This window comes from Phragmites australis, chromosome 7 (genome assembly GCF_958298935.1).
Source record: "Phragmites australis chromosome 7, lpPhrAust1.1, whole genome shotgun sequence".
Taxonomy (NCBI): domain Eukaryota; kingdom Viridiplantae; phylum Streptophyta; class Magnoliopsida; order Poales; family Poaceae; genus Phragmites; species Phragmites australis.
Window position 1 is genome coordinate 31033178 of NC_084927.1, and position 54214 is coordinate 31087391.

At 41.7% G+C, this 54214-nt stretch overlaps 5 protein-coding genes, 1 long non-coding RNA gene and 1 pseudogene across 12 annotated transcripts; 3 read left to right on the plus strand and 4 right to left on the minus strand.

Moving 5' to 3' along the window:
• Positions 1-8559: 8559 nt before the first annotated feature.
• On the minus strand, positions 8560-14105 carry LOC133924717 (putative glucuronosyltransferase PGSIP8). 2 transcript variants are annotated; one of them, XM_062370380.1, is made up of 6 exons: positions 13588-13727; positions 11672-11954; positions 11149-11404; positions 10213-10414; positions 9987-10134; positions 8560-9546 (listed from the first exon to the last, which is right to left on the minus strand). In XM_062370380.1, exons 2-6 carry the CDS (start codon positions 11857-11859, stop codon positions 9009-9011), a joined length of 1332 nt encoding a protein of 443 aa, XP_062226364.1. In that variant the 5' UTR covers positions 11860-11954; positions 13588-13727; the 3' UTR covers positions 8560-9008. The 2 variants fall into 2 exon arrangements, with proteins under 2 accessions (XP_062226364.1, XP_062226363.1); XM_062370379.1 differs by lacking the exon at positions 11672-11954 and having other exon boundaries at positions 13588-14105.
• Positions 14106-15574: 1469 nt separating this feature from the next.
• Positions 15575-17780, plus strand: LOC133924719 (vesicle-associated protein 1-3-like). The gene is made up of 8 exons (XM_062370381.1): positions 15575-15791; positions 15885-15955; positions 16047-16128; positions 16215-16330; positions 16410-16574; positions 16656-16703; positions 16963-17040; positions 17514-17780. Exons 1-8 carry the CDS (start codon positions 15743-15745, stop codon positions 17625-17627), a joined length of 723 nt encoding a protein of 240 aa, XP_062226365.1. The 5' UTR covers positions 15575-15742; the 3' UTR covers positions 17628-17780.
• A 3040-nt stretch (positions 17781-20820) lies between these two features.
• LOC133923728 (uncharacterized) lies at positions 20821-21562 on the minus strand (annotated as a pseudogene).
• Positions 21563-27707: 6145 nt separating this feature from the next.
• On the plus strand, positions 27708-28465 carry LOC133924722 (14 kDa proline-rich protein DC2.15-like). The gene has a single exon (XM_062370385.1). The coding sequence runs from the start codon at positions 27783-27785 to the stop codon at positions 28179-28181; it is 399 nt and encodes a 132-aa protein (XP_062226369.1). The 5' UTR covers positions 27708-27782; the 3' UTR covers positions 28182-28465.
• Positions 28466-31612: 3147 nt separating this feature from the next.
• LOC133924723 (14 kDa proline-rich protein DC2.15-like) lies at positions 31613-32391 on the plus strand. Its single transcript, XM_062370386.1, has one exon. The coding sequence runs from the start codon at positions 31716-31718 to the stop codon at positions 32103-32105; it is 390 nt and encodes a 129-aa protein (XP_062226370.1). The 5' UTR covers positions 31613-31715; the 3' UTR covers positions 32106-32391.
• Positions 32392-34440: 2049 nt separating this feature from the next.
• Positions 34441-39996, minus strand: LOC133924724 (uncharacterized). 6 transcript variants are annotated; one of them, XR_009910844.1, is made up of 8 exons: positions 39827-39996; positions 39623-39703; positions 36671-36774; positions 36480-36569; positions 36260-36358; positions 35560-36184; positions 34786-35487; positions 34441-34680 (listed from the first exon to the last, which is right to left on the minus strand). It is a non-coding gene; the product is annotated as an uncharacterized LOC133924724 (long non-coding RNA). The 6 variants fall into 6 exon arrangements; XR_009910841.1 differs by having other exon boundaries at positions 34786-36123; XR_009910843.1 differs by lacking the exons at positions 39623-39703; positions 39827-39996 and adding exons at positions 37339-37477; positions 37560-37794 and having other exon boundaries at positions 34786-36184.
• A 2545-nt stretch (positions 39997-42541) lies between these two features.
• Positions 42542-43604, minus strand: LOC133924720 (uncharacterized). The gene is made up of 4 exons (XM_062370382.1): positions 43479-43604; positions 43189-43270; positions 42946-43086; positions 42542-42718 (listed from the first exon to the last, which is right to left on the minus strand). Exons 1-4 carry the CDS (start codon positions 43588-43590, stop codon positions 42637-42639), a joined length of 417 nt encoding a protein of 138 aa, XP_062226366.1. The 5' UTR covers positions 43591-43604; the 3' UTR covers positions 42542-42636.
• Positions 43605-54214: the final 10610 nt, after the last annotated feature.

Here is a 54214-nt window from a genome sequence, read left to right on the forward strand (position 1 = left end):
TACGTAGATTGCGAAATGTATTGCCTAGACGTACGCCGGGGATGATGGTGTGTGTGACATATCAGCTTTAACACATCCCTAGACGGCAGCGATGGTCCTGATATGATCGACGGTGGGGGGCCTCCCAAAAGGGTAGATCGGATGGAGACACAGCGTAGACGGACAGGAGCCCCGATCGAGAGCACGCATGCAAGCAAGAGCCCCGCACGCAGAGGCCGCCTCCCTGCATTGTGCATGCCGTGAATGGAAAAATTACCGCAGCATATATAAAAAACAAGCTTTCTAAATTTTAGACCCTCGAAATTTAGGAGCGTGATAGAGACGACGGATTAATGATGGGGTTAGGACTTTGGGTTGCTGGTGGCGGATTCCCGACGGGCAGCATGTTTAGAAAAGGTCGACAACGGTAGGATGGTCTAACAGAGGAGATGAGTGTGGGGGTAGAGTGGCTAGGCCGCGGGGGCGAACGGAGACGATCCGATAAAGCTGGGTTAGTGCGGCAGTAGGAGTGTCGGCGGAGACAGGTGGAGGAGGGTTGGAGGTGGGGGCAAAGATCCGTCGGCATGAGGTGTCGATGCGGTGAGGCGAGAGGTGTCGATGCGGTGAGGCAGGAGACGGGTGGAGATGGCTGAAGGTTGAAAATGCATGAGGGCCATTGTGATCTAACTGCTCAGTTCATCGTCTGATTTTTTTAAAAAAAACAAACATCTGAGATATACTGCCTCTATTCTCTTCTACTTATCGTTTAAAACATTGACACGATCTACAATAAACATGTTTAATCATTATTTTTATAACTACCTATTGGTAAAAATTGATAAAAATTAGATGATATCAAAGTTATTTTCATGATAAATTCACTACTATCATTTAAATGCGTCAAATTCTAATAATTTTATGTATATTAATGATCAAGTTTCTAAAATTTAACTGCACGTGTCGGTGTATCAGGAACCGGGGGTCCTCGAATCCCGATGCCAGGCCAGCCATCCGCCACATGGCGCCATCCCGCGAGGTCCCTCCTGTAGGATGAGAAAAGGTCAAGTCCCGGGAGAAGGTGCTCGGGGCCACAGTCGGTGGCCCCCGAGTACCCCAGTTCCCCGATGATCCACGGAATTCAAGTACCGGGAAGAAAGTGCTCGGGGAGGTGTACAGTCACCCCCGATCACCCTAGTCTCCCGACAATCAGGAGAGCTCTGCGTGCGGCAGCCCCCGAGCACTCGGTTCCCCGAGGATCCGTACAAGAGTGCTCGGGGCTGCATGCGGTAGCCCCTGAGCACTCGGTTCCCCGAGAGTCCGTACAAGAGTGCTCGGGGAGGTGAACAGTACCCCTGAGCACTCGGCACCCCGAGGACAAGGAAAGGCATTCTGGGGAGAGAGTGCTCGGGGATTTGAACAGTACCCCAGAGCACTCGATACCCCGACGACCCAGAAAGACCCCCGAGGGGCCTACCGATGAGGTGTCAACCAGTCAAAGACCCAATGCTGCATTTAATGAGCGTGCGTAGCCTGTCGCCTCCAACTGCTCCCGCAGCACTCAGCGTCAGTTCCTGCCATGTTTTGGCAGAGAGACGTGGGGTTATTAATTGCACGGGTCATGTCCCGTGCCATCCGGCTTGTCTCGGGATAACGTCGTAAAGACCAACGCGTTCCGTCTACCGCGCTGTTGTGGCAGGGGAACAAGATAGGACGGACACGCCGGGTTGCTCTGCGGCTGCTCGGTGGGCCCTCTCCACGGCGCCCGTTGCCAGGTCATTTATGGTGACGGATGACCGGGCGTGCGACGCATTTTCCACCCCCGGTCACTTCGCCCAGAGGAAATGATGACATCCTTTCCATTTATGGCGTCTCGGAACTTGTGCCCCCTCCTTCCATTCAGGGCATGTCGCGGCCGGCGGGTACTTAAAGTAGCTGGCGGCACAAACAGAAGAAAAAGGGGAATAGAAAAACAAAGACCAAGTGAAAAGAGCAAAGCTGAAGAAGACGGTTAGAGGTAATGGATAGACAAGAATACAGTGCAAGAGAAACACTGTGAGGAAGGCTGAGCCCAGTTCCAGCCGAAGAACAAGGAGCCCCAAGCTCTTAGATAGACCAACATTCTTGTAACCAGCAATATCCTTGAGGGACTTTCTCAGTACAGTTATAGTATCCATACAGGAGTAGGGTATTACGCCCCCGTGCGGCCCGAACCTGTCTAAATTCCGGTGCATTTACTTCTTCTTGCACTAGGTCAACACCCCGCCACCGGCCGTTGCATTCATTCCTATTTATTCCTCCGACGAACGCATTCAGGATCATCCCCCGGCCGAATATCTAAAAAGAGGTCTCTCAGGATCCTTAAGACTGGAGTTAATCCTCTGACGGCACGTTACTAGAACAATATTTATTTAAGAACTGATGTACTAAGTATTTGCCGAACAAAACAAAAAACTGTCACCCTATTTATTTAAGAACTGATGTACTAGTATTTGCCGAACAAAACAAAAAACTGTCACTCACCGGCTACCGCCGAAATGAATCTCACCGTAGGGACCCGAGAAATGCCACCGCTACGCACGAGATGGAACAGCGCGGCCGGGCCCCTCTTCTAGCTTCCTACCGGGCACAGGCTTGCGGCCACGGCACTCTACAAGCTACAGCGCTTAGGTTGATTAGAGTAAACTAATATACTGCACAAGAACCTTAAACAACAGGAATGATCCAAGAATTAACGTGCACGCGCATGCCGGCCGGCCGTGCCCATGCACTGCGCGCACATGCATGCATGCGTTGCCGCGCGAGAGCAGTTCAAAAGAGCTCGCGTTGGGAGGCGCGCTCGCGAGGGCGCGGCATGCCGGCCGGCATGCATGGCCATGGTGTGTCCCGCCGCAAGTAGCAAAGTCTAGGGCCTTTTTCTATCCAAGCATGCGTTTTGTAGCCGGATGGAGTAGTTCAAGTGTATTACAAGGCTAACATTTTCATCTTTCATCCTTGTTCTCTTCTAGCTCTGGGTTATGGGCATGCACCTCGCTCATTGCTTATCACTTCCGGTTCTGGCACCACCTTGTTGTCTGCTGATGAGGACCACATGCATGGTGCTGTAAAAAAAGAAGAGATGTAGTGTACATTGACAGTAGGCCTTGCCTTTTTGGGTTGGGATCCATGCGCCATGCTTCAAAGTGCAATTTCAGATGGAGAAGAAAAACAAAAAAAAGGTAACTTGGATCGTTAACTCGGCACTGATAAATCCATGTTCCTCCGTCACTTCCTTTTGTAACGTACGTTCATCAAACGCGAAAAAAAATGTATTGTCACAGACTTGTCGTAGATGCCAGCTTAATTGGCTCCTTCTAAAGCTGCGTCTCAAGAAGAACGTTACACATCCTCAGATGCGCAAGATGTCAAAAAGGATGATGCAGACGGATCAGGAATTCTTGGAAGCGGACGAGCAGCCCGTACCCGTTTCTCGATGAAACGCAGGGGGTGACTGCAGAGGGGGGGGGGGGGTGGGTGACCACGGCGCGCACTGCAGCAAGAGGCCAGGGCGGCGCGGCAGCCAGGCAGGCAGACGCAACGGTCACTTGACGCCTGAGATCGAGACGCCGGGCAAGGCATGGGGCAGGCACGCCACGGCGGCCCGCGCGCGGCATGGCAGTGTGGCCTACTACAGTGGCGCCCTGCGTGCGGCTTTGCACAGTAGCATCGCGTCTCCTTGTGTAGGCCTTGGGAGAGAAAAAAGAGAGACGATTTTAAACGTTAGGAAGTGTCGGATGACGACGACCCGCAGACTCGGGCGAGAAGGACACATCGGACCAGAGAATCAGAGCTTCCCGATGCAAACAAAGTCGTAGGAGGCGAGGACCACATGCTTCTTCTACCTCGCCTTTCGTTGACACATGCAGATAAGTTTATATATATATGAAAAGAAAAGGTCAAGTTTGGTGGACGGAACCGATGCCTCAATTTTTAGGGATAATTATTTTTATGCCATTGCAAATGACACTGATCCAGAATTTGTCATCGTAAAGTGACTATTTCGATCTATGCCATCGGGGCTGCAAATATTACCCATATTTATCATTATTGTTGCAAGACCGAGAATAATGATTAGAAGTGAATATGGATCTTATAAATTTCTTGTGAAATATATAGTTCACTTCTTGTTCACCTAATGCTATAAAAAATATATCAACGGAAACATAAACTTTAGAGAGACAAAAAGAGAAAAAAGTTCTAAAGCAACATGACTCACGGATACAATATGAATCATATACTCTATTGAAGACCATTATATATGTCTTTGTTCACAAAAGCTTGAAACTAAAATGAATAACAAAGCAAAAAGATAAACAAAAATAACTCTCCAAATTGATGGTCTAGAGGTAAGAGGATTTAAGACCCTCTCAAATACATGAGTATATGAATGTTTATGTCTCTACAGTAAAAAGAACAATTTTCTAAGATCGAAAAATCACAACTTAAAGATAAAAATAAAAATCAACAAAAAAATCATAATCGAAAAAGAAAAACTTGCAAGTAAAGCAATAGAGAGACTAGAAGGAGAGAAATTCAAGTATATGTAAAAATATAAATTTTATTATTCAAAAAGATCAATTCTATTTTAGATAGATTATAAGAGTTTTCTCTCAAAAACTCTCACATATTACATAGGTTAAACGCTCATCTTTCTCTCATCTTAAACCCTAACATTATACTCTCAAATATTGGTACAAGGAGCTCAAGTGACTGATTTAAGTGACATCTAAGTTTACTAACTTTTTCCCAAAATACACTAATACACCGGACTATACAGTGTTTACTTCTATTTCTGCTTCGGTACTAAAAATGCTTCGTTGCTTATTTCATCATACCACCGGACTATCCGATGTGGTCAATAACCCATGTATTGGATGTTTTGGTGTGACATTTTTCTAGGCTCTAAAATAGTTACTCAAATTTAAACTTTGATTAGCTATAAACAAAATTACGTACAAATAAATTTATACCAACCAAAATCACCTTAAATATAAGATTATTAACGACTCATCGTATATAAAAATATATATTTTAACTTGGTATCTCAATTTACAGATCAATGCCTAACAGAGGCATGAAAATACCTAAATGTCCGTGTCTTCTTTCTCTGCTTTGCCTTTTTCCTTCTTGGTAAACACCAGCAGGGAGCTCACCGGTGGCTCTGGTCGAGGTCGCCGCCGACGAATGACAGCACGGCCTGGGTCAAGGTCTACACCATCAGCTCCAAGGCGACTTTACGAACTCGTCCAAGGTACGTGCACTCGCCGGGGATGACCGGAGGCAAGCTCAAGCGACGGCGGAGCTCGGCCATCGGTGCTGGCGAGCTACGAAGGGAGAGGGAGAACAGGGACCCGAGCACCAGTAGGGGGCGGTGAAGCTCACCAGGGGCTCGGTTGTGATGGAGACGCTCTGCAACGGCCGGTAGGCATTGAGCTTCTAGAAGCGGAGGTCAGCCGAGCTCGGTGGGTCGGAGAACGATGAATCCGGCCTGTCCGCTGGCGAGATGAGCAAGAGAGGGGCCAAGAAGATGAAAGAGGGAGCTAGGGAGATGTTGCCGTGTTGAATTGACGAGCAGCTCACCGAGGACGATGGATTTCGTGGCGGCAGCGCATCGGTTCACACGGTCGGAGTTGGGAAAGAATCGGCTCGATCTCGGCCTCGCTCCACCGATGGGCGCCTCCGGCATCGACGCACCCATTTCCGCACCTGCTCACTGCTTTCTCTCGCTCTCCGCTGTCGAACCGCCGTTGCCGAAGATCATCTTCCCCAACTCCGGTGGACCGCCGCCCGCGTCAGTTCCTCTGTCGCCACACCTCCTTGCGTCGTCTCTAGCCAGGTCGAGACTACCCACGGCCTCAGTGCGCCGCAGGTGTGCTCATGCGCCCCTTCTCCACCGCGAATCAACGTCGCCGTTGACCACCCGAGCGCCACAGTCGCCTCACAGGTGCGCGCACCTCTGCGCGTCGCAGCCGATGGCGAGCCCCTCCACGAGTTCACAGCCGCACGACGACCCTGTCTGCGTCATCTCCCGTCGACCACGAAGGAGCCATCGTCAACTACTGCTCCGAGCTCCTGTGCTGCAGCGCCGAAGGAGGCTAGCGATGGAGCTTGGATGGCTACAAACTTTTCCTAGTTCTTAGGATAACTCAAAAAAAAAATGATTAAGGATACAATTAAAAATTATTTCAATCTCTCACCAAAACAGATAAAAAGTAGATCCCTGAAAATATCCAGCAGCACCTCCTCGAGTAAAGGCTTCCACGGCGGGTTGACAAAGTGGCCTCCTAGGGATAAGAGACATAGGGCTAAAAGAGAGAAAAAAAGATCTTTCATGTATAATCCTGTATAATCTCAAATGCTATCAGTTAGTTTTTCTGGGCAACAAACAAACAAATAATCCTTTCCGGTTCTCTCGTACTAAGGAAAGATTCTCTCAATGCCCTAACGTCCACACCGAATATGAACTGAACTGTCTCACGACGTTCTGAGACACATGTTTAGAGTATTTGTTCGTTCTTCTTTTTCTTCTCCCATCTTCTTTGCATTCACATATGTGTAATTGCTGATGGAAGAAATGCCAGATGTTGATGATGATGGTATTATGGGCAATACTAAGAATTTATAATGGCGAAAACTGACGAGTTGATGGTGATGGTATACCAGGGTAAGAAATTGTAACCAGATGGCATATAAGGATAAGCAGTCTTGCGATAGTAAATCGAGGATCAAACGAAATTGTAATGGCAAATAAAAAATTGCCTCCAATTTTTATGTTCTAACAGCTCAACTGATGCTGGAGACGTAAGAAAAACTTCTGTCTGGGCATCGAATTGTTGCAAGTTATCCATTATCTTAATAAATGGCCAACAAAAAAACCTCATGTTCGAGAAATTACCATATTGTTCAACGTTATAATTATCTGACGGTCTAGATTATATTCTAAAGTAAAAATTATAGTTGCTTGATTTCCATACAAATTGGGAAGCAAATTACCTAAATAATGAGTTTATGTAAACTACAATTAATCAATAGTTAAAAACCAAAATAAAAATAATGAAAAATTAGTAGTTCGAGTTCCATATGAATTGAGAAGCAAAATTTCTAAATCAGGAGTCCATAAAAATATATAATTTATAAGAATTAAAAATGGGATTAAAATAGAAAAAAGAAGGCACCATATCAAATATAGGCTTGAAAAAAATTCAAAATAAAAAATAAAATAAATAATATGATTTACATAAGAATTTAGAAGCACATAATAGCACAAAGTCATCATGTCAAGCATATAGTGAGGCAAGGTACAATATATAAATGGTAGATAATAGAAGTCATGACCTCTAGCAGCGGTAAAGGGACATCAATAAATTTAGAAATAGGCAGAATGAGACATATGATGGGATGGGTAGGGGAAGTTATGGGCATCGTGATATTAGACTTGGACCGCACAACTCAAGGTCATGATGTTAGGCATGCGACATGGTTAGGCACAATCCATATCCTACAAATGATACAACCACTATCTCTAATAATAACTAAAGGACATTGACAAAACTGTGAATTGATAGAGCAGGGCATGTAAGCTGGCCACACATCTCACGATCATGGCAGTAGACGAGCGAGGAGCCATATTTGATTGAATTCATTAGGGAATTTAAAAATCACATAATATGTTTGTTGTCACATAGCACAAGATCATAGTGTCAAGTTGACAACAAGATAAGTTACAACTCGTAGGCTGCAGATGGTGGAACAGTGATGTACGATGACGACAAGAAACACTAAGGGCACTGGAGCCAAGCTTAGGCCACGTACCTTGCGGTTGCGGCCACAAGGTAGCAAAGAGTTCTATTTGACTTAATTTGTTGAGGAAGTCAAAAAAATCTGACAATAAATTTATTGTTTCACACCATAAGGTAGTAGTGTCAAAGTAAACGATAACGTAAGGCACAATCACATACTATAGATAGTGGAGCCGTGACCAAAAACGACAACAAGTAACACCTACAAAAGCGGAGGACCAGTAAGACAAAATACAACCGGCAAGAGCTAGCTTTGGCTAGGCACCTTACGATCGTGATGGCAAGCAGCTGAAAAATATGGTTGGTGTTTTTGTATGATAGTGCAGGTCTACTATTATACATACCAAACCACATGATTTTTAGACCGTTAATTTCCTATTGCTGTGATACAGCGAGATCGTAGCTTCTGGTTGTGGGGATGGAGCTGAACAACAGATAGCCACTTAAACGTCCTTGTCAAGATTTTAGCCTGACAGTAGCAGCATTTTTCACATCTAACGTCCTTGTCAAGATGAAGGCACTCTGTTCAGGTGGTCGAATGCTATGCTATCAGACAGATATTTGCAAAAGCTATGCTTTGTAGTTTGCAGCGTCACCAACCCGTGAGTCTGTCAGATACGTTCATGGTGGTATGCAGGAACACGTGAGATGATGTACGTATCTTACACCCAGACAACATCTTGTCTTTGAAATGGAAGGTTCACACATGCATCACCATGTCAATATTCGAGGTACAAACTTCAGGAAAAGCCAAAGTTGTAAAACACTATTATACCACAATAAATAAAGTAGTTTTTCCCCAACAGCACACTGACTGAAATTTCAACCCTTTTTCTTGATTGGTGATGGAACTGATCATATCAATTACAGGAAAGCCAAAAATGTGTTGATATTTTTAGAGGAACAGTAAATCAAATGACAAAAAAACACTGATCCTAGTCCGTTCCTCTGCAGTTCCGCACCAATGCCCCCCTCCTTTTCCCCCTGTATATCACCTACATGTCTAAAACAACAATCATGGGCTCCAGAGGTTCCAGATGGTTTTAAAAGGTACAAACAACAATCATGGGCTCCCACAAGCTGCAGTTTACTTGTACAACTGAATTGGCCATCACAATTGCCAATCTGAATGGGTATTAGCTGTTCAAAGTGAACAACGATAGAAAGTGGTCATATGTATCTGCCACGCCCACCTCAGTAGAGCTTTGTGAACTCGGCGCTCTGGTTAGGTTCTCCGAGCCTGAATGCATCCCTCTCAATTAGGATCTGCAAGGAGCTCATTGTCTTGACCAAAGATGCCCATATCAAGGGTGCACAGCAGAACGTGTAAGCGAACACTGCCAAGGCCCTGACAACACCATTTAGATACCAAGGGAAAGCCATCACAAGGAGTGCGCCGATGATCCCAAACCATGTCATGAGGACAGGAAGTGGCTGGAGGAGGAAGATGTTGATCACAATGGAAGAAAGAGAGAAAGAACCGAGCAAGTACAGAGACCAGCCAAGCAACGGATGCACAGTCCGTGGGATGATGAAGAAGGGAATGGTGTAAGCTGCAAGTATGGACCATGCTGCCACTACTCTGAGCAGGGAGAGCAAAAATATAGTGCTTTTCTCCATTCTTCTGTTGTAGCACATCTTGGATAAGCCAGGCCGCACAAGTCGGATCACTGCAATGACTCCAATGTATAGTAGAGCCTGGATTAATACCAACGGTAGCTCCGATGAATACCTGTTTTGCATCACAATTCACACCGTCAAAATAAAATCAACATATGTTCTAATGTTCAGCAACATCGACCAACATGGCAACAACCCCACTTCATGGAGTAGTATGCTACTCTATCCTTTTAAAAGATTGATGGCAAACCCCTATTTTATGGAACTTTATCCTAACAACGACTAAAACATGGCAACTCCTTGCCGTATGCAACCTTATCCTAAAAGAAAAAAAAAGACATGATATTGCCTTTTCTATGCATCTTTATCCAATGAAGATAGAAAACAATGCTTCTGAACATGTCATCAACCACAACAGTATACACTAACGTGGATGACACCATCATCCACCATTATATGTTTATCTGGTTCTTCTGTAGGGATGCTGCTAATGCTAGAATTTTAGCATGCAATAGAAATAAGCGATACAAAGAATATAAAGAAGCCACTCACCCTAGGTCTTCACGACGTTGTTCATGCCAAGAGAGACCCAAAGGTAAAACTGGCCAAGACCACCAATACCATGGCTTAAACCATGGAGCACTCGGAAATGTAACCACACTGTTTGGTCCGCATGGAATACTCCAGCGAAGCTTTAGATCTGAAAGGTGTAGCCCATTAGTCCGAACTAACAAAATGTATGAGAATGCAGAATAATCGTACTGGTACTGATACTCACAATAATAGGATGCATCCATCTGGTAGCCTAGAGGGAGGCGATAAGTACCATCAAGTTTAGTACCATTAGCTGGTGGATGAAACATTGGCTGATCAAGCAAGTCCGGGAAATAGCTAGCAAGGAAGCCCTGGTCTGCACCATCAGGGTTTTCACGCCCAACAGCTAGTTCATGCAGCATGTTCTTAAAAACGTCCATTGAGGGCTAGAAAGAAAAAGAAAAGTTGAAAGCAAAACATAAGTATATCTGAGGACATCAAGTTGAAAGGTCAGATTAATTTGTTAGAGATACAGCCATGGTTCTGGTAAAATATACAAAAATTAAAATCTTCAGTTGACCAATAGCCATCGAGTGCGTGCATAACATGGGAAGTTGCCAGAACCGGGCCTGCTTACAGTACAGCAATGGGCTCAGAAGCTTGCTGGTCATTTGGTCTACATGGGACATGACTTTGGCATATACAAACTTCAGTAGAATAATGCCCACTGAAGCACATGTCTTAGAGAATACATCTCAATTTTTCAAAACCCAACCAACAAACATGTAAAGTAGAATCCCAAGAAGCACTACCAAATCTTAAAGATTACATGTTCTAGCTTCAAAGTGAAGAGGGGCTAATAAATTTGAGGTAAAAGAATTGCACTTAACTACTGAAGTACTGAAGCAACTTGAAAATCATTACAAAACAGTATACAATGAAACTACAGATATCTTCGTATTTCCACCCAACAAAGAATAAAAGAAGAATCAATTATCAAATGGCAGCTAGGTTTCCACTATGCTGATGTAATGAACAGCAAAGAATGCTTTGCTAGACGCGAAGGAGGTTTATCCATACGCACTCCAAATAACAAAGAAATGATCCATTTTAGGCGCAAGGAATAAAACTTTTGCAGAGGAAATGACAGGCCTGCAGGGCTGCAAATTAGTAAATGTACCTGAAGTACAAAGAGGCCTGTATGGAAGATACATGGATTGATGAAGACAGCACAGAACTGGCCGCACTGAAATAACTCATCAGTGTTCTGGAGGAAAATGTTGTCTGAGTCAAGCATAACAACTCGTTCATATGAAACTAAGCTCCAAGCATACAGCTTGTTTAAAGTCAACTTGAATCGTATGTTAAAGTTTTCTTGTTTCTCATATGGATTCTTCAAATTCTCCACAGAGACTACATTCACACCATCATCTTTCCTAAAGAAACAATTTGAATGCATACATTACTAACAGAGCCACACCAGATGTGAATAAAAAAAGAAGGGCAAATTAGGATTTATACCACTTCAAAACAAGAACAATTTCAAAAAAGCCACAACAAAATAGGAAATTTGTGAAATGCCACGTCAAAAGAGGGTTTCCCAGACTTCTGCCAAGTGCCACCCAAACCTTATAATTATCATTATTGTTTTACCCCTGGATCTCTCATTCTTCCTCCCTATCATGTCCACACTGTGTCCTCACCTGCTCCGCTCCACTGCTGGCACGTCGCCCTCCCTGGCTCCCTCCTGCAGAGCCCTGCCGCAGCAAAACCACAAGGGCATCATGGAACGCTGCATGGTGGAGCTGTTCGGGACCAGAACGTGATGCTCGTCTATAGCAACAGCTCCGTGGCAGCGCATGCTCAGCTTGGCCACATCAGTGAGATTCATTCCACTGCCCTTGGCATGCCCACCTTGGTCAAGACAAAGCGCTCACGAGTCATGTAGGGATCCTGCTCTCCCCCCTCATGATTCCATGCTAAACTCTGAGATATCAAGACCAAGAATGTCGTCACTGGCGATGGCAACAAGAAGACAAGGTCAATTGGTTGGAAGAAGGACCGTGGATAAAAGAAACTGGCCCACAAAAGGTTAAAACTGGCACTAGTCCATATAAATCTCTGTTTAAAGTGTCACTTCATAAAATTCCTATTCTGAAGTGAAATTCCCCAAAATACGGTGTTTTGAAGTGAATAAGTCTAATTTTACCCACAAAAAAAACATATTTCAGCAAGTATAATATATATTTGGCCGCTATAGATGTATGTGGAATGCTTAAGAATAAGTGTACATTCTAGCAACAGCCAGGAAAAAGCATTACATCAGAGCGAAAAAAGGCTGCTTCAAGCATGGTTCAAATCAATGTCACAGGATAAATATGGGTCAACATTCCTATTTGCTAGTTCACCATGCAAGTCATAACAAAGTGAAAAGATACGTGGACTGTTACCTATTATTTGTTTCCATTCTATACTATCACTATCGTTAGTTCTTCATTAGTGGCACTTTTTTAAAGCCAACAACAAAATACAGTGCTGTTATTTTTTTAATGCCCACAAGACGAATAACAACCTCAAATAGTATGTTTTTTTAATGGAAAAGCAGTATGGTAGTATTCATACATTATATGAAATTAATTATCCACTTTAAAGTTCAAAATTAAAAATTCTCAAGCTAGTTGGTCTTTCAACATTTAATATCTAAAGAAAAGGGAAGAAATGTTGGACCACTAGGTGACTAGGATACAAAGAAAACTGACAAATTCCAAATCCAAACATCGGCTGAAGTTGTAAGTTCTTGCAAATCACTAACAAGCCATAAAATGGACAAAATCAACTCAAGTCAACATCCACATGTGGTGCATATTTACATACTAGTCCAACAGAAATATTGTTGTAGACATATGCAGTCCCAATCAGCCAAGTGCTAAGTAGAAGGACAGGTAGTGGAAATCAACAAGTCAAATCTCACAACTCGTCTACAAATATCTGATAGCCGGGCCGCGGTACTCCCCTCAACAAACTTCAAGGCCATACAACTAGTGGGTCAACATGAATGAAAGAGTTAAGCGCTAAGACCGTAAAAGTTAAAAAAGGGACCATTTCCGAAGATGCAATACACGAGCAAGAACACACCCATCTTGCTTCTTCACCCGAAGTACAGGAAGAAACAGTAATTAACAGGAGAAGACGAGAAAGAACCAGAGGCGTCAGACAAGTTCAGATGAGTACGGGGACGAAGACATGGTGCAGGGGCAGAAAGGCATCACCGTTAGTCCGTTAGTATCAGACAAACAACCACCTAGTGCTTAAGGAAACTCAACGAACGAAAATCAACTTTGGACCAAACATCGAACTACGGCGAGGGCGTCGAAACTGAGCATGAAAATATCGCTGAAATTTGCTTCGAAGAACTAAAAAGCAGGCATCAAGTCAAACCCCCGACGCTTAAAAAACCATCGCAAAATGATTCGGAGTTTCGAGCACAGCAAAGCTGGCATAAAAAACCTACAAGGACGTCCGTGACCGAACGTCCAGCGATCCAAGTCAGCGCCACACGGGAGGCAGCGAGTGGCGCGCAGAGAGCGAGAGCGACAGAGAGGAGGGAGGGGTGCCTTACAGCGACTGGACCCAGAGCGGCGGGACGTCGAGGGACGCGATCACGACGCGGTCGGCGTCGGCGCTGAGCCGGCCCAGCGACCGCATCATGACGCGCGTGGCCACGTAGAACTCGTAGTCCCGGGGCGTGCCCATGTACATCATCGCCGCGTACGCGTGCCGTCGTGGCCCCGCCGCCGCGGCGACCTCCGCCCCCGCCCCCGCCGCCACCACGGCCACCCACGCCGCCACGAACAACGGCAGCCCTAGAGACCGCCACCAGCTTCGCACCATTCCCGCCGGGGAACTAATGAATCCCACTTCCCACCAAGACGCCCAGATCTGGCTACGAGCGTGGACCGCCGGGCCCTTGCCGAGCAAGGCCGGGGAGCATCCGCGGACGACGGGAGCTCGTCGGCTCGGCGGAAGAGGCCGGCAGGGGGTCGCCGGCGAGGTTCCTCGAGAACTCGGGAGCGGTGGATTTTTCTCCTTTTCTCTCTCTTTGTGATTTGTTTCGCTCGCTTCAACGGGAATGGGAAAAGGTAACAGGGGGCAGTGGAAGTGGATGGAGCAGCAGAATAGACGCGACACTGGCAAGTACTGTACTAGGCGACTGGTGGTTCCGCTGACGTTAGTTGTAAAAAAAAAAGTTAATTCGCATTTAACAATTAAGAGACAGCCTAAAATATTAGATAATTATTTTTATAAACAATATTTTATTTATTTATAGATGCTATCTGTTATTCCTAAGCCCAACTTTCCACATATCCTTTAACAATTAGATATCATTTAGATTACTTACCTCTAACTTACATAACACATTGTCTATATTGTATATATATGATATAGAATCGTATTACATACAGCTACTGTCTGTATCACTGCACATACCCTAATAGCATAAAGCTAGATAGTTTCGCACAAGATTTCAATTTCGTTTTACTGATTTTTTTCTTTCCTGTTGAAATTTCAGTTATTTTGTCATATATTATATGAATCTCTCGTGTTAGTAAAAAATATTCAAAATTAAACATTTCATTTTTCTTTAAAATTCTTGAATTTTTGTAAAATTTCCCTGAAATTTCGCGTAATCGAAGGCGGCGCACAGCCCATCGTTTTTTTTACGTCTGAGTTTACTCAATCCAGGTCAAATCAAGCTTGGTTACGGACTAGACTCGGTCATCTTACCGCTTATTTGTTTCAACTAAAGATAATAAAATTTAATTTATAAATTATGGATTATAAAAAAACTAGATGGTTACTATTTGGATCGTAAAAAGCTAGTAGCTATTTGTCAATTTGAATTTTGAGTAGGTGCACTATTATTTTTGGATGTCAATAGTCTATAATGCCCTCTGCTATTTTGAATAGGGGAGTAGCAGAGCGAATAAATACCTTGAAAGTTTGATAGGTATTTTGGTCTTTTGGAGTCCATAATATACTACAATTTGATGGAAAATGGATTAATGTATTGTGACAATTTGCAATCTAAATTGCTATAATTTATAAGTAAGAAGTCGATTGTTTGTTTCAGCTAGAGATTGGCTAAAATAAACACTATCTTAAAGTCTGTTTGATAGAGTTCTATCTAATCTAAAATCTTTTGCGAGAGTGATTCTCTAATAGAAGTGATTCTATGGCTGAAAATAATTCTATAGTGATTATCTAGAATAAACTATATAAAGGAAGTGATTCTGTGTAAGAAGTGAATCAGAAAAAGTTACTTTTCTCAGCTCCGAACATCTAGATTATTTCATAAAATTACTTTCACAAATTTCACTAAAACTTAAAACTGTTATTTAACAGAGTTCTTCTAATTCCACTCAAAAAGCTACTCGTGTATTTAATAAAACCCTTAGTCAAAAGGGGTTAAAGCTGAGTGGGCTGGGCCGAGTCTCTCTCTCTCTCTCTTTTTTCGAGATTTGGGCTAGACTAAATGCCTAATTGCAGTCGAAAAAAAATGACGAGGCCTATCAAGAAAGGCACAAATTTGCCACCTACTCATCATCACTGCCATTTGTTCGTATGCTTTGCTTCCAGAGGCAGGAACCGCCGGTCCGCCGTCCGCCAACCACATCTCGCGACATCCCAGCTCATTGGTTCTTGCCAAGGAAAAAGGTGGAAAAGATCGAATCTTTTTGCTGTTCCAGTTCCTTTCCTGCTCTTCGTTCGGCGCCATGAGCAATACGCTGCTTCGGGTGTACCCTTCCGAGCTCAAGATCCCATGTAAGTGTCTTCAAGAATCAATCCTAATCCGCGGCGCTGCTCGATGCTTTTCTGAGCTGATTATCGTCATCTTGCTTCTGTTGCCGCGAGAAGTTGAGATCAAGAAACAGCGGTCTTGCTGCATGCAGCTGACGAACAGGACCGACCAGTACGTGGCCTTCAAGGTAAAATTCCCCTGTTCTTGCTTTTGTTCCGAGCTGCTACTGTGATGCACTGGGGTGGAAGAATGATTGGTTTCAATGTTCCGATCCGTAGGTGAAAACGACGAACCCAAGAAAGTACACGGTTCGACATACCTGCGGTATACTTCTTCCCTGGAGCTCGTGCAATGTCACAGGTGCTGTCTGACCAGTGTGTGCTTGCTTGATTGACTGGTATCATTGATTCAAATTGTCATTGAAGTGTTGGCATATATTGGTGTAGTTATTATGCAAGCTCCTATGGAGATGCTATCAGATTACCATTGCAAGGACAAATTCCTTGTGCAGAGCGTCGTGGTGCCGGATGGGGCGACGATGAAAGACTTTGTGCCTGGATTAGTACATTCTTGTAGCACTTTGAGTTCATGGATGTCTATCCTCTATTGCCTACATGAACTGTTACTGTTGCAATTTACAGTTCTCTAAAGCTCCGGGCAGGGTAATTGAGGAGTTCAAGTTGCGTGTGGTGTACATAGCTGCTAATCCTCCCTCACCGGTTCCTGAGGAGGCAGAAGAAGAGGATTCATACCCTCAGTCAGAGGTGATGGGCTATGAAATGAAAAGATCTTCTGTCTCTGATGCTGTAAGTAATGTCATTAATGTTTGTTGCTACAACTAAGAGATTGTCATACATTTTGTAATGATATATTTGTTTCTTTTGCAGGCACCTACTTGTACAGGCGCATCTGGAGAAGAATCTTCATGTGCTGAAGTAACTCTTTGCTCAGTATAGAAATCATTTCTGAATTTGTCGTTGTCACATAGATATACTGACTAGTTTTGGTACCATGCCATTGTGAGTATAACAGTATGATACCTTGCGAGAACTTGTACATCTTCTCAGTGTATATCCTTGTTTTGCCAATTAATCAAGTATTATCCAAAGTTTTAGGATAAAAAAATTATGCTGCAAAGTAAACCATCAGTTCACTCTATTTTCCCCGATTTTTTTATTGTATGTGATTGTACAGGGTACCTCAGTAATATCAAGGCTGGTTGGAGAGAAGGAGCGTGCAGTAGATGAAAAACAGAAGGTTCAGCAAGAAATGGTAAGATTGTCCTTAACTCCCTTCTGCTACTTAGACTGAATACTTATGCAGTAAAAAGTGTTGGAAAACAAAGCTAACAATTCTATTAATGAGGCCTAGTAATTTAGGATCCATGAAGGGAATACCTTTGATTTTCAACTTTGGATTGACCATCAGGCCACATTTTATGGATGTCATTTTCTCATAACTGGAAAATGCTTGTGTGCAACGCTGTACATGTATGCAAACAGAAAATGTCGTGCTTTACAGTTGGTACTGACTCTGATGCCCACAGTCTATGCATGTCTTGCATCATTGCATGAGCAACCTCCTGACAGAAGCTGATAACTTCTGAACGCGGACGGACAAAATACAACCACTTTCTTTTTACCATGAAATACGTCATCTACCTATGATTCTGAATTTTCTAAGGAATACCTAGATATGTATTTTACCGCCAAATATGTGAACATTTGAATTTATTCTTGTTTCAGGAACTGCTTAGGGAGACAAGATCACCTCAACAGGGATTCTCACTCATATTTGTACTGATAGTCTTCGTGGCATCAGTCTTCATTGGACACTTGATGAACGCAATCAAGGTTTAGAAAGGGTTCATCAGGTTCTAAGTAAACATAGAAAATGAAAATTTTGCATTGAATTCATGTGTATATGTTTTTTTGACGGGATAATCGTGTGTACATATTTTTGTCAGTTATAATCCTATGTCAGGTTCAGTTATATAGGAGTTCTGATTTTAATTATCAACATTGATAGAGCTTCTTCGCTACATCCCGGGGAAACCTGTATTCAAATGTATTTTCCAATGGAGGTTTTGTATGAACAGAATTTCCTGAGAATTTGACAGCAAAAGCACATCTCTAAGGTCCTGAAGATGCACACAAACATATACACCACTGATAGCGCGGAATATTCTGCTATTGTTGTTCCACAGGCTACCATAGACAGAAAATGAGCTAATGCTAAACATACGTGCAGTGGCGGAGCTTGTGCCAAAATTCAATGAGAATTGATGAAGCTAAATGGGTTTCAACTGAGCTATAGGCGACAGAATTAAAGAAAGTTGAGAGATTAAACTAAAATACACTACAAAATGCATAAAATATACTATAAAACACAGAAAATTTATTACGATAAGAGAAGCCATGACTCACTCTAACCACAACAAGGCTCCGTCTCTACATAAGTGGCTCAATTCTAAGTGAGGGTAATCAGGTAATCCTTTGTGTCGCCGGCAGGCGAAAACTGAGGGGGCTGCACCCTGTTGTCTCTTCTGATTCTTTCTATGCACGGTGATGCAAAACAGAGTCAATTCGTCATGTCAGACATTAACCATAAAAATTGGATGGTGTAATCCGTTTTGGTAAGAACTGTTTTACTGGATGCAGCAGATGCAATTGAAAAGTGTTCAGGGCCTTTTAGCTGGCAGATTGTGCAATTTGTAAGTCGAAATAAACACGTTAGATTGTAAAATTTAGATGGTACAATCTAGTTCTTATATTATAATAATCTAACTTTTTAAAATTCATAATTTATAAGTTGTTTTTCAGTATTCACAGCTAAAGTAAATATGTCTTCAATGTAAAAAAAAAAAATCAGAGAGAGAACACGGAGAGGAAGACGTTGTATATTTTATTAAGTTAGATGTTGTAGGATCGAGAATGATGATTAGATGAGGGTGAATAGATACCTTCAATTCTTAGATGGTCTTTTCATAATCTTTTACCTAACGTGCCTCAAAACAACATGCGAAAGCAAAAACTTAAGAGAAACACATTGTACCAAAAGATCCTTTAAAAAAGCATGGTTTTTATGGATGAAATTGAACACTAGGTTCCATTAAAAATCAATACATGCATCATTGCACACAAAAGCTTGCAATTTAAGAAAAAAAATACTTAAATCAAAAGAGATAGTCACCGGGTGAAAAAACTCTTTAAGTTGATGATTTAGAGGTAAGTGAATTTAAGACTAATTCTGAATATGAATTTTATGCATCTAGCAACATACGTTACTTTAACATGGTGAAAGATTTTAGCCCTCAAACCAAAATGAAAATTACAATGAAAACTGAAAAACTCACAACGAAATAAGGGATCCAATAGAGAAAAACTAGAAGGAGATGAATACAAGCATAAGAGGCAACATGAACTTTATTATTTGCAAAGGACATCCCTATCCTCAGTAGATTAAAAAGTATTTTACATTAAAAAACTCTCACTAAAAAATAGGCTAAGCACTCCTCTCACATTTCTAAAATCGTAGCTTACAATTCTCGAAAGGTTGGCTCAAAGTGCTCAACTAGTCATCCTTTTTTATTTATAACATAGGTTTATTGATCCCTAAATTTTCTAGATTGCTTCTAAAATACCTATCTCTTTCAATGCACTCATACCTACTTCTGAGACCATTTTCGTCCATATTTTTCCTCATCCATCGGACAACCATGGTACCTTCATGACTTAGTTTCGTCTCAACGCAAGTTTTACAATGATGTCACGTGCACTCCTCCTTCATACAGTTTTAAGGCTAAACCGCGAAACCGCTTTGCACACTTCTTAAAGTGTGACTCACCACCATTTGCTTACACCTTAAGCAAATGACCCGATGTTGACACGTGTACTCGATCTTGCGATCTTGACCGCTGGTAAATCTCTCTCACTTCCGATCATTCGGGTCGTCTTGTCACTTGCACTGGCATTCCTCGCTTAACTTTGTCAACACGCCGTCTTCATCCATATTTTCATGCTTTGCTTGCTTTCCATATATACAACTAGGATCACCCTTAACTATCCAACCTCCTTGATCGTCCGACATCAAGCACACCGCTTAACCCCGATCATTCCATCGTTGATCGTCAAGTTACCTCCATCACTTGCGCACCATGAGACAAGCAAACACGTACCTCTAATTCCACCTCAAACTAGTTAAAAATTAGAATTCTCAATTTAAAGCACATCCTACAAAAATCGTGAACACTGGATGATCCGATCGGTATACACTCCTTCGAAGCACCAGACCATCCGACGCTTGTAATTCTAACTCTATTGGAAAATCCTCCGGCGAAGCATCCATTATACACCCGTCCATCGCCAGACCATCCAATGAGGACAACTTCATTAGTCACCCCATTTCATAACTTTTGGAACAAATGCTCCGGTGAACTCTCCGACTAGCATATCTTCAACCGCCGCACCATCCGGCGTGTATATTTTCACCAAACAAGTTTTGCAACCTCTTTAAAAAAATTAGTCCAGCTTGCACTACTGACCATCACCGGACCATCCGGTGTTGCAATGGATTTTTTCTTCTAAGTCAAAACCCTCTAGCGTGAAATCTTCCTGAGCGCTGAACTATCCGTTGTGTTTCTTCCTGAGCGCCGAACCATCCAGGGTGTACAAAATTTCTAGCTTCGGATCATCCGGCGAGTACAATTTTTCCTGACTCAAAAACTAAAACGTTAACTCCCTTTTCTCTGCACCTTTGGTTAGTCACGATCATAAATTACAATATACAAATATATTCATATAATCTAAAATCATCAAATTAAATTATTAACCTTATTAATTACTCATAATATATAAATTAAGACATATTTTAATTTAATTTTTCATGTGTGATCCTTAGCCACTGGACCTGTGGAAGAACCACAGCAAGGTGCTTAAACGAATCAATAAAAATTGTAAATAGCTTTGCCGTTTTGCTACAGAACAAGAGTAGGCGAGAGCACAACGGCATGAACAGGGAAAGAAACAAGATAAAGCTTCCGTTAGTGGTACCCTACGTCGGAACAACGTAAACATTTACATTGTGGTGAGCCACCGCGGCCAACTCCACCGCCAACCTGACCGCAACCACAGCGACCACTCCGGCAGCACCGCACCAAGCAGCGCTCCGCCGCCACCAACGCCGCTGGACGGTCCTCCTCGTCGCCTCCGCCGCGGCCTCGTGCTTCTTAGCAATGGCATCCGACGTTACCTCGCGTGTTCCCATGGCATCGCGCTTCTTGCCAATGGCGCCGGGCGTTACATCCTTGAGTACTTCCATGGCCTCCCGCTCAGCGTCGCGGTTCTTGGCAATGCAATCGGACGTCGCCTCTTGGCGTGTCTCCACGGCCTCGCGCTCAGCGTCCCCCGCCGCCGCCTCCTGGCACGAGTCGGTGCACGAGCACCCGGACCCCGAGCAGTTAGCCTCCTCCTCAAGCTCTCCCAACCCCCCCCCCCCCTTCTCCTCCTCCTCGGCTTCAGGTGCAGCGACGGCGCGCCGCGCCTGATCGAACGTGGACTCGAGGACGGCGAAGCGCGCCTCGGCCTCGGCCAGGTGCCCCGGGCGCACGCCGCCGTGACACTCCCCTTGGCGGCGAGGAGCGACCGGAGGAAGTCGGTCCTCGTCTTGATCTCCACGAGGAGCCGCCCCGCTGCCTGGACGACAGCGCGTCGTCGAGGCAGGCGCAGGGCTCGTCGAGCTTCCGGTCCACCACGGTGTTCGCGCGCCGTCCCTGCGTCGCCGGCGGCATGTCCATGGGCGGGGCGCTGGTTTCTGGCTCGCGCGCCGTCGTCGTTGGTGTGGTGCACGCACGCACCAGGAGGTGTGTCAACGTCGCGATCGAGGGGTGGTTTCGCTCTGGTCTTGAGCGGTCGCGCGTGAGGTTTTGGGGAGTTGCAACGCTTCGCCTGAACGTGCGCGCTTCGGTAACTGCACTGCACGGGGGCGTGCACTGGATTTGATTTGTTCGTTTGATTGCTTCGTGCCGTGTGAAATGGTGAGGTGCACGCATCTCCGGTCTCCGGATGGCAGTAAGACGCAGGCCTGATCTCTAGAGTGCAAGAATGTTTCGTGGAGCGATGCATCAAATACTCTAGTACAGATATCAGGGGCCGGTGTCGACGCGTGTGGCGATTTTAGCCAATCAAAATTGCAGCGCGAGTTCAGGACCGTGGCTGGAGAAGTAGGCCTCTGTACGGGCTCCATTTGTTAGACTGCGCGCGCACAGCCCAGGAAAATTTATAGGCTGAAAGACCACAGTAGCTAGTCGGTCTTTTCCCTAGTTCCCGACCTTTTTTATTTCTATATTTCGAAAATAAAAAATTATAAAAATAAACGTCCATTTGAAAAATTACAGAAAATGGACTATCGTTGCTCCCTTGGAAGGGTGACAACATGTGGCTCTTCTAACAGACGGTATATTTAAAAATAAAAAATTATATTCTATTATTAAATCCGTTGATCATTGAAAGTGCGACATGTTTAATAGGTAACAATTTTTTATTTTTAAATCCGTTGATCATTGGAAGTGCGACATGTTTATATTTTTAAACATGTCACCTATTAAAAGGGCAGCGGGCAACATTAGCCTAGTTTTATTTTATTTTTTCAAATGGATACTTCCTTTTATAGTTTTTATTTTCAAAATATAAAAAAATCCCTAGCTCCCTGCCAAGCAAATCGAGGGGCAATAACGCGAGTGCTAGTGCTATATGCTGCAGGAAATTTCGTCGCGGCTAGTGCAATGTCACAAATGAGCTCACAGACCCAACAACATTGGAAGCTTTAGGTCATCTCTAATAGGACCCGTATCAGCCCCGGACCCGTATCAGCCCCGGACCCGTATCCACATCGGGTGCTGGTCGATGTGAGCCCGCAATTTGGCTCTAGCGGAGTCCGGATCGAGCTCCACAAGGATGCGGGAGGGGACTGGCGATAGCAAATTTGCGGAGGGATGCAACGTCTGCTTCACTGTTCGCGACGGGACTAGCGAATGGTCTGTGCCTCCCGCGGAGCGACGGAAGGGAATCTGGTGAGTCCTGGTGGAGGCGAGGCGGGCGGCTTCGGTGGCCGACGGAAGCGAGAAGCATTCGGTGACCGGGCATACAACGCATCATCCCTCACAGCTGATGACTGGGCTGCTGCAGATCCAGCGGCCAAGCTCCTAGGTTCCCCACCGTCGGTGTGCTCGGCCACAGTAGTAGGACCGTGGTCGTTGCCAAACATCTGGTAAGTCCTGGGTTCCTAGAGCAACTTCTTTGTGGGGCGGACGGCCAGATCTGGGATTGGTCGCCACCGGAGGGGGGGGGGGAGAGAGAGGAGCTGTAAGAAGTCGCTAGTCTGCTCTCAGTCCCCTTTCCCTCTTGCAAGCCAATTGCGTCCAAGTTTCTCTTGCAAGTCCGCATCTGCTCGTGGGGATATCCTTGAGCTAAGTGTGTATGTTAAAGAAACAACCATCGAAAATAGGATGTGGCCAACTTTGCTAGAAAGACTATATATATGAGCATGGACAAAGATTATAAGAAGTTTATAAAAAATAAGCACGGTGAAGAATCGCATTTATACGCTTTGGTAAAGGATTTATTTGATGAGCTGCTATTCTTATATCTTTCTCATTTTTTTGAAAACGAGTCAGTAGACACACCATGATCCGCAAAGATAATGAGTGATCTCACTTTTAGTCCATAAAAGTAGGAAAATAGAAATTGTAAAGAGCTTCTGCAACCTCTGAGCTTTGATTGTCTGAAAGAGTGAGCACTATCTCTTTTCTGTTCACTTCAGCACATACGTATTTCACATTTCACACCAAGATAACATGGATGATGTGTGGAGTGTGAATTTTGTGCCCCCTACATTCAGTTACACAAGCACTTTGACAGTGCCCTCCACCTACTTAGCAATTTGAGAAGTGCCCTCCACCTACTTAGAAATTTGAGAAGTTTGCAGTTGATGGAGCTCATCCACATTAATTTTAAATAATTCTAGACTTAGGTAGAGGTTCTAAATTTGATAGTCTGGGGCTTGATTAGAGGGGTCCAAACACTAGCTGTACAAACTCACAGTTGTACAAACTCGAATTGTCATCCCTCACCCATATCATTTTACTAGTTTTTTTTTTCTATCCCGGGTATGATACTACAATTAAATGTAGTAGTTGCTATAGTGTTAAACTCTATTACCTGATTTCCAAAACTATGATTGTTGATAAATTTAATACACGTTCCACCAATTTTAACTGTGCGATTCAATAGCGGTTGTAACGGGAACATGTGAAAAAACGATGCTGCTACGACGGTTATGTCGGTTAGATAAAAAAATAATTTAATATATTAGAGAGAAGATAGTGGATGAGATATAGAATTTTTGCAGGAGGTAGATGAAATAAGGGTTGTTGTAATAGTATTTTAAAGATAGAATTTTATAGTAGGTGCTAGAGATGGTCTTACCCTGCAATAAAGGTCTTTGTTTGACGGCTGATATATTAACGCAGCGAGAATTTGTTTGGCCTCGGATTGCCCTTAGACCGGTTTGGTTTTGACTCACGCTTACCCCGTTAAATCTGAACAAGTCAATTTTTTGGTGGAGAAATCAGATGCTGGTGATTTCGCTAGCTGGGTGCGAAAAATGAACTAGCGCGGGGGCATGGGTGAGAACAAACCAATCGTTGGCTTCAATCCAAATAACTACGCTTCCGCGGGGTTAATGCCAAAAACTTGGCGAGGCGAGCAACGGCTCCAAACCAAACAACTCCTAAGTCCTTAGTGGTAATCAACGAATTTGAAGCTCGAGGGCGCCAGTTTGAAAAGTTATAAATATACGGCATGAAGATGGGAGGAGAATTTACATGCTCACAACTTAGCAAAGTATGCATCTTGTTTAGAAAGAGGCCGACGAGGATTTAACAATTAATTTTTTTTTACTATAAATATGATATATTATAGAGACGGATATTCATCATATACGTGTCCTTAATTTAATATGGTACGTTTTATAGCCATCGTAAAGTAATTAAGGCATTCACCGATATTTTAGATATTTTATTATCTTTTACACAGAAACCATAATGGAATCATGAAGTAATTCTCTAAATATTTGAAAGTAATAAAATCAAAAAAATATTATACTCAGAATATAGTACTTCTACCAGACTTGAGTATATAGGGAGAAGATGGATACATAGAGGGGATGGATTGGGCCAAAAAGATAAATAGTACAAAACAAACCTAGTTAAATAGAAGAAGTAACCTATTGAGATTCACAACAGATTCGAGTCATAATTAAATTCATCAGATAAGAGCTTTATGACTTACAGCATAAGACAACTTGTCGAGATCCTTATGATCATATCTAGATACATCCCTATGTAATTATCTTTTTCTGAGATTAATCAAGACAGAATAGGAAATATGGTTATTATCATAAAGAATGTCTAAATCTATATAAAATTTCATATTATCATCTTCAATACACATAGTTGATAATCAGATATTCTAACTTAAAAAAATGTGCATAATTGACTTTATCCATCGTCAATAAATGTCGTCATGTTTAGCTCCTAAATCCTCCGTTTTGTGTTTTGTAGACATGCATATAATTTCTCTCTACGGGCTTTGTCTTAAAAAAGCAGGTTGATATTTTTTACCTTCCATTTCCCCCTCTCTTTTTTCCAATTATCCTAACCATCGAGAAGCCTGAAGAGTAGCTTAAAACAGTTTATTACAGATAAATTTTAAATCCTATATACGATTATAGATTACTCTACAAAAGCGTATGTGATATGAGTCTTGTTAAAGACGGTTTATAGTTCTGTTTATAGTAGAGATATATATGGATGGATTTTTTGGAAACCTATCTATGAGTGGTAGATTTTTAAAAAATCTATCTGTGAGTAGTAAGAGTCACAGACAATTTTGATCAAAACTTGTATGTATAAAGTGTCATGGATGTATTTTTTTTAAAAACCATATGTATGTGTGACTTTTTTCTCCTATAAGCAATTTTGTTTACTAGCTGTCCTCATGATATGGCATACACACTTCATAAGTCACAAATTAAATAACATCACAAATATTATTTAGATATCACATATTGACATATTATTTAAAACATCGATCACACATTGTTTAAAACTTCAACACAGATATTTACATATCATAAAAGTTGAACATCACACAGATGCAATTGCTTATAACACATAAACCTATCTAGATATATACAATCTTAGCTATACATTATTAGCGACGTTGTCTTCCAAAAGGATAAGATAATCGATATCATTAGCGACGCCATCTTTTAAAAGGATGAGATGCTTTCATTGTTGACACCGTCTTCCAGAGGAATGAAATAATCGACATCATTGGTAAACGTCGTCTTCCAAAGAGATGAAATGATTGATATCATCTTAGCCTTCTGCATTTCAGCATAATATCAACCCAAGCATTATCTTCAATGAGCATCTCGTTGTCATCTGGATCAGGTTTTATCCTGACTAGCTCTGTCGTGTGCCAGAACCAGATTACATTGCTGTCAAACTACCAGTCATGGTTAAGCAAAAAATACATGTTCAAATTAGTCTTGCAATTCATAAAAATATCTTTATATGACAAACAACAATAGAGAAATTTCCATCTATAATAACAGAATGGAGAATACGATTTACCACAAATATAAGGTCCACGAAGGGACCCTTTACAACAGCGAAAAACATGAAGTCCACACGATCGAAATCGACATCAAGCATCCGCACCGTGAAAGTATGCATAGGGATAACCCCATCCTTCCACCATCTGATAGCAGTGAACTAAGCCATTGCATATTTGCGACGGAAAAAAGGCATCACCATCACTTATACAGATCAAAGCAAATCTTAAGAAATCCTAACAAAATCATGATAGGAACCCTACGATACTCACCATAGTACAGTGAAGGGGATTCGGTGCCTATATCTCGCTCCTCTGACACGAAAAAATTGTAGTTATATGTGTAGAAGATGAACACTTGGATGTCAATTAGTAGAGCGAGGAAGATGAACACTCTTCATTGCTTTATACTAAGGGGAGACAAGCAGGTTGTGTGTGGGAAGCTAAAGAGTCAGGGAAAATAAGCGGGTTGTGTGTAGGGTAATATAAAAGAGCAAGAGGGGACGAGCGGTCAAATTTAAAATAATTCTCGGGTTTTTAACTACAGATGAATTTTAAAAAAATCCATCTAGCCGGATCTTACATGAAACTATACAGATGAGTATTTCTAAACATCGTCTATGTCTATATGATAAAAATAGATAAATTTATAAAAACCATCTGTGAGTTTAGACAATAAGATGATGATCTTGTTATAGACACGCCTATTTTAACAATCGTGTAAGAGTATTTTGTCGATGATGAGTTCTAAGAAACTGCATATGACATAGTCTGTTTTTAATGATTCTATGGTGGTGTTCCAGGTGTACCATGACCATGAAAACTACGAGCAAGTTGGTCCTTGGATCATATGATTGCTTTGGTTTTGATTCCTGTGCGTGCTGTACTCCCTTCCCTGATTGATCGATCGCCACAACATTCTTAACCCGATTATTTTGGCCTTTGCGCATGTTACCAGGCATATAGATATCGAGTTATCGATCATCCAATACGCCAAGATCGTCCAATATAGTAGCATTAACCAGCAAACGGAAACAAACGGAAACATGCATCCACCGATGCAGCAAATCTTGTTCGCTAGTGTCATCCCAAGTTGTTCTCCGTGTATCCTGCATACCACCCCGAATTTTCAACGAATCAATCCAGATCAGCCTCCTCACCACCCTTACATGCATGCACGTTAATCAATCAGGATTTTGCACTTCTTTGTCATATAAATACCGCACTCGAGCACCACCCTGGACGATCACAAGCACCGAACAATCGAGTAATCAAGGGCACTTAGAGCTCACTCTCTGCTTTGTGCGTGTGGTCAAGTAACTATATTGCTGTGCAGCAATGGCAGGCAAGGCCTCGATCGCTCTGTTCCTGGCCGTCAACATGGTCATGTTCGCCATGGCCAGAGCCTGCGGGGCTCACTGCCCCACGCCGTCGACGCCGCCCACCCCGTCGACTCCGACCCCGACCCCGGCCTCGTTCGGCAAGTGCCCCCGCGACGCGCTGAAGCTGGGCGTGTGCGCCAACGTGCTGGGCTTGATCAAGGCCAAGGTCGGCGTGCCGCCCACGGAGCCCTGCTGCCCGCTGCTGGAGGGCCTCGTCGACCTCGAGGCCGCCGTCTGCCTCTGCACCGCCATCAAGGGCAACATCCTCGGCATCAAGCTCAACCTGCCCATCGACCTCAGCCTCATCCTCAACTACTGCGGCAAGACCGTGCCCACCGGATTCAAGTGCCTCTAAGCTAGCGGATCCATTGGTACATGGCATGATCCGCGCATGCCAACATTCTTTTGCTTATCATTCGTTTTAGTGCAGGCATATCGGTTGCTACGTGCCAGCTAGCTAGTTGCATGCATGCATGGGCAAAGCACGTACTACGTATGTAGCCGGTTTGACCAGCTTTTGCTTTTGGCTGCTTCCTGTGTAAGTCCTTGCATGGACGTGTCCCTGGACTATTTGGGTTATTAATTCTTTTGTATTCGGCAATCTGCTTGTATGAATAAACTTTATTTTCTTAGCTATATTTTTTCTGTGCTGCTTTTCAGCTGCAGTGACATCTCATTCGCACGCTTTTGTTTTCACCACTCAGTATTTTTTGGAACTGGCAACAATTTGTGATACCTAAACTAAAAAACTAAAATATAAGCAATATGGATCTTATTCTATACAATTAATTGTGATCATTCGGTTTGAAACATAAATGCATTTGGATAATAAGTATTACTAAAAAAACTTATATATCCTCTCTCACTCGAAAAAGGAATTTCATTTTTTTCGTTTTTTGTTTTTTAAGTTGTTTCTTTATCACAATGGTATGTGTGGTGGGAATTTCATTGCAACTAATTTCCCAAAAACTTCAGCAACGTGCAATAATCCATAAATAATCCTATGTTGCATTCTAACCAATTCTAAAAAGGTGCATTGCCTTTTAGTGCAAAACCTTCAAACCACCTACCCTGCCAAAATTGTTATTGATGATGATTTGATAATTAATAATTAAATGATTTACTATCAATAAGGTATATCCTAGAAATGATATCCACGTGCGCATGTCTTTCATCCAATATAGTATGTTTCGTAACTACTATGAGGTAAATGAGCAATGTGCTCATATTCTAAGTGCAAATATCGTGTTTTACATGAAAACTATCTCCGGATTAGGAAAGAGACATCAAGATATTTGGAAGTAATACAATCTGGTAAGGTTACACTTAGATATAGTGAGTACAGTATGCCTCTCCAACTCGATTATATAAGGAGAAAGAGAGTACGTTCAGAGGGGGTCAGAGGGTGGATAGAGCTAAGAGAAGGAGCCAGGAAGCCATAAGCTGGATCAACAATAATACGAAACGAGCATTGTTAGATAAGAGCAGAAATAATACATTAAGATTCACAACAAAGTCTTACCATAATTAGATTCATCCGACAAGGACTTTAGGATTTAGATACAAGAGAACTCGCCGAAATCCTTAGGATTAGATCTAGAAATATCCTCATTGCAATTATTTTTTTCTAAGATTAATCAAGGCAGAACTGCGAGAACATGACATATGGCGCGTCCTCCTCTTCGATACATACAATTGGTGACCAGGTATCCCTAATTTAAATAATTATTTATATAATTGACTTTATCAATCATTTACTGCTATCACCTCCAATTTAAATTGTTCAAGCACAAACAATGCCTGTATATTCATCGAACGGTACCTTTGTGCCAATACTTCAACTTTTGCCTTTAAGCCAGGCATATAAACAAAGACTATTTCGTCTAAGGGAAACATAAATTGTTTATGTCAGTTAGTTCTCCTATACAATGGCCGATCTAGATCAAAAATCTGTGGGGTCCAATTCCTTTGACCTTAAATTTTTGTAAACCATTATGTAAATACCAATAGAAATTGGATTGTTTTTGCAAAATGCTATGGGGTATTGCACCTTTTTTTTTCCTCTTCGAGCAATTCATTAAAACAAATCAAGTTGCAACTGATGGCGTACACGGGACTAAATTTTGGTCACTGCCTATATAGCCTATTTCTTCTTCTTCAACCTTGGAACACCCGATGTTCTATCTCCAAGTAGACTCTAACCCAACCCCGGGTCCAAAACAATCAATAGCACTCGTAATATTTCGAAACAAGAGGAACCACCTTGGCATATGGGAACCAAACAGCGAAACCCCAAGGATTTATGGAAGAACGCAACCACACATTCTTGTTATTGGTATGCTTCTCAAGGAAATTAAAGATTCTAACCTGAAATGCACAAACTAAACACAATAAACTATGGTCGACCGACTATTATTGTCAGTTTGGCTAGTTAAACTGACAGTGATAAGATATAACTGTAGGTTTATAACCTCCCATGACTAATTTATCATTGAGGTCGTATGAACTGGCAATGATATCAGCATTTATCATTGTCAGTTGATATTACCAACTTAAATAAATACATCATTATCGGTTGGTAAAAAAAAAAAAGCAGTGATAACCTTCAATGATATGAACCAACAGTGATAATATAGTATCACTACTAATTTTTATTTCAAATCGGTAATAATAATTGGATAGCATAAGAGACTGTGATTAAGGGTGGCAATTTCCCCCGTCAGGTTGGATCCCCGCGGGTTTCAGACCCGATGGGGGTGGGTTCGGGTGAAAAAAAACCCGCGAAGCTATCGGGTCAGGTCAGGTCGGGGCCTTAACTCGGGTCGGGTTCGGGTTCAGGTTCGGGTCTGTTTTTCAAACGTGGGTGTCACCCGAAACCCCGCCCACCCAGTGCCCGCGCCCGCCCGCCCCGCCCTGCTCCGCCCCACCCCGCTCGCCCCGCACCTGCTCCGCTCGCCCGTCCCGCCGCCGTCACACTGCCAGGTTTCGGGTCCCTGTTGGGGCCGGGGGCGGGGGTGATTTTACGCCCGATATTGATTTCAGGTTCGGGTCGAATTTGATGAGTCAGGTTTCGGGTTCGAGTCCGTTCCAGCAAAACCCGGTGGGAGCAAACCCGTTGCCATCCCTGACTATGATTCTCTTCCTGAAGCCGAAACAGAATGGATATAAAATTATCATTGTTAGTTTAAGGCTAAAACAGACAATAGTAATTTTATAATTATTATTGTCGATTTTTAGTACTGATTTAATAACCCACTGTAATTTCATAATTATTAGTATCGGTTTTTAGTACTGATTTAATAACCCGCGATGATAACTATTATGAACTGATACCGATGAGATATGCTGTGTAGTGTTAGTTAAGTACGGCAAGTACCACTTCGAGCAACTTGGGCGTCCTTCGTCGCATGAATCGTGATACCTCTGCGTGCTGTCCTCCGTGAACCGTGATCAATACAGCATTCTTAAACCATTTCTTTCGCATTTGCGCATGTTACAAGGTACAGAGTAGCCAACCCATATGCCAAGTTGCTAAAACTAAACTATGATCCACCATCAAGCGAGAACAAACGTCAACATGCATCGACCAATACAGCAATCTTGGTCACTAGTGTTGTTCTAACTATCACTTATTCCCGGCCAGACACCAAAATATTTGCGAAACAAATACAGATCACCCATCTAATCACTCTCACATGCATACATGCTCACGAGAATGTTAACACAGCAACGATGATTCGTCAGCTTTGCACTCATCATTCTCTATAAATGCCGCACTAGGGCAACACCATAAACCATCACAGGCACTTAGACATTGATCGAGTTATCAACGAGACTAGCTTAATCATTCTGCTTTGCGCGTGTGGTCCAGTAACTGCTGCATAGCAAAATGGTAGGCAAGGCCTCGATCGCGCTGTTCCTCGCCGTCAACCTGGTCGTGTTTGCCATGGCCAGCGCCTGCGGGGGAAACTGCCCCACGCCATCGACCCCGTCAACGCCTACCCCGACGCCGGCGGCGTTCGGCAAGTGCCCCCGCGACGCGCTGAAGCTGGGCGTGTGCGCAAACGTGCTGGGCTTGATCAAGGCCAAGGTCGGCGTGCCGCCCGCCGAGCCGTGCTGCCCGCTGCTGGAGGGGCTCGTCGACCTCGAGGCGGCCGTGTGCCTCTGCACTGCCATCAAGGGCAAAATCCTCGGCATCAACCTCAACCTGCCCATTGACCTCAGCCTCATCCTCAACTACTGCGGCAAGACCGTGCCAACTGGATTCAAGTGCCTCTAAGCTAATGGATGCATATGTCTCCTTCCTGCGTGCTAGGAGGGCATCCTTCTTTTCTTTTTACCGTTCGTTTTAATCCTGGTTTACCTTCTTGGTTGCTACTACGTGTGCTAGCCTGCTAGGTCTAGCACACGCGCAAGTATGCATGCATGGATAGATCAGTCGCAAAGCATGTGCGCACGTAGCCGGTTTCACTTGACTCCGTTTTTTCGTTGTTTCCTGGCGTGTCCCTGTGAACTATTTGGATTATTTATTTTTACTCGGCAATCGGATTGTACGAATAAAAATTAATTTTTTAATTTTTTTTTGCATTGGAGAACTTTTGCCTTTACTCATTATTGCTACCTTTGCAATATTTGTCCGAAACCGCCAAATGCACAGTCCAAGTAGGAATTGAGTCAAGAAAATGTTAACGAAAAATAATTAAGAACACCTTTATTAAATAAAAACTAGCAAAGTGGTCTACGCTAATAACGTGACTAGCCTCGTTGCAATATTTTGTCACGATAATCTTTGATTAAAAAAATAGTCTCTTTAGTTTTTTTTATAAGGTTAGTGTCATTTAGTTACAAAACATATAAAATATAAAATTAGAATAAGAAATAAAAAATATGTTAGTTAAAAAGAGAATCATTTATGCTCTAAACTTGTATCTGAATCGGTATACACGTATTGATTCGATTCGCATACGTTTTGATCAACCATCAAAATTATACGTCAGGAGTAGACAACTCAACTAAAATCAAAATAGATTTGCCTTGTCTGCGTGTTGTGCCTTGCCTGCACTACTCCAGAACGGATCATATGTAGCGTCTCATATGTGCCGATTCATATGTAACCGCTATAGAAGATGTATTAGTGCCGGTTGTTAACCTCCCACCCGCGAAGGAGGACCGAGGAGCTAAGAATCGATTCACTGTCAGTGTCGATTCGTGGCTAAAATCGGCACGGATACATTAGTGTCGGTTCCAACTACGAATCAGCACTAATAGTTCATTTTCAGTGCCAATTATAGACACAACCAACAAAAATACTGTCGAACCCAAAATTCCTATCCAATCAAATTTTGGCTCGCTCCGCTCGGCTTGATCACAGTTTGCCTTATCATCTCACCCCGCGTCCTCACTTAGTCAGACCTTATCCTCTCACAATCTCCTCGGCCTCCCCTCCGGCCACCGGCCTCCTCCCCACCATCTTGCTCCATTTCTTTTCCCCCGTTTGCTCGATCGAATGGACTCTGGCGAAAGGTCTCCCGCTGAGGAGCTCCCGCCGACCAGATCCATCGGCTGAGGAGCTCCTGCTGGCCAGATCCTCCTCCCCCGTTTGCTTGATCGAACTCTTTTTTTTGGTGTTCAATCTGATTTTTAGTATGTGGTTCATTTGTATTTTTCTTTTTTCTTTTTGTGTTGATCCGTTCATGTGCAAGCTGAGCTCTGCGGGGTTTTTTTTTTCCCTCTCAGTCATGTTCATATGCTAATTTTGCAAATCTGTTCAAGTCAAGATCGAAATGGAAGTAGTGAGGCAATGAGATTCACTCCTAACAAAGGTTTGGTTGATTGTATGAATATTAATTTGTGGGGTATACAAAACAATTTGTGATCGCTAGTTCTATGTTCATGTGATTTCCATCCCACTGTGGCAGAGCAACGGCGGCAGTGGTGGCGGGAGCTTGCATCCGAGCCGGCTCGGATGCACGCTCCTACCACCAATTTTCTCTCTTTTTTATTCTCTAAAAATGGTAACTGTGCCAGGTGGTGAACCGGCACCGATACAACCGAGTATTAGTGTCGAGTAAATAGTACCGATTGAAAAATCAGCAGTGAAACCGTTTTTCAACCGACACTGATGTGTTGTTTTATAGTAGTGCTGATGACTGCTTGATGTGATGATCTTGAGCTACATGGTGTTTCTTGATATATTATCTTACTCTCTTTTTTTAAAAAAGACATTATTTTTATTATGAATTTTAGCTATTGATTAATTATATCTTACATAGACTCTTTATTTAGGCATTTGATTTTTATAATAATTTAATTTTTTATAAGACTATATTTGATATGAATCCTTAGTTTTTCTATTATAACCCCAATATTAATTATTATTAATTTTATTTTATTTGGACTCTTTATTTAGATATTTTGCTTCCTAAACCGTAAGGAAATCAAACTGCTAATTTTTAATTCCGTATTTAGGTATTGTTTTCAGTTTGCTTCCTTTTGTTTCAAAGGATCTGCCAATATTTGGATCTGCTGCCGGAAGAGCTGGTTGTCATGCTGTTTCTTTGCACTCTCACAAGTCTCAGTCACAAAGGCTCTTAGCACTGAATCGTTTTAAATCTTGTCAGGTTCCGTATTGCTTGCTACTGATGTGGGCAGCCATGGGTTGGATATTCAAATAGTTAATTTTGTTATCAACTATGACATTCCAAGGTGTGTCTTATATTAAAGTAATAAAACACTGTCAAGTTGAGATGTGAGAAACGCCATGTACATTTTCAGCTGTCCTGAATGTCTTCAACTCTTTATCCTGAATTTTGGCCACTGAGTTTAACCTGCTTCATCTGATTCTGATTGTTGTACTGCAGAATTTTGGAAAGGAGAAAAGGAAATAAGGTGGCAAGGAGAGCAAGAGATCGCAGCAACCACTGAGCTCAAGAGGTGAGCCACATTGATCTACACTTTACCTTTGCTATGCACTGCTCTGAACTAAATGTCAAATAAAACTATCCCGTATTCCCATCTCCATATCACCCTTGGGCTGCTGCTCCCCTTCACCAGTTTCTTTCTCAAACAATGTCCATTGACACATCTTCTGGAAGTCATTAGATACAGTCTTGAAAACATGGCATTCCTCCTTCAATTTTCCTCGTCAATTTGTACATTGAAGTATATATTAAGAGTTATAGAAATCTATGCATATTTCATTTGAAACAAGTGTAGCAATCAAGATAGTAAGCTTGTACAGGGGAAAACTTCTAGCCAAAGGTATAACAAACAATAACTCTTTGACAAATTATAATATCCTTGTTCTCTGCTGAAATAGGAGTTGCCTCAAAATGGTGTGGAAAAATATATTGATTTCTTAATGAAGTTTCTGTTGTGACCTCATTGCAGTGCGAGTGCCTTCGTGATTTTTGTGATCTCAGCAAGAAATATCACTAGAACACTTTATCCAGTTTATGTTTTGTTTTGTCACACCAGGCAATCTTAATATACTGATTTATGCAGGTGTACTTACTTCATCATTTAAGAATCGTTAGGCTGTAGAAGGCATTCGAAATGGAACTTGTCTACAAATGCATCATCAATGTCCACAAGTATTCTATTTCTAGGTGATGATTTGATGGATTCGACAATAACAATATCTTCTCCAGTACAAACATAATCTGTAACAAAACATATGCAAGGGACTAATATAGCTAAAGAGAAAGGACAACAATCGCAATAGAAATATGTACCTTGCGGGGCAACTCTAGTTATATGCGCCTTATTTGGTTTGTTATGCCGTATTATAACTTTTGATAGTGTACAACTCAATGTGTTCTTGATCCCTTCCAATATCTGAACGTCAAGGCTTATACCAGTTAATTCTTTCTGACCCTTAAAAGAATACATCTGTGACACAAATACATGTAGCGTGCCATCGAGATCTAACAATGATACAAAATCGCTCAAAATCGTAATTACACAGACAAAGCATTTCAGCGAGGAAAGCATGTGACCCACCTCATAATTGTGTGTTTTTTCTGTACAGGTACCTGAGATGTTTGGGTTTGGATGTCATGACCAATTGATGCATAATTGCTAATAGGAAACTGAATGTTTGGGTTTGGATGTCATGACCAATCAATGCATAATTGCTAATAGGAAACTGACTTGAGATGGTATTGACAGGATGAGGTGTTGGCATTAAACTGCGACCAGAACATGAGATCTGATAGTACTCGCGTTTCCTTTTCAAGTAGGCTTCTTTCTTTTCACTGCTGATCCGCTAGTATCACTCCCAGTCACGTTCTCTTGAACTGTGATGATTCCGGGGGGTTGAATTATTGTGTATTTGTGAGGTAGGTGATACATTTAGTCCTTTATTTAAAAAAAAATTACTATTAACATATATGAAGCATGAGATTTTGCAAGATTTATAACGTAGGGGTGTACCTTGTTCATGAATATTTGGTGTTGACAAATTGACATTTTTCTGTGAGGATCCAATCGCAATATCAAATGGGACACGAAGCAAACTTCTTGACAAAGGACCTGTTTATAAATGACATTATTAGAGTAATGCAAATCTGCCACAAAACTAGAGCAACATTGATTAAATATGGCATTATCGAAGAAGAAAGATAAAACAAATATTGATAATTGGTGCTTTTACCTTTTTTACCAATGCTAGGTGGTATTGTGAAATTAGTCACGTCAGTGCATACATTGGTAATATCTCCGGGAGGTTTTTCATAGTCTATTCCTTTAAAACAATAATATTGAAATTTTAATTATTAAGTAGTAGCAATACTAATCATATTTGAAGTATGCGATGTTTGGAAGTATAATAACACATGGTTATACCAGTGTTGATAAATTGGCATTTTCTTGTGGAGGCCCATTCGCAATATCAAATGGGACAGACCTAATACTCTTACCCATCTTAATCACATCACGGTCCACCTTGTCTGCAGCATACATTAAGGAAATGTTAGAGACATATATACCTATAGCATTTATAAGACATCTCACAAATATGCAAATATTTGCATGCACCATGATTCATGCAGCAAAAGGCTGTCATGCATTTTCCCTTAGTCTTAATTAAATCAATCAAAAGTGCTCCAACTTGGACTAAAAATTGATACAAAATCACTCAAAATTGTAATTACACAGAAAAAAACATTTCAGCAAGGCATCTGACCCACCTCATAATTCAATACATGACTTCAACTAAAAAAATGCAGTATGATGTGAGTCACAACGCATTTCTCAGAATAACAGGCAAGAGCCCGTGTTTCATTTTATTGAGGAAAAAAGAGAGGAAAATGGAGCGTTCAATTTGCAACGATATATGTAGACACCTAGAAATTTAAGTGAAATCTATGATGCCTTACAGAAATAGCACTTCCAGCAAAACGGAAATATGACACTTCAATTGCTTGCCTTCAACATGGCTGAAGTATACACGGCAAACATGCTAGCAAAGATAGATTATTGTTAAAACCAGCTATAATAATCATAATTAGTACCTTTAAAGATTGAAACCTTGTTACGATTGCTGCAATTATTAATTCAAATCAGAGACAGCTCCGTCAAGTGATAGTGTCACAGACTATCCTTTTTAAAGCCTGTCGTAAAATGGGTACTTTCTACATGATCATCTTGTGTCTAATTGGCCAAAGAATAAGTCAGAATCAAACCCAAATATAAAATTACATCTACGAAGTTTGAAAGTTAAAGGGCCCAGTACCTCTATGAGCATTTTTCTTACTCATATAGGATCATATCAGGACATTATCTAACAATATCTGGTGTTACAAAGTGTTGCCCAACATGCTGCTCAAAACATATTGGCATTGGCCTGAGGGTAGTTCCAGCAGCGCCCGCAAAACGGTCTTGTACCGCTTGTTTTGCCGGCCGCCGCTCGCAGCATCACTCTCCAGCGGATGCTATTTCCAATGCTACAGTGTAGCGGCCGTGACACTGTAGCAGTTGGAGAACGGCAAATTTGCCGATTGTTTTAAGGATCCGTAACACTGTTTATAATATATGACTGTGAGTTTGAAGGAAGAAGGTGAGTAATAGAAAGTAGGAAATATGATAGCTGCTGGAGATAAAAAAAATAGACGATGTTGTAATAGTGTTAATGAATACTGTAATAGTGTTATAGAAGATGGATTTTTAAGTATTTGCTAGAGATGGCCTAATGTTCTTAGCACCTGAGCAAATGTTGCTTTATCAATGCATGTACAATTTACAGAATTGTTTAACTTAAATTAATTTGGAATTGGAGAATGGGTTGGAGTAGCTAATTTCATTATACTACTATACAGAAAATCAAATTCAGTGGGATACCAGTGTACCTGACTTCAACTACATTCATGCAAGAAGTTATGACATTAAGCTAGCATCAGAAAGGAATGATTAGCAGCCTGCTTGTTCCAAAGGCTTGGTCAAGTTATGAATATGTGGTTTTGTAAAAGTAAAGTAGAATATCAATGCATTATGGGCTAACTTATTTAAAACTGCATGATAGTTAACAGGAGGCAGACAAGCAATAAGCATATCCCTTTCTGGGCCATATTGTTTCATTGCATTTTTGCAGATATCTTGAAATCAAATTCTTGACACCAGATTAACTTTGGCCTACTTAATGCATAAATATTGTAAATCATTACAGAATTCAAAGAGATACATGCTGAATGAAAAATGATAAGTCGGTACATGGCAAATAGAAATGATAATAAGAGAACAATTTTTGGCAACATCTACAATGTCCTTCCAGTTATATAATGGTTCTAATTCTTTCTTTTAATTCTCGATATACAGGGCTACTACTAAATGATGATTAATCACCATTCTTATTAAATAAAATTAGTGGGAGTATCATGGCATTGAGTAGACGATGGCTACCTGGCTCTCATTGTTTGGGTACCAAATGTGGAAGGTTAAATCAGCATGCCGTCACACAGATATGGTGTTCTATATGGCAAGTGCAAAAAAGAAAAGAAAAATGCAATATTACTTAATGCCCTTGGGCTAGCGTCACATGGTTAGGACAGAATAATAGTAGTTGTGGAAAAAATATCTTATTGTTTACAAAGATGTAACAGGTTTTGTAAAAACAACCAGTCTGGTGACTAAATATGGAAAGAGCTAAATTAAAAAAAGATACAATCCATGCATTCATCATTAAAAAAGAACTGAAATGAACATTGTCAGTACATAGACACAGGATTAAACAAATCAGCAAGCATTTGCATTGCATCGGGGGGTGGGGAGCCAATCAAACAGCAGGAGGAGATGTTTCATCAAGCATCAAGCTTGCATGACCAAAAGGGCATTTCGTTTTTAACACCATGGCACCTAGCATAAAAAAATGACCATGCAGGCATTTCATAAAACACCTGACATCCTATGCAAATGATCACAATGGCTCCCAATAAAACACCAAACGCGTTTCATCGAACTGCAAGGGTGTTTCATTTTTAACACCATGGCACCTGGCATAAAAAAATGACCATGCAGGCATTTCATCAAACACCTGACATCCTATGCAAATGATCATAATGGTTCCCAATAAAACACCAAACGCGTTTCATCGAACTGCAATGGCGCGTGACCGCAGGGACATTGCATCAAACATCACGCCTACAGTGCACCAAGCCCCTCAACCGCACAACCAGGCAAGCATTTTGACGAACACACATGCACGATATCACCACCGAACACGCGCGCACGTACAATTGCACATCCGCTATTTACAAGATGAGGAGCGGGAGCGAGGGGAGGAGAAGGCGCGGGCGCACGAACCATGGTGGAGGTGAGGGCGTTGAGGTGGCCAGGGCGGTTGAGCACGGCGGCGCGCGCGCTGGCCTTGCCTTCCACGAGCACCTGCCGACAAACACCCACCGGAGTGTAACACCGTTTCAGCAACATAATCTCTCGTCTCGCCTTCCTCCGGTCTCGGAGGACCAAGCAAGGAAAGGGGCAAGACTTGGTCAGGCGTTCGGTTACCTCGTCGCTAGCGGAGGCGAGGGATAGGGCCAGCGTCAGCGCGACGGTAGACGCCGCCGAGGCGATGAGAGCGCCGGGCGACCCGCGGCGCGCGCTAGCGCGAGGGTTCGGGTGCGCGATGACGGGGGTCGAACGCGATGATGGGCGAGCGTGAGGTTTCCAAATTAGCCTAAAATACGAGGAAGGAAAGTGGGAATGAGGGATGGGAGAAAAATTTAATTATAAATTATTTGACTATGTACAATATACAATAGGAATTATCTTGTTTTATTATAATTTACCAGTTATCTGCCCGTGCGTTGCAACGGGCGTCAAAAAATTTGTTAAACAAAGGTGACGTAGCACATGTATAGTCATGCAAAGATTATTATTCTATAAAATGACTACAACTTTGTCAGGAAATTGTAGAGGAAAGACAATGAGTTAAGTGAGACAGTATGTAGGTAAAGGCTTCTTATATAAATTTACCACTTCTAGAACAAATTACTTGCTATGTTGATCCAAAGTGAAATAGCATGAAAAAGTTTATCGAAACATAAGTTAAACTCTCTATAACAGAAGATATCAATTAATCGTGTTCAGAAACTCTAAAATAATCCTGTGAACTTGCATATTTGTTTTTACAAACTATAGTAGAGGATACTACAGTAGGGGAGGCACCTACTGTTCTATATATTAGCAATAGAAAAGGAGGTTTACGTACAAGCATTTTAGAGAGAATTTACAAGCTGACCACAAGCATAGTTCTAGCCATCTTAAAAGAGAATTATAAGAGAGTGAACCTGCAGATTTAAATCACCTTTTCATGAAGGCCAGCTCTCAAACTCTTCAAGCGAAAGAAAGCATCCTCAGACATTAGCTTGCTTATATCAGCCTCCTTATTTGTTTCATCAACTGCTATTTTATCCGATTCTTGCATACCATTCATCGGCAAACAGTTAGGTTCTTCCTTCTCAGAGCTGGAACCTTCAATATTGTATTCTTTCTTTTTAATCTTCCTTAACTGTTCAAAATGCTTTCCAAGACCTTTGACAGCTAACTTTTTGTCACCATTTGTTGTATTCCCCTTACCATTCTCAGATACTGGAGAATCCTTTTTCAGAAAGTATTGCAGCCAGGACCCAAGTTCCCATCTGATAATTCTAGGATTTTTGCAAGGCATGCTATCCAGCTTTATCAAGCTGTCTTCAAGTACTGTACGTGCTAGTTTCCTTGCAGGAATATCACCATGAGACTTTGGGGTAGGGTACTATTACCAACAGCGGTTTCTGGATTGATAATTTTTGGGAGCCGTATTCTTAGACTGAAAAGAAAAACAGTTAAAGAGAGATTATAGAAATTGCCTCAGGTATCATGGCAATGAGATAAAAGCAAGCCAGAGGGGGAAAAGAAGGCAAAAGGCCAAAAGAAATTCGGGATAAGGGAAACAGACTTGCCTCGGCATTAACCGTGACTGCCTTCCCTTAAGTAGCAGTCTCACCGTCGAGATCGGCAAACCACGTCTGCTTGGGCAACGAGCTGCAACCCTCGCCACAATTTGACAAGCCTCAAGATTCACAATCTTTTGTGACGTTAGCCGAACTCAAGGAGGCCTCGGATATGATGACGGCGGTTCATTGTTACTCTTTAAACGTCATATAACTCTAAGCAATATATATAGAAAAAAATCAGAAAATCCGAGCAACTACGAAACTGCAGCACATACAATTTCTGTGAAACCCAAGTTCAAACTGATATGATTTTTGCCAGGCATCGATATTAGTCAGTTACATTCGGGTAACATTCACCACAACATGCCATGGTCCGGGGGTGGGATCCAAATTTTGATACAGTGGATAATGCAAACATTCAGTGCACCAACATAGATTAGTCATGACAAAGTAGCCTTTTTCTAGAAAAAGATGAACTGGATAAGTATACCAGGTTAGTTTTGCCATTTGTCAATTTTTCTTTCATCTGTGGTCGAAATTGTTGATGATTTATTTCAGGTGCGCAACACACAAAATAAGTTGAATTTTGAAATAATGATGAGACAGCATTGCTTCAAAGTGTGTATCCAGCATACACGTCGGCATAAAAAAAGGAATAACACGTAAAGAGAAATTCACTTATCCTACTGCCAAACAAAGTTTAGCACTAACCAGTAAAGATTCTACTCCTAGTGCTTTAAAATTTAACAAAATTAACTACTAAAATCTGACAGGAAACTATGGATTGATTGATTGATCCTGAACAAATCTCAGACTGCTATCTGAAACTATGTAAGTTGAGGATCAGAAGTTAAAAAAATTAAGAATTACTTGCAAAGAACAAAAGCTCCAATCAAGTTCAAAATGGATTAGAACATGGCCATAATGAATTCCGATTGTCCCTAATAGAATCGATGATATTGAACTGAAAAACAAAAACATTGTCAGATACTTAACTCATTACCAACAAGCATCTAAAATAAATCCAACTTCAGTCAGTTCATCTTTACGGGTTCCAACCTTAATAAGCCTTCTGGTTTGAAAGGTGCAAGACACTATGTTGGTGCATCTGCTCGCAGAGGACCTGTATTCGGCGAGCTAAAAGTGCAATCCTGATAGTGTAATTGCAGTGCACAAACTGTCAAACTGAATATTCTAGCCATATGACATTCCTATAGATTAGTTAATAGAATGTTGCATTGAGATTAAACAACTAAGATTACCTGCAGGAACAAGCAAGTATGGTATCAAATACAAAAAGATACAAAAAACTAAAATGATGATGGTATGCCTGAGCAAGTTCCAGATACCATAAATTGCTTCCCGTCATTAACAACACCATCATTGTGGTAAAGAAAGCTCCAATCCGGGACATATACATGTTGTGATCATGTATATGACAAACACGATGAGACCACCTAACCTGTTGGTATTCAGAAATGGAGTAACAATGTTACTCATGTATCAGGAAGGATTATGTTTTGTGTACCATTGCCTCTGGTACACGTCGAAAATGGCATAAGGACCAGACTGCACCGTGGTAGGCCGTACCTTTGTGGTGAATGCCTCTATCAGACAAACCACAAAGTACACCAACGCTATTCTCTAAGGAGCCAATGTGAAGCAAAAGAAAAGATTCCAAGTTATTACCTAGATAGATGAAAAGGAGGTGGCAATTTTTCTTCTTTTTGTCGGATGTACTGAACCTGTAGGATGCCACACCATCTAATCTTCTTCATGTCCACTCCGAAAGAGAGGTCATCCGGACTTCTGGAGCGTGAGAATATCCACCTTTATACATGTCATCAAAACAGACAGTAACAAATTGTTTCAATCAAGAAACGGATTATTGGAATAAAAACTATAACAGAATCATGTTGGTGAGGGAATTACATTGGAGAAGCAGACCCCAGAAGAGCATTTTCAGTGTTCTGAGGACAATCTTCTTCACGACGGGGCCAATTTTTGGAACTCTCTGCAATCATGTTTACCTGATGATCAGTTGCTCTCTGCTAGCATGAAACATTCAGTTGCAACTTGCAAGACAGAAAGAGGTACAGAGTATAGACTCATATTATTTCACTGGCAACTTAATCGATTTGTAACAAAATAATCAACCGGTGCAAGAACCTCTACATTATGGAAGTGTGGATGCAAGTGTGTGTGTGCGCGCGCTTACTCACCTTCAACGCTCGTGCTCGATGTAGGCCATGGTGAGTGAGCACCTTCAACGGCGGCCGAGGCAGGCTCCCACTCGAGGTGCTCGATGGCGGCCACGAGGAGCCCGTCGAGCATGGCGGTGGGGAGGGCACAAGATGACGGAGTCCGCGAATGCTTTGGTCCCACCTACGATGCGCGCGATGGTTGGGATGCCCACCTGGGCGCCCGCAGCGGTGCAGGCCGACTCGGAGGTCGCCTCGCGGGTGTGGCTTGCGACGGCGGAGGCCGCGGCGTCATGGTCGGCGGCGAGGCTCAAGACGGCGAGCGCGTGACCGTTCTCACGGGAGTAGGAAGCGTGCATCATCACACGGCGTAGTAGATCCGGGTCGTGGAAGCCGTAGCCGATCTGCGCCTGGAGCCTGGCGAGCACGGCGTCAAATAGGGAGTCCTCGCCTTTGGCGCAGTCCTCCACCGCGCCGCCAAGTCCCGCCCCAGCTCCGCGTGCGCCGCCGCCGCCGATTTATAGCCCATCTTGCCCAACCCCATCCAGCAGCCCACCACCGCCGCACAGCCGCCGCCCACGCAGGCGCAAAATCCCACCTTTCCTGCCCCGGACATCTCTGATGGTGCTCCCTCTGCAGCTGCCGCAGTCGTTGCTGCTGGTGCCCCCTCTGATGGACCACAATTAGATTGGAAGACAAAATGTTAGTTGTGGTGACTCCTCGCCCTTGTTGCCTGCGAGAGCGCGACTGGTGGTGCTGGGAATTGGGATTTGGACGGCAACCAAGGTTTGGTCAGGAGGGCGGGCGGCACCGCTGGGTTGAGAACACGGATCGCACGGGAATCAATGGAGATATCGGCTGGTAGCCTGGTACCTCCCGTCGCTGGAGCTCCCACCCCTAACGTCGTCAGGAGGGCGCCCTCGTCGGTGAGGCCGCCAGTGGTGCGTTCCATTTCGCGTGGAGCTGGTCGATAAGGGTGAGTGGGAGCAGGACCGCGTGGTGAAGTGGAGCTGAAAGGACGGATCTCGTCACGGCGGATGGCAGCGCGGTTGTGGGGGCCAGGAGCGTGATAGCCGCAGGAGGCTGGCGTGAGGCCGCCGGTGATGTGTGAGTTCGTCGATCATGGGGATCGGGAGCGTGATTGCGCGGTGGCGATTGTGAGGGGGGAGGAGGGGTACGCGGCGGCGCGGCTGTGACGGGACAGCTGCGCATGGGCGAGGGCAGGAGGGAACGGTAGCGGCGGTGGTGGCACTGGGCGAGGGTAGGAGGGCGCGGGCGTGCGGACGAAGGGTATGGGCATCCGATCGGGAACGACCATCGGGCGGAGGTGGAGGAAGACGCGGGACGCGAAAGCCATCAGGCGGATGAAAGAGCAGGCGATCGGTGGAGGAATCATAGAGGAATATTCTAGCGGACGGAACACGTTTTACATCTTTTTTAAGTAGGAGAGATATATTAATGGAGTATAGAAGTATAGATATACTTCATGCGCACGTAATCTCTATCTCGGTCATCTACTTTTCTTAGATATTTGTTGATTCTTTTATGTAATATATTTTTTATCTAATCTTTATGTACGAATCTCATTATAAAATTATAATTAAGATATATGATACGTGCATACTGTATTATAGAATTTTCTCTTTAGTAGCCTTAGGGAATATGTACGTGCATGGAAGCTAAAAGTGCTACAACCTACCCGTGGAATGCATGAAAAAAAACATAGCTTTTTACGAAAGGCAGCGGTGTGCCTTTACGTGTTACTTAGATAAGAATTTATAGGGTGTCCTCGTTACATTAAAACAAGAAGAAAAAAATGGGTTATTACTGGAAGATAACAACCCGTAAAAGAAAAAATAAAAGAAAAGAAAGCTTATTATGTCATTCGGTCAAAATACATTACGTTTTGAATAAAATCCCTTTAAATTTTTAAATTTTTTACTATCAGTAACTTTGAAAATATGAAAAATATACGTGAATTTGTCTTAAAAATACTTTTATAATCTTATAGTTTATTAGACTTTATAGATATATTCTAATCGAAAATAATGATAAAGAATACAAATAGAAGATCATGTCATATTAAAACGTTATTTTTAACTGGAAAAGTACAAACTAAGGGAAAAGAAAGCCTATTACAAACTAAGGGACGGATGCAGCGATCGGTGGTCCTGATGTCCTACCTCGCACCAGGATCTCAACTCTTCTATGATCCTTTTTAAAATGATGCGGCCGTCGGTTGCAACGTGCCTAAAAATTCTAGCATTTCTCTCATTCCAAATCGTCCACCAGCAGAATTGGCAAAGCGGCAACCAAGGTTTCCGAAGCTTTGACGGCGGCTGGTTGCCTGGTTTAGGATGCTGTGCAACGTTGGGCTGCTTGGTGGAATGATGTGTTGCAGGGTTGACCCAGCCCAGTTTATCAGTCTTGAGTAAATTGAGGTGGTATAAGAGCAGCTTGTAAACACAAAAATATCCAGGGATAAGATGGAAAGATATGCCATCTTTTCACCCTTTAGAGAACCCCTTTGGGCACAGAGACTCATCTCTCCGTTTATTACGATCCTTCGAGTTCTCCACATCTTTTAAAGAGGTGTTGATATCGCTAAGAGCCACCACGAACGTTTTTGAAGTTACTTTGGTCGTCTTCTTGACCATCTTGTTGCGTTTCTTCTTGAAAAGCGCTTGTTGGTCTTCTTGTGCTTATCGGTGTCATGGTTGCGGTCCTCCCTCTTCTTAAGCTTGAGGCAGTCCAACTTGAAGTGTGTGGTATCATCACACTCAAAGAAGGCACAGGAACCGCACCTCCTCCGATCTTGGTGGTTGTTGTAGAAGCGGGTGAACTTCTTCACAATCAGCACAAGTTCCTCATCATCAAGCGCGTCCACCTGCTCCTCTATGATAGAAACTAAAGAAGACAAAGCAAACCCACTTGATGAAGTGTTAGCACAAGAAAATTAGCTCCAACCTGATTGCCACCACTAGATTTGGAAACAAATGTCATGTTTTAAGATAGGAGGTTTTCGAGGTTTATCCGAGCTGTCTTGGCTATCTTGATGGACTTGAACTTACTGAATAGTTTATCACAAGTCAACGTGTCGTAACTTGGTGACTCTTCAATGCTCGAGACTTAGGCCTTGTTTGTTTTCTACTTCTAGTTCTGCTTCTGCTGCTACCAGAAACCAGAAGCTAGAACAAACAGGGTTCTGAAGAAATGGCTTCTGGAGAAGCCAGAAGGCTGCTTCTAAGGAAAATAAACTAAAGTTGAGAAGCTTGCTGAAAGATGCTTTTATGAGAAGCTATGTGCTGAGAAACCAAAATTTTGTTATAGAAGCAACAACTTATTTCCAAAAGCAGCTTTTCAGACAAGCCAAAAGATACAATTTTCAAAAAAACCTAAAAGCAGAAGATCAAACAAACAGGCCCTTAGCTTCTCCACGACCTCCAGTGTACTCCCACCTACCACCGAGGGTATTTTCGTCTATTTTTAGTTCCAACCATCGAATGGTTATAGCTTCTCCACGACTTAGCTTTGCCTCAAGCTTTACGATGGTGCCACATGATCCTCTAGCTCTTCTACGATTTTGAGGCCAAACCGTAAAACCCTAGCATACTTTTCAAAGTGACTAGTCGCTACTTGCTTCTCCGCAAACAAGTGCTCCAATTGAATGTGTGTCCTCTGTCTTGCGATCTTGATCACCGGTAAGTCTCTTCCACTCCCGATCCCTTGGGTCGTCTTGTCACTTGCACTAGCATCTCATTCGCTTTACTTTGTCAATACGTCACCTTCATCATATGCCTTGCTCAACCTCCATGTATACTGCTAGAATCATCCTTGACTTCATCTGTCCTTCTCGATCATCTGGCACCAAGCTCCCCATTTAACTTTGATCATCCCGCCATTGATCGCGAAGTTGCATCCATCACCTGTACACTATGAGATAAGCAAACACATATCTCCAACTCTAACTCTAGTTAATCTATAATCAAAATACCCATTTGAAACCTCAAATCAATTTAAAGCACTTCCAAAAAGTTCCAATACACAGAAGAATTTCATAGCTGAAAATACTATTCATCATTGTTGAAAACACTATTCAAGTATGGATTCTCCGTAAAAATATTCGGACACTCCGCAAAAGTGCAGACTCTCTGCAAAAATATACAGACACTCCGCAAATCCCAATTAACTCCGGTTCTACGGATTATCCGAAAAAATGTGCAAACCCTCCACACATCTTCGATAAGCAGAAACTTGACAAATCAAATCGACAACATTGTCAATCACTCATCACATATAAATCAAGATATATTTTAATTTGGTTTTTCAGATACATAATAAAATCTAAGACCGTATAAACTTAACAAGATGGCAAAATTAAATAAAAATCGTAATACTTATTAACTCGAGACTTATCGAGCTCGAGTTTGGCTTATGTTGAGATCAAGCTGAGCTCGAATCGAGTAGAAAGTCGCACTCGAATAACTGCGAGTTTGAAGCTTTTTTTTACTGTGCTAGTTAGAGCCAAGGTTCCATTTACCGACCGGAGCTCGGTTACTGAGCTCCGGCGGTAACCGAAAATGCGCGATAACCGCGGTTACCGGTCAAAAATTCAAAAAAAATTCGGAGAAAATTCATTTGGCAAAATTTGAATTTTGGAAAAAAATTGCGATTTTAGCTGTTCGGTAACCGCTCGGTTTTGGTCGGTTACCGAGCGGTTTGGGTCGGTTACCGAGCGATTTTCTCGCATTTTTGAATTGGTCGGTTACCGAGCGGTTTGGGTCGGTAACCGCTCGGTTTTCTCGATTTATCGAGCGGTTTTATCGAATTTCAGCGCAGTTCAACAAAAAACCCAAAAAAGGGCTCAACCTTGTAAAATCAATAACTAATTCATCTGAGCTTCAAATCAAGTGAAACAAATTTTGTTGGCTTCCTTGTAACATGATCTACATGATAAAAGTATTTATACTCATAAAAAAGTTCAAAATTTTCTATGAGAAATTGTATTTGTTAAACCAAGTTAAATGCATAGTTTACTCTTTGCTAATCCAAAAATCATGAAACTAATTTTGTTAGTCTTCTTACATGATCCTATGTCTTTTAAAAATACATGAACTCATGAATTAGTTATTGTAACATGCATAATTATGTAAATGTGTTGCGACTAGATTAATTCATAACTGACCCATCACACCTCAAAAATTAGTGAAACCACTTTCATTAGCTTATTTATACTATGATTTACATAGAAAAAATAATAGTAGACATGAAAAAGTTAATTACAGTGATGTTTCTTAACATATTCACTTTATGCTTGTGAACTTTGTAAAAATCATAGAGAATTTAATAAAACTCTAAATAAAGTGAAATCAATTTTAAAGATTCTCTTAAAATACGTTTTATACAAGAAAAATATGTGTTTGCATGTTACACTTTTCCTTAACGTGAGTTAATAACTGAGCCGCACGTTTCAATTTTTTTCATTTTTTTCAAACTTTCTCCCTATAGAATATGATGCAAACGACATTATTTTTGAAAACTTTTTTCACAGAAGGTCTTAGAATTGTGTCTAGTTTTTTTAAAAGATTTTTTTTGAATTTTTTTTTGAATTTTTTTTATTTTTTCGAATTTTTTAAATTCAAATTTCGGTTACCGTTCGGTTTCTGAAACCGGACCGGACCGAGAAGGTCGGTAACCGCGATTTTTAGACGGTTACCGACGGTTTTTTAACCCTGGGTTAGAGCATGGCATCTCAGGGCTAAGGTATTGTAGCATCTACTGTACCACACTTATGTACACGTGTGTGTCTATATATATATATATATATATATATATATATATATATATATATATATATATCCGTACATCTATGCTTATACGTATGTTTACACATATACATATAATTTTCATTTTCGATAAATTCCAGCAAAAATGTTGAATGGAATATTAGTTATATTGATAAATTAGCTAAAATAATCTAAAATGCAAAGAAAAATATCTAAAATTTCAAAAAATATGAAATAAAATTTGTTAGGTTTTTATTACTTTCGTCTACATGTCGAATGGAATATTTGTTATATTAATAAATCAACTGAAATAATCTAAAATATACTTATATATATTAACCGGCCAAGATTTAGAGACCTCTCAGCGGGCTAAGTACTACAACATCTACTGTAGTATTTAATCCTCTAATGTATATGCATATATATACACACACATTTGTATATGTATATATATGTATATGTATATGTATCCATACATCTATGCTTATACGAATGTTTACATATATACATATAATTTTCATTTTTGATAAATTCCAGCATAAATGTCGAATGGAATATTAGTTATATTGATAAATCAGTTGAAATAATCTAAAATGTAGAGAAAAATATCTAAAACTTAAAAAATATGAAATAAATTTTATTAGGTTCATATTACTTTCGTCTACAAGTCGAATGGAATATTAGTTATATTGATAAATCGACTGAAATAATCTAAAATGCAGAGAAAAATATCTAAAATTAAAAAATATGAAGCAAATTTTTTTAGTTTCGTATTATTTTCGTCTACATATTAAAAGTATGTGCATGCATGAAAGTACTACTATTTTTTCTATAATTAAGTGAATATGTTAAATATTGATAAATTCCTAAATAAATATTGATATGTCCAAAGCTGATGAATCTAATTTTTTTTAGTCTTCTTTCATCATACTCTGTGAAAAAAAACAGTCACGGTACAACCTAGTATTCCCTGTTGCAAGGAGAATTAATTTTAGCTGGATCACCAGCAAAGATCAAGCCTATCCATCGTCATCGTCCCATAATTCCATCCATCTATGAAATCACATACGCACACAGTTTCGATAAGACGCGCGCGGTAAGAGGAATTAGTCCTGAATAATGGAGTTGATCGATCCAGATCTAATCTCGTCAATATTCCTAAATAAATATTGATATGTCCAAAGCTGATGAATCTAATTTTTTTAGTCTTTTTTTATCATACTCTATAAAAAAAAACAGTCACGGTACAACCTAGTATTCCCTGTTGCAAGGAGAATTAATTTTAGCTGGATCACCAGCAAAGATCAAGCCTATCCATCGTCATCGTCCCATAATTCCATCCATCTATGAAATCACATACGCACACAGTTTCGATAAGACGCGCGCGGTAAGAGGAATTAGTCCTGAATAATGGAGTTGATCGATCCAGATCTAATCTCGTCAATATTCCTAAATAAATATTGATATGTCCAAAGCTGATGAATCTAATTTTTTTAGTCTTTTTTTTTATCATACTATATGAAAAAAACAGTCACGGTACAACCTAGTACTCCCTGTTGCAAGGAGAATTAATTTTAGCTGGATCACCAGCAAAGATCAAGCCTATCCATCGTCATCGTCCCATAATTCCATCCATCTATGAAATCACATACGCACACAGTTTCGATAAGACGCACGCGGTAAGAGGAATTAGTCCTGAATAATGGAGTTGATCGATCCAGATCTAATCTCGTCAATTGATCTGCCGACACATTATTATTCTTTTATTTCTCGGTAAACAGATACCAACAAAGCCATGCATGGACTCGATCGTCATACCAGATCAGCGATGCAAACGTCCACGCACCCATGATCGATCAGAACGCTCCGAGAAAATAATGACGCTGCATACGACGCCAAGACTTGACTAGGCCAGATATTTTAGATCTCGTATATGTGGCTTATACCAATTCGTAGCTCATGTTGCACGGTGGCACCGTGCGGAAGGTGGCGAGACCAGCTGGGGGCCTCCCTGAGGGACTGGGACGCGTCAACCGTCACGTCCATGAGCTGCTGGTGGTGTTGGGCCTCCCTCCTGACCCAATGGACGGATGCAATTTTATGATGGTTACTGACAACTGCGGCCCTCTCGGAAAAGAAAACTGGAGAATTGGAGTATTGTTGTACAATCGTGCCAAGTGAATACAGAACTCAAAATTTATATCATTTCCGTTGCACACCACGTAGAGTCTCATCTTCATCAGATCTTAAGGCGAGACTTATGAGGAGAGAGAAGACGTATATTGTACTATATAGCTAGGCTCGTTTGCAACGCAAGAATCCTTTTCCGAATTTTGCGGGAACTGACCTCGTCCCATCGAATTTCCAATTCTAAACAAACTTTAAGAGTAGGAGTCTATTTAGCTGAGTTTTTAAATCAGTTTTTAAGTGTAAAATTAGTAAGAGTTCTGTTAAATAATAGTTTGTAGTTTTCAGTTTTTATAGTTATTTTGTGGGTGGGATTATCTAAAATGATTTAGATGCTAGGAGTTTAAAAAAACTACTTATTCTGATTTATTCTTATAGAATCACTTTTTTTATAAAGTTATTTTAGATAATCATTTTCAGCCATAAAACTAATTACTAAAAAATCATTTCTTTAGTAGAATCACTTCCAAAAAATTTGAATAAGATGAAACGCTCCCAAATATGCCCTTAGGCAACAAAAGAACGTTGCGGTTAAGCTTGTGCCCTCCTTCAGCCGCCGAGGCGCCGACCCGGCCATGTCCTCTTGATTTACTGCCTTCGCGCTTCGCGGTCACCCGGATACGTGTTACGTGAGGAGCCCAGTTGGATACGAACCCCACAGCAGCATAGGCACGCATGTCACTGTAGCTACCTCCTCTCACGCCGGTTTGTTCGCTCGAGACTGTGCGACCCGTGAGCTCGCCGGTTCTCTTGCACGTACCCCATGGCCCCATCGCGATAGCCGATCTCTTCCGTGCTGTGGTGAGCAGCGATCCAGCTGGCCGGCGACGTTGATGTGCCCCTCCATGCATTATGCGTGCCTGCATGGGCACGTCGTCCCCAGTCCCATCCCAAGGGACCGGCTACCTTCCAAGCCAACCACTAGTCGGCCTTTTCTTGCCAGGACTCGCCTGCCAGGTCAAGCACCGCTCGCCCTGGCGGGCTGCACCTCCACATAGGATTCTCCTCTCTGCATACTGGCTGTCGTGTCCTTTTTCTTTTCTACCGATGCAATGAGTCAGCGGGAGAGAGAGAGAGTGCGAGAGAGAGATCAGAAAGGCCAAACACGGTTGCAATGCCAGTCGCGCACGGCTGATTGCTGCATGGTTCAGAGACAAGTCATATGTACGTGGAGCTGTACAGCCGCTGTGCCCAGTAGTATTTGTTGAGAGTAGTAGAGATGGTTGAGGCAGAGCTGAATTTAAGATTGAACTCATTATATTTTATTATATTGAAACATGTATTTATACAAGATGAACAGATAGATTTATATCCATTTAGAAAGTATTTCTTCCAAACAGACATATATCCCTTTCGAACGGACATCTCATACGAAAGGATATGAGCAATTAACAAAGTAGTTATTGATATTTATCATTGGTTCGTAACACTCCTCCTTGATCGATTACATCATTTATATAGATTATGCGAAAAGCTCCTCCAAAAACTAGATGACAAAAATGAGGAAAAATAATAAATGCCATCAAAAATTCCTTTAAAAATCCAGTAGAAAAAATTAGGAAAAAAATAATATATCATATATATTTGTATTGATATTGTTTTATTAAAAATCTTGATAGAAAAAATATAAAGGAAAATAGTATAATATGTATGATCTGATGATCATAGATATTATCGGCGTATTAAATAAGGAGGCGTCTTGGCTATTTTGCAGGACGCAAGGTGTAGCGCGCACGCTCCGCGTGGTGATGACATGAGAAAAGAATATTTAGCTAGGTATAGGTCTACTCAAAAGGGCCCACTGGTAAGTTCTCATTATCTTGTATATAAAGAGGAGGAGGAACAGGTCTAGGATTAGAGGAGGAACTCATATGTAACTAGTTCAAAAATACTCATTATAAAATACACATGACGTATGACAGTTATCCTTCAGAAGGTATGAACCTGGATAACCCCTGGTGTTCTTGAGTTCATCACACTGTAAGCGTCGTTCACACGCCTATTGACCGGTATATCCTGGAATCATTGTTAGGGACTAACCCTTGACAAACATGTTATAATTTAGGAGTTTACTCCTTTTTAACTTTGCAATTCTTGAAGTCATCTAAGACATATTCATAGAACACATTTTTGGAATAAACATGTTGGTAAAGACTTTATGAATAAATATGCAAGATTATCACATGATTTTGTTTGCAAAATAGTCATGTCCTGAGTTTTCTGATAGAATAAACTAAGATTCTTTGTACCTTGGAGATATATGAGACCTTTTCTCGGAGTCTCACTCGGAGACTCCGGAACACTTAACAAAATCCAGAGTTTCCAGACTAACCCGGAGACTCTGAGCTCAAACAACTCTGCCCTTTTTCCCGGTGTCCGTGAGTGATTGTGTCTCTAAAAAAAATTATTTTAACAAGATACTTTGAGCACTGAGACACTAGCAAGATTACCAAAATGCATCCCTTTTTATAGTACGACATTCCTAAACTCAAATTCAAAATTAAAATAAATTGAACCCTATGAGTTTCTTCATGGCGCTTCTCTTTTATTTTTAAGGGATGTCGACTTCTTTTAACCTTTTTCAATAGGACTAAATCATGTTCATAAGCTCGATAAACTTATTAGTCACTTAATCGTTTGTCATCAATTAGCCAAAACCCACAAGGGGCCTAGATGCACTTTCAGGGTGTAAGACTGTGCGCTGGTGTGCTAGCACCTCGCGTCCAGCTAGGATTTCATAGGAAGGTAAGGTGCAGGTGGCGAACATGGTTTTGGGGTGGTATG

Bases quoted from the DNA above. Each gene is read 5' to 3' on its own strand.
- LOC133924717 (XM_062370379.1), bottom strand. From the start codon at position 13,859: ATGGTGCGAAGCTGGTGGCGGTCTCTAGGGCTGCCGTTGTTCGTGGCG. The intron at 11,405-13,587 runs GTAAGGCACCCC...TTGTTTCTTTAG, and splicing joins CCGCTCTGGGTCCAGTCGCT to GAAAGATGATGGTGTGAATG. The intron at 10,415-11,148 runs GTACATTTACTA...TTTTCTTTCTAG, and splicing joins CAGGCCTCTTTGTACTTCAG to CCCTCAATGGACGTTTTTAA.
- LOC133924719 (XM_062370381.1), top strand. From the start codon at position 15,743: ATGAGCAATACGCTGCTTCGGGTGTACCCTTCCGAGCTCAAGATCCCA. The intron at 16,129-16,214 runs GTGCTGTCTGAC...ATATTGGTGTAG, and splicing joins GAGCTCGTGCAATGTCACAG to TTATTATGCAAGCTCCTATG. The intron at 16,331-16,409 runs GTACATTCTTGT...TGCAATTTACAG, and splicing joins AAGACTTTGTGCCTGGATTA to TTCTCTAAAGCTCCGGGCAG.
- LOC133924722 (XM_062370385.1), top strand. From the start codon at position 27,783: ATGGCAGGCAAGGCCTCGATCGCTCTGTTCCTGGCCGTCAACATGGTC.
- LOC133924723 (XM_062370386.1), top strand. From the start codon at position 31,716: ATGGTAGGCAAGGCCTCGATCGCGCTGTTCCTCGCCGTCAACCTGGTC.
- LOC133924720 (XM_062370382.1), bottom strand. From the start codon at position 43,590: ATGCTCGACGGGCTCCTCGTGGCCGCCATCGAGCACCTCGAGTGGGAG. The intron at 43,271-43,478 runs GTGAGTAAGCGC...ACATGATTGCAG, and splicing joins ATCGAGCACGAGCGTTGAAG to AGAGTTCCAAAAATTGGCCC. The intron at 42,719-42,945 runs GTAATAACTTGG...GAATACCAACAG, and splicing joins CCTCCTTTTCATCTATCTAG to GTTAGGTGGTCTCATCGTGT.